The 60,948-nt window shown below is 53.3% G+C and overlaps 4 protein-coding genes across 8 annotated transcripts in view; 1 reads left to right on the top strand and 3 right to left on the bottom strand.

Moving 5' to 3' along the window:
* Positions 1–1,153: 1,153 nt before the first annotated feature.
* Positions 1,154–11,722, bottom strand: GPAT4 (glycerol-3-phosphate acyltransferase 4). Of its 2 annotated transcripts, XM_067312245.1 has the most exons (13): positions 11,676–11,722; positions 8,537–9,424; positions 5,663–5,732; positions 5,005–5,302; positions 4,746–4,820; positions 4,203–4,292; positions 3,991–4,084; positions 3,383–3,498; positions 3,112–3,167; positions 2,689–2,774; positions 2,319–2,447; positions 2,160–2,239; positions 1,154–1,534 (listed from the first exon to the last, which is right to left on the bottom strand). In XM_067312245.1, exons 2-13 carry the CDS (start codon positions 8,699–8,701, stop codon positions 1,426–1,428), a joined length of 1,368 nt encoding a protein of 455 aa, XP_067168346.1. In that variant the 5' UTR covers positions 8,702–9,424; positions 11,676–11,722; the 3' UTR covers positions 1,154–1,425. The 2 variants fall into 2 exon arrangements, with proteins under 2 accessions (XP_067168346.1, XP_067168347.1); XM_067312246.1 differs by lacking the exon at positions 4,746–4,820.
* A 175-nt stretch (positions 11,723–11,897) lies between these two features.
* Positions 11,898–23,321, bottom strand: GINS4 (GINS complex subunit 4). Of its 3 annotated transcripts, XM_067312438.1 has the most exons (8): positions 23,177–23,321; positions 22,920–23,006; positions 22,465–22,578; positions 21,846–21,943; positions 21,425–21,513; positions 20,940–21,030; positions 20,720–20,826; positions 13,621–13,706 (listed from the first exon to the last, which is right to left on the bottom strand). In XM_067312438.1, the coding sequence occupies exons 1-7, from the start codon at positions 23,288–23,290 to the stop codon at positions 20,730–20,732; spliced, it is 690 nt and encodes a 229-aa protein (XP_067168539.1). In that variant the 5' UTR covers positions 23,291–23,321; the 3' UTR covers positions 13,621–13,706; positions 20,720–20,729. The 3 variants fall into 3 exon arrangements, with proteins under 3 accessions (XP_013802042.2, XP_067168539.1, XP_013802044.2); XM_013946590.2 differs by lacking the exon at positions 22,920–23,006; XM_013946588.2 differs by lacking the exons at positions 20,940–21,030; positions 21,425–21,513; positions 21,846–21,943; ... (1 more) ...; positions 22,920–23,006; positions 23,177–23,321 and having other exon boundaries at positions 11,898–13,706; positions 20,720–20,822.
* Positions 23,322–23,947: 626 nt separating this feature from the next.
* GOLGA7 (golgin A7) lies at positions 23,948–30,363 on the bottom strand. Of its 2 annotated transcripts, none has more exons than XM_067312425.1 (5): positions 30,152–30,363; positions 28,647–28,799; positions 28,173–28,274; positions 27,939–28,002; positions 23,948–25,219 (listed from the first exon to the last, which is right to left on the bottom strand). In XM_067312425.1, the coding sequence occupies exons 1-4, from the start codon at positions 30,260–30,262 to the stop codon at positions 27,955–27,957; spliced, it is 414 nt and encodes a 137-aa protein (XP_067168526.1). In that variant the 5' UTR covers positions 30,263–30,363; the 3' UTR covers positions 23,948–25,219; positions 27,939–27,954. The 2 variants fall into 2 exon arrangements, with proteins under 2 accessions (XP_067168526.1, XP_067168527.1); XM_067312426.1 differs by having other exon boundaries at positions 23,948–25,216.
* Positions 30,364–50,033: 19,670 nt separating this feature from the next.
* Positions 50,034–60,948, top strand: part of SFRP1 (secreted frizzled related protein 1) — a 21,661-nt gene continuing 10,746 nt past the window's right edge. The window contains exons 1-2 of the mRNA XM_013946568.2: positions 50,034–50,735; positions 56,824–56,901. Of these exons, the coding sequence (XP_013802022.2) occupies positions 50,201–50,735; positions 56,824–56,901 (613 nt within the window). The 5' untranslated portion in view covers positions 50,034–50,200. The remainder of the gene's footprint in view (positions 50,736–56,823; positions 56,902–60,948) is intronic.

The raw sequence follows: 60,948 nt of genomic DNA, 5'->3' as shown, positions 1-60,948 counted from the left end.
ACTACCAAAGACAACTACTAAAGGGTTTTGAAGCCACTGACAATGTGAAGTGGGGCAGTTGCACAGAACTGAATAATGTAACTGAGTGTGTGTTGTTATATCTTTTGGGAAAGGTTAGGGCAAGTTTTTGGTCTCTCTCTTCTCTCTCTCTTGATATAATGGTATTTTATCAGAATTAAAAACAAACAGGAAGGAGACTACCTTGAATCCACGTCGGGAGCTTGTACAGAAAGATTCAGATTTAAGAACACTTATACAGGAGAGTGGTCCTAACCTGGGCGGTAGCAGATGCCTTCCCCCAACAAACTAGAGTTGGGGTACGCAGGAGACATTTAATAAATATTGCCTCCTCTATGGTTCTAGTGAAGGCAAGCAGGTGAACAGTGCTTTACAGCTTCTGCAGGAAGCAATTAAACAGCATTTGCTTGTAAGAGCGGGCAGAAGACCTAAGAAAAGTGTAAAAGTTGGTAAGAACATAAGGATAATTGGAAAGTACACAGGGTGACTGCACAAATGCCAAGGTGTTTTACTGAATAATATACACGCAGAGATCAAAGGGAAAGGAGTACTGCCTACAGCACAAGATTTCAGCTTCCTTACAACCAGCTGAGGTCATACATGTGCCTGTTGGCACATAACAAGATGAGATCCCACTGTCTTCCACAGGAGATATTTGAAAGGGGATCTCTCACCCCCACCATGGAGTCTCAGTCTCTCCTACCCATCCCGGGCTCCCACCATAGTGCATATGAATTTGTCAAGATTCTTGCACACCAGTGAAAACAGCCTAGCAACCTGTAATTTCAGGGGATAGAGGAAGGCTTCCAAGGAGATTTGATCCTCACTGCTCTTCAGCAAAGAGGCTGTTACTGAGATGCTGGAGAAGCAGTGGGCTAGGTCAGGACATGACGGGATGATGGCAGGAGGAAAGATTTCTCCTTGTGGAAGTAAAGATGGAAATGGCCTGACAGACCACATGCTTCTCCCAAGAGTTTTATGCTGCAGATGTGAGAGGCACAGGCTCATAAAGACTCCCTTGCTTGTCAAGGCAGCTCACCATTTTCTGTGCCCTGAGAGACCTGTGACTCACATACACACTAATCAACACACCAGCCCTCCCACTGGGCCTGTAAACACCATATGGAAGCATACGACACCATAAGTGTTTCATTTAATATTGCCCCTGCAAGAGGCTTCACTGTAACAGTAACAAGAAGGCATATTTGCCAAGAGCTGCCCAGGGCCTAAAGACTCCAGGCAGCAATAGTGCCTCTGGGAAAAAAGAGCCAGAGGATGAAGGAGCAAGTCCGAGCAGCTCTGGAGTAGCCACAGTCCAAAGATACAGAGCTGCTCCAGACAAGCCCTGGTCAGTGCTGGAGGCAAGGACTCTGGCCAGGCCCAGTAACAGTGCTGGAGGCAGAGGGCTCAGGAGCGGCTCCGGTCTTCATGGTTGCCTACAATCATTTTGCTGTAGAGTTTCTGTTGTTCCTCCTTGAATGTGTCTTTCACCTTCTCCCTCTTCAGACCTCCGTCCCTGGGGAAAGAGTCATATCATTACAAGAGCTATGGGCATGCACTGGGTGAAACTTCTGCTGGGGCTGCTCAGAGCAGGCTGGAGCTCCCACAACACCTGAACAGCTGTGTTTGTACCTCAGGCTGCCAGGGCTCACTGCAGACAGATCATCCCCAAGGGGAGTTCCTTTCACACCTTGCTCTGCCAGAAGCTGCACCCATGGCCCCACACTTTGCTCAACATGGCCCCACTCTCAGAGGTATGAGCTCTGATACCATTACTGTACACTGCTTGCAGAGTCCCTCTACCTCCCAGGCTCTGAAGATCTCAGTGTCTGAAAAGGGATATTTCAAGCTCAACCCACTTTGCTGAGCAGCAAAGAGTCAGAATCAGGGCATCCCAGTGCAAGCTCAGATCACAGAATGAGGCCCTGGTGCCCAACACACACAGCAGAAGCAAAAACTTTGGTCCCAACTTTATAGAACAGTAGTTTTGGAGGTCACAGGCAAGATCTATCTCCATTTCACCATAAGCCTACTCTGCCCAATGAAAGACACAAACTTAGCACTGCAGCACACAAGCACACGCTGGGACCCCGGAATAAGGAAGCCTGTGACCAGGAAGAGAAAAGCCTGCTTGGACTCACCAGAGCAGATCCACAAGGCCTCCCTGCCTGGCAATGGCTGACTTCACTCGATTGGCAAACTGGACAGCGTCCTCTTCAGGCTGTGGGAAAATAACACTTCAGCAGGAGCAAAGGGAGATACAGGCAGCAGCTCAGACAGGCCAAGTCCAGCTTACTTACCTGCCTGGTCATTGGGGGCAAGTACCAGACACTGCAAACAATGGCCCAGCTGGTCATCATCCTAAGGAGGTAGGTCACCATGCCATATTTGCTGCTGTTCCAAAAGGCATCTCCAAACTGCGGGTCATACTACAGAGATAGGAGAGCTCATGAAACTTGGGCGATGTGCACACCCTCCCTGAGGCTCCAAGTTCCACTTTCAAGCCCAGATATGGGCCAGCCCTCCCCAGAGCATTACACAGAGTGGCCTCAGTTTCCCCATGCCCTCAGCCCAGGGGCCATTAACCTAGCCATGCCAAGACTGGGGAGCCAAGATTCAGCTCTCATGCAGAGAACTACTTGTGCTGTAAGAATATTTGCCTTCTCATACCTTAATGGCTACAGGATAAACTGTGGCTCCAATTTCAAAGCTTCCCTTCTTGAACATCATCACAGATGTGTTGTTGATGCAGGTCCCTGTAAGAGGCGAGCACAATCTCAACTTCCCTCTCCAAGTCAGTTTATGAGTGTAAACTACATGCTTAAAGGCTAGGCCACAGGCACCCAGCAACTCCCCCACTCACTCCAAACCCTGTCCTCTGTGGTTTGCATAGGATACACAGCATCACTAAGACATCGTATATCTGAGTTCCACATCCTGGGTTCAGTCAGCTCTAAAGACGCTATATCCCCTTTGCCTCAGTGAAGGGTCTCAAGGCCCTTGGCCGCATAAGAAGAGAAGTAATGCAGACTAGGAGCTGCCTCAACATGCCCTTTCCACCAGGTGTTTGTTTAGCTTTGCTCCACAACTCACCTTCAGGGAAGATAAGAATAGGCAGTTTGCTCTTGTCCTGGACATGCTCTGTCAGCCTAAACAGGAGAGAGTCACTGATTAGCACAGGGCTTGGGGTCCATGCAGCATGCAGTCCCTTACCCTGCAGTCAGTGGGGACTATCTGGGTGCAAGTAACTGCCAAAACCTCCCAACAGCCACAAGGGGAGGCAGTTTCCTCACCCAAGGGAATTGGGCAGCCCCACCTCCTCCCCGGCCTTCAGCCCTCCCCCTGCAGCCAGCACCTGTCACACCTTTTGGCAACGAGGTGACGATCTCTGACCTCAGAGCGTTCAAACCAGACATGGGGACAAGCTTTCACCATAGCTCTCTGTATCACACCCATAAGCCCTCCGTGGATCTGGCCCACCTGAACAGGGCAAGAAGAGACAGGTTACAAGACTTGAGGACACATGAAGGCCAAGGCAGCTCCTAGCTGCACAGCCAAGTTGAGTTCTTCTTTCTATCCCTGGCCTGGTAAGGCTGAGAGGAAAAGTCCCAGCCTCTGACTGGAAGGACAGATGTAGCAAGCGCCAAGTGCTTTCCACATTAAAGGATACCAAGCTGAGGAAGTGCTCCGCCCTTCCATGGACAGCAAAGCCCAGAGCTGTACTTGCAAAGCAGTGTCCAGAGACCCTTGGTGCTCTGTGTCCCAGGCCAAACTTGCTGGCAAGCTGGACACAGCAGGGTATGTGTGCACAGGGTCTGAGGGAGCCCTGCAATGTCATACAAGGCAAGGAATTTTTGCAGCTCAAAAGCCTCTTGCTGCCCACTCCTCGTCCCATGCAATACAATTGCTGCTCCAACTATACATAGGACAAGGGCCTGTCAGGCAGAGCTGTGGCTGAGGCGCAGACCTTACCATCGCATAGTAGCCATCACTGGCTAGGATGATCACATCAATGGGGGATGTGTGATTGGCCACGCAGATACCTCCATTTCGGGGTCTGTTTTCTCTAAATGTAAAACAAAGGTACAGATGAGGACAGAGGAATGAAGTGTGAGGCCTGTGAGAGGCACAGCATGGAGCAGCTAGTGGGGAGGGATATTCTGCAGCAGAAAGTGCCTCCTTACCGGTCATGGTAGGTGATGATGGCTGTGAGGGCACGCACACAGATCCGGTAACACATCAGGTGGACATGCTTGCTCAGGAACTCCTTACACCTGCAGCCCAGGACAGAGACCATCATGCCCCAGTTTCACAAGCCCCCTGTACTGGTGCCACTCAGACCAGCTACCCCAGGCAACAAGATCCAGCTCTAACTTCACATCACTCTCATACAAACACTTCCTGTGCTGGGTTTTGCTGTCAGATTGTGACCACTGATTCTCAATTCATGAGAACCAAACTTTGGCCTTTTCTCTTTTTCTTCCTTTTAGAGCTCAGGGCTGAGAGCTCTGCCAGAGGCATAATGCTCACATTTAGGCCCTTTGTATAAAATTACAGGGCATCTGTTTCAGAGAGGCTACAGATGCCAGGACCACTTGCCTTTTCCTTGTCTGCAGCAGGCAGAACAGCCAGGCCTTTGCAGGAAAACTTCAGCATTATCAGTTCTTAAACTGCTCTGTCCCAAAGGGTGATTGTCCTGTCCCATTTTCCCTCAAAGACCAACTCACCTTCCATTTGGCAAATATCCCACCACTGTAGTACCAGTCACCAACAAGCTGATGCCAGTAAAGGCTAGGGCTATCCTGCAGAAAGAGTGAAGTTACATGCTAGTAAATCCAGGCCACAGGCCCTACTTATCAAGCAGCCTGCTTCGGCTGATCATGCTGAACAGGGTCAGTGGTGCTTGGAGACTAGCTGTTCCCTTGCTGCCATGGGAATGTGCTGACAGCACAGTCTCAGCAAGCAGGTTCCTGCAGAAGCACTCACCTGAGGGGCAGAAGGAAGCAGTAGCGGATGAGCATGCCTAGTCCCCAGAGTACAGTGAGGCGCAGGCTGATATACTGGAAGTTGTAGTTGGTCCTGCTGAGGAGGTTCCAGGACTCCAGCTCTTCAGCTGAAAACCTCTTGGTCACTTCATCATCCATGATGGTCTCGATGCCTTTGCGGCAGAAGTAGAAGATATCTGAGAGCTCAAACTCAGGTGTGTCCAGGGCTTTGCCACTGCCACTCCGGCGGATCTCCTTGATCTCCTCTTCCAGTGATGTAGGCTCCTTTGCAATGATACCTGCAACATGCCACAGGCAGCTCTGAGCAAAGTGTGACTTGCCCACCCAGAAACAGCTATGAGCCAGGATCCTTAACCCCTTGCCTTCCCATAGGGCCCCCTACCTTTCTCCAGTTTAGACAGGCATAAACCAGTCCTCCCACCAATCCAGAGACAAGGCACTCCCTGGGTGCCTCCTTCACCTTCCTCATGAAATGGACCTTTCCATAGTTCCCTCCAATCTATCTACATGAAAAGGGCTTCCCAGAATACATCAACTGCTCAGAGATATCCCATTTACCTCACCTCCCATAAAGAATCTTGAACTTCACATGCACCCAAGTGTGAGGATAGCTAGCATTCCTTTGGGCAGGATCTTACCATTGACATAGGGCTTGTATAATGGATGGTTCTTCTCCTTGGCACCACGCTCTATTCTCAGAGTTGCCCACTGCAAGAGACACACATAGTAAGCATGACTCTCAGGGCCTGCAGTTCCACCTCATATAACCTCTGCTTTACAGTCAGCTTCCAGGGATGACCACAGTTAAGGGGAGAAGATGGGACTAAAGCAGGAGGCTTACATACAGAACTGAAAGAGCAAGTGATGAACAGAGAACTGAGTGATATGGAAGCAGAGACTGGGCTGGGAAACAGTTTTACCACAGAGTCCTGCCTACAGTCGGACAAGATGACCGATGGGCAGGTGGCCAGCACAGGCCTAGGAAAGCCATGGTTTGCACACATTTGTATGCCGTTCTGCATAGCAGAGCCCCAAAGGGAAGAAATCAGAGCCAGAGTAGAAGAGTGCACAGTGATGAGATGGCATAGCAGCATCTTCTGCAGCCTCTGTGTCCTCCAGGCTCTGTTGCACCTAGAATGTGGGTGCCACTGGACAGCATCCAGATGGACCTTGTAACCTGCATGTGCTCCTGCTGGGGTTGTCTCCTCCTGTGTTGGACACACTCTGTGCTGAGGAGCAGCAGCAGCTGTTACCTGAATCAGGGAAAGGAAGGATCCCATCTCCTCACGAGATCAGCCTGAAAACAGTCTCTGATTTGAGCTTGGAAGAAATGAGAGTTGGAAAATAGTGCCAGTCCCATGATCTTCCTGAGCTGTGATGCAAAGAGCACCCTCAGACAGCTGTTCTGAACTGCCATACTCTATGCCCAGACTACCTATTATTCACAGAAATCTCTCCTCTCTCAGCTGCTTCTCAAGGGCAGCAGCAAAAAATCCTCTCTGGATTTCTGGCCAGTCATCCTGCCTGCCCTCCAAGTAACCGTCTCAATGTCACACTCTTCTGCATTATACAGGCCTGGAAAAACAAGTTTCCAAAGGATGACCTGTGCACAACATGCTTATTGCTCCAGGCTAGTCAGGGGTAGGGCTACTGGCTTCTGGGAACTGGCTGCTGGGAACTCCTGGCATCCCCAGCTCAACCCATTCCAGCATCAGATGAGGAGGTAGTGTGGGAATGCTAGCTGCAGGTGGAGTGTCCACCTACCTGCTCATCTAGCAGCCTCCTCTGCCAGCAGAAGGCACTGCAGGATTGCAAAAGATTGTCCAGATACTGCCATCCCAGCAGAAGTCAGAAGAGGTGCTCTTACCTAGCAGAAGCTGAGCAGCCTGTAAAGGTGTTGCTCACAATCTCTAGCAAGTACCTATCATGCTTGCAGTAGCAGAAGGCCTAGATGCCCACCTGGGAAGCACTAGGTAGGTCTCCTTCACCACCAATGCATGCACAGATGCAACTCCAGACCCAGGAGTTCTGGCCTGTGTCCCACAAGTTGCCAGGCTCAAAGTGCTGCTCCTCTAGGCTAGACTCACAACATTGGTCTCTAGAGCTGTGAAAGTTTTTTGGGTGAGTAACTCTTCCCTCAAAATGCAATTCTGAATAATTAAACCTAGTGACCAAATTTTGCACCAAATCTTTGAGCAGTGCCGCCAGAGTGCCCTTCTCTCCCACCACAAAGATTCTTTGATAAAAGCTGAAATAGATTTCAAAGCAATTGCAGAAAAATAGTTTCAAAATTAAGCACCAAAATATGTGCTGAGATTAAATGTTCCTGAACTGAATTAAAGGAAGAAAAAAATTTCAGATAAACCAAACTTCTTTTTAAGTTTTTCTTCCAGTTCAGCCACTAAATTTGAAGTCAGGTCTTCAGACATCCATGTTAATGAAGCGCCTCACTAAGCCCTGGGTCTTTCCATTCATACCTCATGCTTTTGGGAGGAATCAGAGTTTAAAGAGCTGAACATTGTGAGCTCCAGGGCTGCCTTTCCAAGCCAGCCAGCACAGAGATACTCCCAGGGAAGACCAGTCCTGTTCAAACAACAGCATCTGTACCACAAATCCTTTAGCAATTCGAATTCTACATCTAAGAATGTGAAACTTCCATATTAAGCACAGGCTACCTCTTTTCCTTTTCCTTGGGCTGTCAGGGTGGGGTGGTATAGGTAGCAACTATTGGGAGTTTGGCAAAAGCTCTGGTCTCACCAGGGACTTGACTCAAGTAAAGGTGTTGGCTGTGAGACAGCCCAGAAAGTCAGTCTGCCAAAGGCAGGCAAGGGAACAGCATGACCCCAACTTGGAAAATTCCACTTGGCTTCTCTGTGCCAAGAGGGGCAGTGAGGGCTGCTGGTTGTCCTCAGAGGGCTGCAGGTCCAGAAATGGCTGCTGGACTCAGCAGATAAGCAGACAGCACTCTGCGATAAAAAGGTATTGAGAGGTCTGGGTTCTGGCCACAGAGCATTCAGGGCTTGCAGCCCAGAGCACAGAAAGTTCTGACTTGCCTACTGCCTTTGCTTCATCCAAACATGTATTAAAGATAAGCAGCCCACCGACTGCAGCCTTGTCCCTCCCCATCCACACCCTACACCCCTCTTGGCTTCTTTCCATATCAAACTGTAACAGCACTCTGCCTTGCCTGGGACATTAACCCATCCAAGCACCTGTCTTCTTGCAACAGAGCTACACTATCCTACTACACTACTTGCAGGCTTACCAGCTTAATTACAGGGAAAAAATAGCCCACGAACAGAGGTCTAGTAAACTGCATTTGGCTGAGATGACTGCAAACGGTCATCTAGCAATCACCAGCACCACCATATGACACCAACAAACCAACCGCCCACCCCAGCATCTAGAATGCTCGGCTGAGAGGCAAAAGCCTCTCTTGCTAGCTTGACTATGCCTCACAGGACCCCCATAAACATGCTGCCAACACAGCAAATTCTGAAAACATGACTTACCTGAAAAATCTTTAATAATGTTTTCATGTAAACCTTGCGGATGCCAAAGGAAACTCCAAAAATTGCTGGCACAATGATGAAAACCAGAAGCAGAGTGAAGAGGACAGTTAAGGAAATCCCCAACAGGTTAACAACCAGGCTGTCAAAAGGGAGCAGGAGGAACATGGTGAAGGGCCCAGGCAAGGCTGGTGCCCTGCAACCCTGCAGCCAGAGGGGAAGGCTGCCCGCAGTGATTAACCAGTCCTCCTGTTACTCAGCAATAGTCTCACACATGCACTGAGTCTGCAGCTGCTCACAGACCCCATTCCAAAGTTCACATCCTTTTTGGGCTCTGCACCAGGATCAGGGAAAGTGGATGGGAAAACAAGCAAACAGAGTGTTGGGAGCCCAGGTGAGTTCGGACAGCTCAGGCTGAAGAGCTCAAGGAAGATGGAAATGGAAATGGTTCCTCCGTGGGTTTGCAGCGAGCACTGTAGCGAAACAACTGTGTGAATGGGCAGTGTCCTGAGGCGCTGCTGAGCAAGTCCTGCTGTGGAGCAGCTTGTGAAGAAGCTGGGAGGAGAATTCCCTTCTGGCTGCTGAGAGCATGCAGAGTCTCTTCACGGGGACAAGGTGGAGTCCATCCCTGAGCCTGCATTGGAGGAGATCTAGGGAGTTGGCACTTCCAGGAGCCTACCGTACGTGGAGCTATTATTGTTTTTTCCACGAGGACACAGGCACTGGCGCAGATCCTCTCATGACGCCTGTACAAGGTTAATTCCAGAGGCCCCTGGCATCCACTCACGCTGAACAGTCGTAACAGACACAAATGAAGCCTGTGTCCCTGGAAAGCTCTCCAAACAGCAAGCTGGCTTCTTGGCAGAAGAGGCACTCACATGCCACCCAGCCCTGGGGTGGAAAGAGAAACCAAAGTCAGGCAAGTCACACAACTCAGAGAGACGTCAACTCAATAGAGGGTGGCAGGAGGCCAGGGACAGTGGACTCTGAAACCAGGAAGGCAGTGCTCAGGCTGAGGACACATCACCCACAGAGCAGCTCCTGGAACACAGCAGACTTGGGCTGGCACTCCAGCTACTGTCTTGCCCTGTCAGAGACTTGGGAATCAGCCACCACATGCCCTGTATTTTCATCCCAGATCCACAACTTAGATTGAGCAGACTTGTCCAGAACAGCCCCTCTAGGGAAGATGTTGACGTCCTCTCTAATCAGGTCCCAAGACCAGGAGAGGAGCCAATGGAGTGACAGAAAACCTTTCCTAATGACAAAGATCTTATCACTTCTCTCTCATTTCAGAGGAATCTGAGAGCACTGAACTAGCTACAGTACCCAGATTCCTGGGTAGGAATCATTTCCTCTGCCTCTGTACACACATCTCCTGGGTGCGGTTCACCAGCTGGTTAACACAGGGCAGCTTTATAAACAGTTCATGACAGGAAGTTAGCCCAAGGGGAGAATTACTGCTTATGATTAGCCAAACTAGAACTTGCAGGGCACAAGAACTAACCAAAGGTCAAAAGCCTGGCACTTTGGCTCTTCTGGGGGTGGATACCCTCAGCAGCACAAGTACACATACTAGAGCACGGAGCCAACTGAGACTAGTAAAAAGAGCTGAGTCTGCTAAGGGGAGACTTCCCTCCGGATACCACCTTCAGAGGACTGTGAAAGGCACAAGGGTCAGCCTGGGGTAGACCTCAATATGTACTTGACATGAGCATAAGAGCAGTGGTGAGAAGCTGGGAAGAGTCCTTAGCTGCTCTGCACAGTTTGTTCCAGATGCTGGCTCAGCATCATTATTCTGATAATGCTAAGACATCATTAGTGCTTCAAAGAAACATGCAGGCCTGTATAAACCATCTCCTGGAAGAAACAGCTTTTGTTCTCTGCAGCCACACATGCAGCTGCCCATCATGCCAGACCTCTCATGCACCCCAGCCGGGACTCATGCTCGCAAAGTAACTGGTCAGACCAGCCATATGAGCTGGCACCTGGGTGTCCTAAAAGGGATTCAATTAATGCATTCCTTTGCTGTACCACCTGGTTAGGGCCTAACTATCAGGGCAAGCCACGTGCCAGCCAGCATGCATGGCCAGGAGCAATATGTGATGAACCCTGGGCAAGTCTAGTCAACTCTGCCTGCTGGCTTCAACCTCTGCTAGCTCAAGCCAGGACAAGGCTACTGATGTATGCCAGGTGCCAGGATTTCTGGCCAGCACCACCAGCGTAACTCCTCTGTGCAGAGGCGAGAATCCTCCTAGCGAAGTCACAGCCTAAACAGCACGACCATCACATGCCATCAGAGGCTGCTTTGGTAATCTGTTGCCTCTAGGTTCCAGTTTCTGGTTCAGCAGCAACAGCAGCCTTGGATGGAGACCTTCCACCCAAACCACCAGATGTGCATAACAATACATCCAGGGCTAAGCATCACATGAACTGCAGCAAGGCCTGGGAGCCAGCGAGGCGAACGCTGTTCTCTGTTTTATTCGCTGGGCAGAGCGGCATGCAGCAGCGGAAAGCAGCCCGTGAACACGGCAAGCCAGGGCCGTCGGGGCAGCAGCCCAGCAACCTTTGGCCCCCAGCGCCGCGTCCCCGCGCCGGAGCAGGAGCCGAGGCGCGGAGAGGCCGCCGGGAGCCGCAGAGGCAGCCGCCCGGCTCGGCCCGGCCCGGCCGCGGGTGCCCCGCGCCGCCGCGCCGCTGACACGCACCGGAGGAACGCGGGTGCCGCGGCGGGCGGGCGGGGGCGGTGACTCAGCTTCCGCCGCCCGAGGAGCGCCGCGGGCCGCCGGGGAAGGGCCTGCGGGAGGCCCGGGCGCTCCGCGTCGCGGGGCCGGGCCGGGGGCACCGGACGCGTCGGGGGCCCAGACCGCCCCGCGGCGGCGGCGGGGCCGAGGGCGGCGGGAGCCGCTGCTGGCAGCCGTGGCCGGGCCGTACCAGGCGCGAGCGGGGGCGCGCCGAGGCGCGGACGGCACCACTGGGGGGGGCGCGCGCTCCCTGAGGGGCCGCCGGTTAACGGTCTGCGGCCGGACCGTGCCCACGCGCCCCCGCCGGGCGCCGCGGGAGGGCTCCGGGGGCCCGTGCGGGGGGCGGGAGGAGGGAGCGGCTGGGCTGGGCCGCGCTGCGCCGGGCCAGGCCACACACTCACCTGCCGCCACTGCCGCCGGGCGCCGGCTCCGCCCCCGCCACGTGCCGTGCGCGCCGCCGCCGCGCTGCGTGCGCGGACGTCAGCGCGCCAGCCACGGGGCCGCGCACGCGGGCCGGTTGCGCCGCGCCGCCGGAAGAGGGCGCCACCGCCCCCGGGCCGCCCCGCCTCGCGGCCCCCCCCCGCGGGCACGGGGCCGCGGGCAGCAAAGGCGGAGCCAGCAGCCACGGAATAACTCAACTTTATTAACGATCCGTTACAGGCTCCAGCGGCTGTCGGCGTCCCCCGCACCCGAGCCCGAGGCGCACGCCCGGCTGCCGGCAGGGCTGGCGGCCTGAGCCACTGCGGGGAGGCTGGCCCGCGGCCCCAGCCCCGGGCTGCTGCAAAGAGCTGGCAGGGTCATCCGTGAAGCCAGCCAAGCCGCTCCGAGCTGAGCCCTGCTGCAGTGCCCGGCCCAGGAACCTGCTGGCTGGCAGCCTGGCCCGTATACTGTCACCTGCAGGACTAAAAAGCCCCTGGTCCCCCCTTCCCAGGGAGAAGTGACTGCAACTAGGACTTGTCCTCTATACCAAGCCCTCTCCCAGGGAAGCTAGAATGACACTGAGCTGGTCACCTGTGCCACAAAGCAGGCACAGCTAATTAAGGCCCCTGCTGCTGCCTTAAGTACAGTTTGGGAGTGTTATGCTCTGCTTTAAGACCCCAGGCACAGCAGGAGGGAGCATACCCTTTCTCCTAAACATCTTCCCTACACAAGGCACTTGGGCAGCACCTTTGACTCACAGTTCCATGTTGCTGCTTCTCACCTTAAGCAGCCTCTAAACACAGATGTGGTCCATGGGCCCGGTAGCCCCTTCCTTCTGTCCCTCTCCTGCTCTCACAGTAGCATTTTGCCTTGAGAATCTAGAAAAAGGAATAACAAGTAGCAGCTTCCAGCCTCTAAGGCAGGAGCCAGCACTGAAGAAGCTTCCATGAAAACCTGCAGCTGCTTGTACACAGCAGGCCAGGAACACGGAGGAGCTACCAAAATAGCAAGCAGCATCTTCTGCAGCTGAACCCCTCCCCAAAGACCCTTGTACCAAGGCAGGAACATGGAGGGAATTTACACACCCTGATACACTGCTTTCCTACCAATAAGGACCCTGGGTCTCTGAGTGCCGCCAGGTCTGCAGATGAGAAAGGACAAGGGCTGCAGCCCGAGAGGTGCTGAGATGCCCCTGGGCCCCTTTGGCACTCTTTGCAGCATGGGAGGGTGAGCAGATTGTGCCCACGTGGCAGATCTTGTAGTTCCTCCCATGGTTGTTGTCCCAGTGGGTTGCCTGCCTGCACTGAAAGGAGATGCAGAATTCTATGGCTCTGCAGTAGCTGGATGGCTTGGGCAGGGTAAGCTCAAAGGAGAAGGTGTCTGTGTCGGTTGAGCCATATGTGCTGTGCATATACTGGCAGGAGACATCCCGGAAGCTCCTCCAGCCATCGAAGGTGATACGGACCATCACTTTCTTCTCGTACTCGATGTTTCTGACCTTCACTGTCCCTGACAGGGCACGGTCCTGGATCAGGCAGTTCTCCAGGCAGACCGAGTTGCTGTGTAGGCTGCTGCGGAAAGCCACATAGTCCACAGAGGGCTGTGAGAAGTTCAGCACATACCTGCATACCTGGGGGCGCAGGTCCCACAGTCTGGGCCGGAAGCAGGCAAGGTCAGACAGGGCATGCTGCAGGTCCCACAGGTCCTCCTCAATCTTTGAGAAGAAGCGGACAGCAGTCAGTGAGAGTCCCTTCATGTCAGCGAACACCACCCTCTTCTTCTTCTGACCTTTTGAGTTCTTGGTGCTATCTCGACGCTCAGGCTCTGGTTCTGTACTCAGCTTCTGGTTGAGACAGGAGCGGAGGGGTTTTTGTCCCCGGCTGCCCTGCAGCTCCTTGTAGGAGTTCAGCAACTTGCAGATGGGAGGTGAGTGGCTCAGGCAGAGCCTCATGGCCAGGTCCACGGGCATGGCTGGGGGCGCAATGGCCTGTGTGCTGAACACCTGGAAAAGCCTAGAGGCAAAGGGGGGGAGGTCAGGCAGTGGTGCCCCAGGCTGCTGGGCAGAGCAGGGGCTCCAGCTCAAAGCCTTAGCTGCCAGTAGCAGCACCGGCTCGCCGGGAGCCCCCGCGATGCAAAGCACGCCCCTTCCCCTCCACCTGCCCCAGCCCCGTGCTCACTCGCCGCAGCTCATCGCTCAGTCCTGTCCAGTCCCGTCCCGCTCCCGGCGGCTCCACGCCCTCAATGGAGCCGTGGGAGCGCCCGCGGCCGGGACACCCCCGGGGCAGCCAATCAACACTGCCGACACGCCCCCAGGGGGCCCCGCAGCCAATAGGGGCCCGGGGCTGCCCGCCCTCTCGCCCCACCCGGGGCTGCGCAGCACAGCCCATGCACAGGGTGTGGCTCCCCGTGCCCCCCCCCCCGGCCCGGCCGGAGGGGTTACAGGCTGGGGCGGGCGGCCCGCGGTGCCGCAAGCCCACCAAGGGCCGCTGTGTTCCTCCCGCTCTCGCCCTCTCCTCCACCAGAAAGGACCCTGCACCTCCCAAAACACCAGGGAAAGGGCGCAGCCCTTCCAAGCCCTGTCGCGAAGCAGCACCCTCTCCAAGCAAGGCCGATTAATAGGGGTTGGACCGACCTGGACTGGACAGGAGGAACTGAGCACAGAAATAAACAGGACTTAGACAACTTCGCAGAGCGCTGGTAGCAACACCAGCTCTCCTCATGCCAGCCCAGCACCCTGCGTACAGGAGGACCATCCTCTGCCAGGTCCTACAGGCCCTTACCATGCTCCCCTGAACAGCACTGGGGTTAGCCCTCTTGGCTGCAGCCTTCTCATCCTCAGTGTGAGGGAGAAAAGTTCCCAGGTTTGTACTGCTAAATTCAGCTATGAATTGGCTAAGAAGAGCTGGAACACAGAAAAAGCTCCCAACACCAGAACGACTTACACACTTTTACAAAAATAACACTTGCCAAACTATCAATGCCCGGGGGAAGCTATGGGAAGAAGACAAGTGTGCTTTCTCACACTGTCCTTTGTGATGGGAGGTCTGAGCCATTTTTATGTATCCCTTTCTCTTCAGGTGCTTGTTCTAAGACAGCTGTTCAGGGTGTCTAAGTATGAAGATAACCCCAGACTTTAGACTCATTCTATAGCAAAGTGAGCCTAACTCAACTTTTGTCCTTGGTTCCTTGCCCTGAAAAAGAAATTCAGTTATACCTGAGTAGGCAAGAGACAGCGTGGTGTCCCTGACATTCAAAATCACCTTCACTGTTTAGCTTACATGTAACTCCTTGACAGAAAAGACTGTCACCTAAATCAGATCACCCCTGCCCTGTACTACCTGCTAATCTCTCCAGAGCTGTCTAGCTATTTATGTTAAGCAGACCTGATTTTTCCTGCTGACAGCACAGATCTTCATCAGCTCATGACACAACTTATCGATCAATATATGGTTTTTCATTGCCCCTGTGTCTAAATGTCTTCAGCACAATGCAAAACACATCTCTCTCTCTCAGGATGGCCAGAAGTGAGCTTGAACTCAGTGCCCAGTCGGCAAAAGTTTGCATTTCAGTCCTGGCCTCAGTCAGCAAATACATCAGAAAAAGAAGCAACAAAGCCAAAGCTGACATGCTGTACCATCCCCTAGAAGCACTTGTGGCATTCAAGCCACTGCTGGTCAGACACTCCTGCCTGGGGAGGAGCACTGCAGAACTCTTTGTGGGTAACCAGGAGCCAGACATGCTTGTCCACCTGGGGTTGCAGGAGCTGGACGGAATCTATTGTTGCCCAGTGCTCCTTGGCTCCTCAGCCTGGTCAGCATCAGCAACCAGACACACCTACTGGGCCTGTTAAGTCCATACCCAGGCCAGACCTTCCACTGTCAGCACACACCTCATATGCAGATTGAGAAGCCTTGAGCCGAAACCCTGGCTCGTGACTGTGCTAAGGCCTGAGCTAGAAGCAGCACTTCCCCTCTTCTGAGGCCAGCTTTGGGCAGATGCAGCTGGGAAACTAGGCAATGTTACATCCTTCCACAGAGTTCAGCTGGAGGATCAGCCACAGTATACTCACCCCTAAAAGGTTTAACTGCAGCTAGAATTATCCAAGCTACAAACCCAATTGACAGCTCCCAGGGTCATGACAGCAAACTGCCCCTTTTCTCTGAACTAAAGGTTCTTGCTCATGGTCTCATACATTGTCTGCTTCTGAACCTCTGAACACTCAAACCTTTTCCAGCAGAATTTCCAGGTGTTTCCCATTGTCACTTTGTGCAGGTAGTTTTTCCTCCTTACTAAGTAATAATGATCCTCACTGCATTACACACGATTTGAAATCATTTTTCTGTAGATACCCAGGAAAAAATAAATAAGCCCACCCTTCAATTGATTTTGCTATACAGGCCTCTCAGAAAAACTCCCTTGATACCAGCTCTAATACAGACATTCCTCAATTCTGAGCAAGACTCTGCCACCCAGAAGCACAGCAGCCTACAGCCAAGGTTAACCAGGGCAGCAGAAGAGAAAATCCACATAAAAATGCCAGGGACAGGTTTTCCACACACTCCTGGGTGCCAAGGGAAGATGGTCCCCCTGTGCACTGTGGTGATAGATTGCATACTAGAGGAATTGCACATGCTCACAAGTGTACATGCCCTCTAGCACACACAGTGTAGAAGGTGATGAGTCAATTTTCAGCAGCAGTTGGCTCAGTTGCTGAAACTGGCTGAGGCCTACCTGTTCCTTTCTGAGAACCATCTGTTCATCACATCCTCTCAGACTGACATGGCATGTGTCTTCCACTTCAGTGGTTTGGGGGAGTCAACACAGCAGTGAAGGAGGCTTCCTAGCAACTAAAGCACTTGCCCCACCTTTCTCCTGCACTCTGAGAAGAGGAGATCCAGTGTAGGCTGGAGGCTGGGAAATCACAGCTCATCATCAGTGCCCTCTGTGCGACCTCTTTCGCCATCCTCCTACTTTGCCTTTAGAGCTAATCACTCAATAAACCCAAGCTCTCTCTGTCTTGGAGGGAGCAGAGAACAGGGGATATATTTCAGCCCAACCCCTACAGCAGACCCCAAATAAACTGGAAAAGTTGTTCCCACTCCATGCATTCTCTTACAGAAGCACAGATTAGGATGGATGGACTGCTGGGTAATCCCCTCTGTCTCTAAGAGTATATGCCAGAAGCAACCCTTCCTTGACAAAGTAGTAGACACTTCTCCTTCCCCCAACACAGAGAGGGAAACAGATGCACAGTGCTAGCAGAGAGAGGTGTCTAGGTATTTAGCCATGGAAGGACACAAAGAACAGACAGTGGGATTTTCAGGTATGCCTAATCTGAACACTTGCCTCACTGATTGCAGCATACATCCAAGCCTCTCTAATAACCATTTCCAAAAATCTCATTGAAACTAATTCTGATGCAAAGTGCTCACCCCCTTCATCCTGCACAGCCCGTGATGATGTTGCCATGTGAAGGCTGTGAGACCTCAGAGAGGGAGCTCTGTACTGAAGCTGTTCTGAGAAGAATCAGATCTGGCAAAGATTCAGCTTCCAGGACAGTACAGAGGCTCCTTTGGCTCACATTGCTGCTGACACATGAGACGCAGCCATGGGGCAGATAGTAAGCTGTCTGGACAATTGTTCAGCCAAACTAAATAGGGCCAAGGAGAACGTTTGCCAGACATGCCACATAGGCATTCTCCAAGCAGCTCTTCTATAGTGCATTTCTGTAGCAGCAGATTAACAATGACTTTGGCTGGGAGCTACAGTTGCCTTTGTGAAGTTGCCTGGGAGGGGGAGGCTATAGGTGTAGGCAGAGCATGGTCTACCGCACTTCCTTAGGGGCTGTGCAGAGGTATGTGCTACTGATTCCTAAGGATTAAACCCAGCTTCCTCTTAACATCTATACTTAAAAGAATCTTCTTTACCTAAATGGATTCATTAGGAATGCTATAAACCACACCATATGCAAAGCCACTCACACTACATGACACACTGCATTGCCCCTGCCTCCCCCTCACCTGGCAGAGAAAGGGCAGCATGTCAGAGGAGCACCAGGCTGTTCCTTACACAAAGCATGATACAGGGAAGACCCTGCCCTGAAAGAAAATAAACCACAGTCTGTCCATGCACCTGACAGGCATTGGGCTGAGGTAGCAAGGGGCACCCTGGCTGCTCCTTCGACTAGGAGAGGCACACATGGGTCAGCAAGGCAGGAGGAGCTTTTCCTGTGCGACCAACAAAGGAATTGCTTGTCCCTCTTGCCATCCAGTCCAGCATCCTGATACTAGCAAGAGCCACTCACAGCCACTTCAAAGGAAGGCCTTAGAAACCCTACAGATCATCTTCAGCGCAACCTTTTTTCTACCAGCTCGAGCAGAAGGGGGTTTCACAGTTTGCTACCCTCACAACTGCAATCAGAGGCTGTAGCAGAACCCCATGCTCTGAGACAGGATGGTTTTCAGAACATGCAGAGCAGAAAGCGGCCTTCTTCTGTGCTCATGTTTATGGTTGTTCCATTTTAGTGAAACTGGCTGACACTGTTCTTAAAAAAAGGTATCCAGACAGCTATCCACTGAAGCTTTCCAGAATATTCCCTCTGACTTGTCACCACATCTGTCCTATTGGCTCAAGTCTCTCTGCACATGTAGCTGAATGCTCTGCTGCAGAACTCAAATACAGAGTCTTGGCCTGATGGTAAAGGACATGAATAATGCACAAAGCACGGTGGGGGGAGGGAGGCAAAAATAGGAAGACTTCTTCTGTTCCTTTCACACTGCAGCAAGAGACTGCTCTGGGAAAGCTCTGTCAACCTCCTGCTCCAATACCTCTCTAAACAGCACAAAGGCACCATGAACCCCCACAAGCTGACAACATTCCTCAAAACTCTCCCAGACGGTGCTCAGCTGCTGATTCATGCATACCACCCTGCATCAAGGGCCCCACTTGCTCTGGAGTTCACCCACAGAATCAGCCTTGAGCTTGAAGATTCTGCAATAGTGGCACAATCTTCCTGAAGCCAGTCAGTCTGAAGAAGCAGGTAAGAGGTCAGAAAAGCAGAAAGGCCTCTGACCCCCAGCTGGACTTGACCAACATGCAAAATTTCAAGAGGTGAAGTGATAGCACTTAAATCCTCAGTGCAATAGCATCTGCTCTGGTGTTGGCTTTACCCAAATCTGTGCATGTAGGGGGACAGTGGCTTGAGACATGAATTTCACATGGGCTTGTATGAAGACCCCATAGCTCTGGCACAAACTAGTTGCTCTTGTTAAGAAGAGGTTTGAGCTGAGCCTGCAAATGCTGTCTGACATTTTCAAAGCTTTGATCATGATTGCACCATTCACAATCTGATCAGAGAAAACACAGCTGCCTGTGGCTCCTGGAGGCACTCACTCCTCAGCCCAGGGCAAGAAATACTACTTTCAGCACAAGGTTCAGGGAACAAACCCAGATCCAGGACTACTCTGCAGACAGATCTCAAATACCTGTAATGGCCAAGATGGATATTTTACCAGAACAGTGCTATTAGTGCCAAAATGCCAGGACAAAGCAGCATAAATCCTCTCCGGCCATATTAGAAGGTGTTGTACTGACACAACTGTATCCATACTGGGACACAGGCTGCTCAGCTTAACTGCACAGGCAGAAAAAAGTTTGTGCAGCCTGCAACATAAGTCCTTCCTTCCCCAAAGGCAGAAGCTTTCTCCCAGGGAGGACAAGTTTGCTGTTTGTCCTGCATAACAATCCTTCAAAGAAAACACTGAAGGCAAGCAGAAATCCTGAATTCCAAAGCTCATGGCTACCTCCCAACTGATATTGTCAGAAACACAAAGGGAGCATGCTTGATAAGCTCTCCATCCTCCCTTCCCACTGCAGGTAATAAGCTAGTGCTAAGCAACCCACAGATGACCCTGTGGCTCTCCTCTGCTTACCCATGACATTCTCTGTGCTCTACCTGAGCTGTAGTTTCCATCCTCAGCTTGTTTCCAATCCTTCCTGCTCTTTGTGTGAGAATCAAGAATTGCTCTGCAAGCAAATACCTTCACGTATGGTGCTTTTTGCTCAATGCATCATGTGGAAAAGGTGGTGCAGAAGTATGCCCTAATTCACCTCAGAGCAATCAGGCACTTGCACAACATCCAAAGTTGCACAGCCCCTGTGACAAGATCAAAGCTGAGGGGGGAGGTGGAGTTTACACAGCACACCCTTCTGTCACAGTTCGCACCCGATAGCCTGATTTAAAGGACAGTGCTAAACTGGGGCAGGAATGAACACACACACAACTGTAGGCCAAAGTAGAGAACACCCTGCTATTTACAAGGGCTGTATTTGCCTTTGTGGAGAGATGTGCTCTGTCCACATCTGCTGTCAAACCAGCCTGAGAGCTGGAGAGACAGTATCTGCATTTGTCCTCCCTTGGGACTCCAAGGGAGTGCTGTGACACAGGCTCCCCATGCTCAGGAGCACAAAGATAAAGGAGTCTGGCTGTATTCCAGGCATGTCATAAACCATCAAGAATTTGATTAAGCGTAGGGGCAAAGAGCCCTTCTGCATTAATAGAGGAAAAGACATTCTGCTGGTTTATTTGCATGCTTTCCAGGATACACCTGCGAACACCCCCTGCTGCCTTGACCAGCACCAACCCTCAGAGCCACATCACATCCATAGGGGTAGCTGCCCCAAGCAGGCCCCATTGCCCCAGTCCTTTCCTGCAGTGCAGAAATGAGACAGGGTGCTGCTTGTGTTGGGCTTGAGGGGCTCCGGGCCGGGCCTGGGAGGTGGCGGGGGGCTCCGCGGTGGGGGGCCCTGCTCCACTCCGCTGCACTGCGCCCGCTGCCACCTGCCGGCCACGTGCAGCGCTGGCAGGTGCTGCCACCTCCCGGCCTCCGCGCTGCACCGCCACCGCCAAATCGGGCCCACTGCAGCCTCGGTGGCTCATGGCAGGGCCAGGGGGCTCGCAGCTGCTGCCAGCTGCTGCTGCAGGCTGTCATCCTGGAGTCACCGAGGTCCTGTGCTCAGTGCTTACCCCACACCCCTCAGATGAGCTGGACCGCTCCTGAGGCCACCAGCGGGGCGATGGTTTTGTAACGGATCAGATGCTGTGAGCCCTCCTCCAGATCGATTGTGTACTCCCTGCAAGAGACAGATGTGGACTGAAGCTGCTGCTGCTTTTTTACTTTAACCCGCACCAGTTTTGTGGAAACCCAACTTATGCAAGTGCACTGTACACAGAAGGACCCACCTACCTCTGTTCATCAGTCTCTGGCTCAACCAGGATGTTCTCCTGTCTCTCCAACACCCTCAGGAATACAAAGGAGTCCAGGTTGGGCTTTGGAACTGCAGAAGCAATGGATTCAGAGCACAAACTCAGCATTCAAGTATGCTCCTCTGCAGGAGTCTGAGCTAACAAAAGGGTGCTAGGAATAACCAACTTGTTGCCAATAAAGGGAACATTAGAGGCTTCCAATCAGATGCAGTGTGCACTGCCCCAACATGAGATGACACTGAATGGCAGTGGCCAATGTGAACTTCTGAGAGAAGCACCAAGGGACAGCAGCACCAAGCCATATACCATGCAGCAGAGCAATGACATGACACTGTCACCACATTGTGTGTCCTTCTACCAAGTGCCAGCTGAAGAATGAGTACTTACACTTCATGGTCACAAGAGCATTCCCCACACACCTGTTGCTGTAATTTTCCAGTTACCCTGGAGTCTGGATGTACTCACCTGATTTTAGGAGGGACACCTTCTGCAGGTTGGGTGGCATATGTTTTAGGGCCACATTTCTCAGGTAAGTCTCTGTGTTTGCCATGTACCTGAAACATATAATTGGAGCAACTATTGGTTTAATCAAAAACAAATTTGCTGGCAGAATATTGACTTAGAATACCAGCAAGCAACACCTCCTGGTCTTACAGGCATGGCCAAAGATCAGCCTAATGGCTTGCCTTGGCAACTGGTCCAGGTGCCTGGCATGATAGAGACTAAGCAGAAAGATTATTTTACTTTGACTCTTTTCTTGACCATAAGGAAAGCTCCTGGTGAGGCCCCTGATTCTTACTGCAACCCTATACCCTATTCAGCATAACATAAGGGGGAGTTCTACAACCTGTAGAAAGGAAAGGAGATGCATTCAAAACCTACTCACTCTTTAGCAAAGGCAAACTCCTCTGGTGACAGAATGGAAGGCTCCCCTTCTGCTCGAGACTTCTCCTTCTCCAGGACATGGGGGAAAAACTTCTCAATCTGACATTGGAACAAAATCCCAAAGACTGAAACAGAGCTTTCCTAGTACTCAGTGTCTAGAATCCCCTCTCCTCAGTAAGAAGCTCCCCCTCAAAGTAGTGATCCATCACTGCACAGGTGCATGCAGCAGCCTCAGGCCTGCCCAAATACCTGCTTCTGAATTAATGATGATATGGTCAGCTAAGGACCCCAAGTTGCATGGGCATGCGTGTATGTGGCAGGACCCACGCAGGACATGCAAGAGTTCAGCTGTGCCATCCTGTGCCTACAGGAGGTCACAAAACACTCATGGCAATACTGTAATGCTCCTTGATCATAGTAGGACAAGGTGTCCACGGAAAGAGTTCCTGTGAGTCACACTTAGGAAGACATAAAGAGAGAGAGAGAGAGAGCGAGCGAGCGAGCACACACGTGAGAAAGCTTTAACCGAGTGTCTTTGCTGAAGCAGGAGGCATTGCACAGGTAAGAAACCGCTTCTAAAGTACTCCTCTTCCTCCTCACTGCAGCACAGCAAGCATTACCTTCACAAGCCTACACCGCAAATAGCTGCTGAGCACGTAACGGATCCTTTCAATCTCCATGTGGTGGATGCTGACCTTCAAGTCTCCTTTCTTTGTCCGTTTCAGGTTTGCCTCCTGCAAAGAAAGGCAAAGAAAAATTAAATGGTTCAAATACCCAACAACAAGAAACACAGATAAATGTTTTTTTTTCTGTACACAGGGCCCACAGAAGCAGACCGCTGCTGCTTTTAGAGACACAAAGCACTGGTTCCTTGGACCTCTATCGCATCTCCCAACCCTTTCTTTCTGAGCTGCTCTCAGAAGTGGCTCAGAACAGCCCTCTCTCAGGAACAGAGGAGCAGATAAGCCTGGCAATCCCGGAGGGAGCCTGGCACACACCTGTCGTGCGGATAGGTGCCAGGTAACCAGGGCACTACAACCGGCCTGTTCCACCACCTCGGCCCAGCAGAGCCTACCATGTGGTCCAGCTGCTCCACGACGCACTCAATGATCTCAGATTTACTCTCCAGCAGCTCCGGGGCAAACTTCTCATTCAGCCAGGCCTGGGGGGGGGGGGGGGGGGGGGGGGGACGACACGCTGTAAGCGGGGGCCAGGATCGCTCCTGCTCTACACCCGGCCCCAACCCAGGCCCAGGTCCGCCCGCCCCCCCACAGCGCAGCGTCTAGCCCGCCCTCGCCGCGCCCCTCAGCCGCTCTCCCCACGCCGCGCTACCTGCTCTAGGCTGCGGATGAGCTGCGCCGGGGTAAGCACCAGCTCCTCGCTGCCCCCGTCCGAGTCTGGCTCCGTCTCCGTCCTCATCTCCTCACCGCCTGCCGCCGCCGCCATCCCGCCACCGCCTCCCGCCAAGCGCCGCGGCCCCGCGCGCATGCGCCGCCCGACCTGTCGCGCGGGCGCGCGCTCACAAGCAGTCCCCCAGTGCGCAGGCGCGCTGCACTACCGCGTCCGCCCACTGCGCAGGCGCACCCCCCCCCAGCATTCCTCAGTGCGCACGTCCGCCCACTGCGCAGGCGCACATCCCCCCCCGCATTCCCCTACTGCGCCGGTGCCCTTGAACAACATGGCGGCTGCCGGATGGAACTTCGCGCTGAAGCAAATACCACAGTCACGAGCTGTGAAAAATGTCTTAAACACAAAGCTACAGTAAAAGCGGAAAAAGATAAAGGCCCCTCGGAAACCACCTCGCTTTCTGTCAGCGGCACACGGAGGAAACAGGCCCCTGCCCAAGCATCTGCCTCTTCACCCCAGGGTGAAGGGGGGAAGTCTGTGTTACACATACTCACATCAAACACCTTATTTCTATGTATAAAGATACCCTATAAACCCTAAAGTCTAGCCGAAATAGTGTTTGCCTAAGCAGCGTCCTGTCCAGGACAGCTGATTTTGAAATTTTGTTTGTTCAGTTCACCCTGCAACAGGCAAACTGAAAAGCTCAATAATGTGGCTACTTTATGCAAGGCAGTGCTCTCAAATATGACACAGACACAGTTTAAGAAAAAATTTACTAATCCATTGGTACTTCTGCAAAGTATTGCAACAGATGTGAAAGGCAAACACTGTTACAGTTTAGAAAAAACAAGTTTCATACAATTAAAATGTTAAACAAATCTCAAAAAAAAAAGTGGCCGAGTAATAAGCCTGGAATTTCAGATCCAGTATTAGCACCTACAGTATGACCAAAAGCCAAAACACTCCATCTATTCTGCACATTTTTCCTCATTTTCTCAATTCTTGAATTCCTTCCACAATCCAACAATGGCTCTCAGAACCTAAGCCAAGACATCCTTAGTTTGATAAGTGAGAAGGATACAACAGAAAAATATTAAGCCAACTTGGTTTGTGGGAAGTTTACATTTGCAGGTATTGCTGAGGAATGTCTATGCATGGGAGATACTAAATAATACACAGCTCTACTTTTCAACAGTTTGCCAGCAGCTAGAGTTAAGAAACCATCTTACATAACACCTAACAACTTGTCAAATCAACATTTTCCTATAAATTATATATAATAAATCCATAAAGAAACAGTTTTACATTTCACATATTAATTGTAGGGTAGGGATTATTACGTTCATTGGTTCAGCATCCATTTTATTTTACTTACTGTTTCATGAATGAAAAAAAATAGACCTTCTCTTCTGACAAGCATAGACAGATGCAATAACAGCACAGATACGGTAGTAGCAAACAACCCAGTATTAAACTCTAGCTATTTCTCCCCCTTCTAGGAAGAACTAAAGCATTAAAACATGAAACACTTTGCCTTTTAGTTTTCAATGAGAATCAGCACAGGAAACTTAAAATGCTCAGTGCCTTGAGTCACTTCTTGCCAGTCAGAGGCACTGCACATCACTCCAGTACTGAACCGAAGGGAAGGCCTCGTTCCTGGAAACTCCCAACTCTGAGTTGTAGCCTTCCAAAACCCGACTGATGTACAGAAAGTTTCAAGAACTATGGAGGAACAGCGCTGCACTCAGGTCTAAATTAGGCTTCTTTTGGGCAAAGTGCCCAATTTCTTTCAGCAGAGTAAGCAGCTTTACCACTTTTTCTTCAAAAACTAAAATGATCCCATTGCTTAGAAGTTTGCCCAAAAATGGATGCTGACCAGCTAGGAGGTCACCCCATGTGGAGTAGAGTTTTAGGAAGTTAGTCCTTGTAGGAGATGGCACTGTGGATCTGGCAGCAGAAAGAGGAATGATGCTCTAAAGTAGGAGGTAGGGAAGCTTTGATACAGTGAGTCCATTGCTGAGCCATCTGCTAGAAAATAAGAGTTTCATAGCATTAGAAACTGTAACTGCAAAACAAAAACACACACACACCCCAAAACACCATACACAAATCTTTACATAGCTATAATCTGTTCTGTATTTATTCATAGCTATACTCTGTTCTGTATTTATTCTATATTCTGTTCTGTATGCAGCAGGAAAGGTGGGGATAACACGTGCTATAATAAGATTAACAGGAATGGAAGCCAGCACTCTGGATTTCATTTGTCTAACAATAAACAAAGCCCTTCATTTGTGTGTTCCTTTCTGCACAACAGGCATAAACACTTACAAATCTTTCCGGCACACACTGCCAATAACCTAGGCCACTACCATCCCAGGACCTGCAGAGTACCTAAAACAAGAGTGCCAGTTCAAGTTTCAGCTTTTCAAAAGTGAACTTTGTCAAGACTCAATAAAAGTTTGTCAGGTATTTTGGAAACCCATCAAAATACTAATTTTGCAGTTCTATATGGCATGCACATTAGCATGACCTCTTATTTTAAGTATCATCTCCCTTTCACATACTCTGAAAGATACACACGCACTGACTGGGATTATCAGAACTGACATGACAGAAGACTGAGGTCCTAGCTCTATTGCCTTCTCACTTTAAGACTCTCCCAATACTGCGTCAGGAAAATTATGTACCTTTCAGCAGCTTTCCACATCATATTTTCACCAGGTAAAGCAACCACAGCTAGAGGTTGCTGGCCACTGTTAGATGCAAAAGTTGGGAATAAAGATGCCAAAGTGAAAAACGACCACAGCATCCAAGTGAAAAACTGCAACATTTTTTTTTTTTTAATATACTAGCATATGCTCAGTGACAAGGTCTTGCAAAGATTTTTCACTAAGAACTACTGGGTAGGACCAGATGTCAAGTCTACTAGCAGATCTCAAAGTTCTTCTGAATTTACATGCATGTTACAGATGGTAAGGCCTAAAATAGGCCTGGCTAGGAATAGGCAGTGTATGTTTTCTACCGCTATACAGTATAGAGAGACAATCCACATTTTGTAGAGCTCGTGTAGGCTACATTCATAAACATATCACCAAGGACAGTTTGCAGGCTCCACATGAACAGGTTACAGTTGAAGAGACTGATATCTAGGTAAAGCTCCAGTTCCAAATCAGACTTATTTTGCTTTTCAAACTGCTTTACAAACAGATATGTACTGACCAGAAGTATTTGCAATTCATGAAACTATCCAGAAGTTCATAGTGTAAATATTTCCCCATTTTCCAAATTTCACAGTTTTTGGAATATTGATAGAACAAGCTTCTAAGTAATTGCTCAAAACGCCAAGTAAGAAACTATTCTAAGCAATAATCTCTGGGAAATAAGTCATGACAAATGGCTTGTGCCAAACAGGTGCAGAAAGACACAAACTTATTTCAACAGCAGAACACAAATGCCATGCAATACAACAGACTCCCAAGTGCTAATAACCAGATAAATTAGGATATTTTGAATCAGAATTGGCATTTACAAGCAATGCCACTTTATAGCCAGAGTTTATTAGAAACAGATAAACATCAGCAGGAATCTTCAGCATTTTGCTTTACCAGAATTTCTTGTCTTGGTTTGCTCCAGCTTGCAGTACATTAATCTGATGTAGAAACACTGTAAATATGCATTAATCTTGAGCATATTACCAAAAGAAATTCTAGAGACATACAACAGAAGCAGAGTAGAAAAAGCACTGAAAGAATTTAGTAATAATATTAAGTATATTTAGTTGCATTTTTCCTTTAGGCTGTGTAAGATTTGGCTTCTGGTATGCCCTATGCCTGAGGCTCAGGCCAGCAAGTAAGATATTCTGTGTTTATACAGTATCTTCTCAAACGTTTCAGAACACAAAAGATTAGAAGAATCCCATCACCTGGCATGAGAAACCAAAACATTATCCCCGGCAATGCTTGTTCATCATTCAATACCTTCTAGACAGAAAAGCTGCAATTCAACAGTATATAAAATGCAATAATCTATCTACTTGGAACCAAGGTAAAAATGTAATTACACTGATTCGTTCAGGATTTTGGGGCTAATCATATTGACTTCTAGGCAAATGCAAGCAGATCCTTAACATGCTATGGTCATGGCCTTGATTACATGTTCTTGAAACACAGAAGCTTTTGCAAGAGATCCAAGCCCCATGTACTACTGAGAAGTAATTTGAAAGGAAAAGCTGCATCTTTGACAGCAGTATAGGAAAAGCATCAATTATTTTTCTTGAATATTTCTGAATGTCTTATGCTATTAGCCTGAAACCTGTTCCGAGATCCAAAAGTGACCTATTTTAAAGTGTGCTTTTAAAGGGAAGACTTAAGGTTCTGAGCAGACGATCTTATGACAGAGAAACTTCAGAATCAAGACTTGTGGATCTACAAATGAGAAAACAATTTTTGACATTACATAGCACAAGTTAGGTTTATATATATTTACACAATCAAGACCTGTATTTCATTAAAATTAAATCTGGTATCATCTGAACTTCATTATTATTCAGTGGCATACTGCCAACTATTGCTATTTTTACATCTTCAACTGGTATGTGGAAACCTAATCCACACAAGATTTATTTTAAAAGCCTTTGATTACATGTAGTGGTTGCATAAACATTCTCTCTCAGCAGGACAGAGTCTATCCCTCTAAGCATATAGGAAAAGGTTTAGATTGACATGTAATGTGAAGTGAATAATACCTTAGACTCCACAGTTTTATCTTCCACTGCTCATACCTCTGTCTTCATAAATGGTAATTTCAATCTGCAGAGAAAGGCTGTTAGGGAAGCGTACTATAAAAAGATTATGAAAACAAAAACAAAACAAACAGTAAGATATTAAAACTACAGAATGCCATTCTAACTGAGATAAAAATGCCAGCATTTCATAGATGGACAAACCAGTAGACAATCTAAGAAACCACTAAAGGATACAACTCTTAATCCTCTTTCAATAGGGTCTGTCAGAAGGAGGCCCTGAGGAGCATAGATCTTCTCATTCTGTTCCTGAATGAACTTGGCAATTTTCTTTAGAACCTGGTAATAGAATAATATAGAGGTCAGTTTCTTAATCAGCTTTTACCGCATTAGAGTCAGAGCCCCAGCTTTATCACAAATATAACAACATTAGGGGAACCTAACATCACAATGCCAGTTTTCATTACAGACTGAAATTGCATGATTCTTCTGGAATTTCAAGTACAAAGGATCATTTCATTACTCAGTTTGACTATATATATTAAAGAGGCTTGTCTATATGTAAAGTCACTTTGTGGTAAGATCTGGTATCTATATGGAATTGTACAAGGATGGTGCAAGTCACAGAAAACCTACCAGGAAACAAATCCTTAATTGAAATCTGTGGAACATACTGCCTTCCAAGCAATAAAGTAAACAAAAGAAACTCACTTTTTCATAATGTGTTTCCATGCACAAGAAGATAGTATAGGCAGTCAAACAGGCCAGACACCCTTCAAGGTAAGACTGGCCTCCAAGTTTTTCAGCTTCTGCATAAAGGTTATTCAGTGTTCGGACGGTCTCTTCAAACTGCTGCCTATCAATCTGCAGAAAAAGTCAAATTTATCAGTCATGCCCTGCACACTTCAGGACTCACAGTTATCATCAGATATCTACCTTCATTTATTGCTTACTTGCACTTCCAAACTTTGTCAGAAGCATCACCTACAAACATCTAAAATAGGTAATATGTTTGGAGCCAAAGTTTGAAGGACACCTTGAGTTACGGACCTGTAGTTCTTTGGTAAATATCCACTAAGCGATTAGATCAAGTCTGAATTCCAAACCAATCTGACCACAAAGAAATTAAGAGTAACAAGTAACTAAAAGTGCAATTCATCTAAACCCCCCCCCCCCCCCAAATCAAAAAACTTAATCCCCAGGCAGAGATGTCCACTAGATTAAAAAAGCATTGAGTGAGTGGATTAACAAAGCTAATTCCTGATATCAGTAATTGATTATGGTTCCTGCAGTGCTGCTCAAATAAGCCCTCAATAAAATCAACAAAAAAAAGTGGAAGAAAAAAAAAAAGAACAGTGAGAAAAAGAAAAGGCATTAGCGAGGACTGGTTATTTTGCTATCAGTTGAAGATGTCGCATTTGACAGTAATAAACAAAATGAAAGTACTTGAGACAGTACTTGTGAGGCTACTGGTCAGGCTCAGCAGACCTGTCTGGTCTCCACAAGAAAAGACAGTGTTAATGCATCACAGTGCAACAATGCATGCTTTATTTTCATTGACATAATGAATGCATTTTATTTTATTGCTACAAAGGACTGCTGTTTTCCTCAGGATTAAAGATAGCACAACCCACCAGCATCTCAAAAACACTGAAAAGAAGAATTTTCAAGAATTTTAAATGTAGATGTTCACGTCAAATTAAAAGCATTTTGTAGCCACAGTAAGTCAGAAGTTACATTTATACAATAAACAATGTTTATATGCCAAAAAGCAAAGAATGTGGAAAGCAGAGTATGCTTTCAAACTCTGAAGACATGCCCTCTCGTGACGTGCATCAGACAGGATCAAGATGAGGGGAAAAAAAAATTGTTACCATCTTTAAACTTAAAGGTAAATACGACAGTGCTTAGCAGAACCCCCTTGGGGTGCGATGGAGAGAGAGCTATTCCCGGCCCACCAAGGGGGGGGAGATTCGTTTCCCTCCCCAATCTAAAAGGAGAGCTTTAAGTAAAGGGGGGGGGTCTATGAGGCGGGGGATCCGCCGCAGTGCTGAAGGCTCTCCAGCTCACTCACGAAGAGCACGAGGCCGCCGCCGGCCCCCGCGGGCCGGCCCCGCTCCAGCCCCGCCAGCGGCCCCGGCCCCAGCCCGGTGCCGCGGCGACCGGGCCCGGGCCATCGCCGGGAGCGGCTCGGGGCGGGGCGCCGCCCGCCTTACCCGGTTCTCCAGCTCGGCCGGGAACTTGCTCTGGAACTGGCACCGCGTGCCGCCGCTGTAGTCCCGCTGGATGAAAACCTTGCCCGACACGGGCGCCTGCTGCGGCCTCATCGCTCCGCGGCGAGTCGCCGCAGCCGCCCGCTTCGCGCACCCCCGGCCCCGCCGCCGCCTCACTTACGGCTGTCGCAAAAGCGTCGGCGTTGCTGAGGGCCCAGGAAGAAGCGGAAGCGCCTGTCCTGCGCATACGTCTCCCCACCCCCTCGCGGACGGGTCGGGAGAGGGAACGGTGACCCTCTGCGCATCCCATTGGCTGCAAGGCGTCTGCCCCGCCCATCATTGGTCTATTGCCCCCCACGCACACTGCTTGGTACAGCCCCCGTGACAGCCCCCCCCGTCAGCATGGTACAGTCCTACCCCCCGCCCACACATGGTACAGTCCTTCCCCCCCACACACACAGCACGGTACAGTCCTGCCCACCCCACAGGGGAGAGACCTGATTCCCCCCCCCCTCCCCCCCCCCCCCCCCCCGCCCCTGCCGTGACCCCGGTTCGAGCCCCGACCCCGACCCCGGTCCCGGTCCCAGTCCAGGCCCCTGCGCGAACGTGTCACTGCAACCTGCCCTCCTCAACCCAGCGCACCTACGGGGCAAGGTGGTGGCGCAGGGACGCAGGAGGAGCAAAACATGCCCGCTTCAGCCTGGCCTGCGCCAGCCCTGCCGTGGCTGGCCTGCCGCTGTGTCCCCTCGAGGGACACCCTGGCCTGCCCCCGCGTCCCCTTGAGGACGGGCCCCACCGCGCCCGGCCTGCCCCCGCGTCCCCTCGAGGACGGGCTCCGCCACACCCGGCCAGCGCCCGTTCCCTCCCCGTGGCCGTTACTGTTTTCCGTCCCCGAGCGCCCGTTGCGCTCCATCAGCCCCGCGTCTGCCGGTTGCTGCATGACTTGCCATATGGATTCAATAAGCGCATTTGCAAGGTCTCCTATTATGTTATCTCTTAAACTGCATGCAAAAATGTGTCAAACACACTTAATTGGAAACAGGCAGATGCTCCTGGAAGTGAATCCTTATCAATGAGCTGTGCGGAGCAGCCAGGGCGCTTTCTGTCCTCTGGGGACGGCTAGCGCCCTGGGATGGGGCTTGGCGAGCCATGTGGCATGGGAAGCCCATTCGCGGCGGCTGCCTGCTCCATGCTGCGAGGGAGCCCCAAAGCAGGCATTTCGGGGCAGAAATGGTGCGTTTGTGGTGTCTCCATGCTGTTCACGTGGAAGCGCACGCAGGTCCTGTGAAACGGCTGCCGAGGCTGTCCGGCGGGCCCGGGAAACGCTCCCTCCTGTGGCCTTTACTGCCCTGGGTGTTAATTTCATTATGTTTTTTTAGGAATTCGAGCCAGTGGGAACAGCCTGGCATTCACTCCAGCTTTATTCCAAGTTTATTTTGCTGATAAGCATATGATCATTTCCAGGCCCATTAACCTTTGACCTTGGGAGTCCTGCTTCTGCCAGGCATAAGCAAGGTCAAAGATCATTCAGTTTAAGGAAAACTGGAAAACCATGCTTACCGAAGCTGGGCCAGCAGCAAGGGGAATTATTCACAGTCTCAATCCAGAATTTTGCACCTCGCCTGCTCTCCCCGCTTTGACTTACGTTGTTGTAACAGGAAATTAGATTTGCAAAGAGATAGTTTAGTTTGAAAGTTGTTTAGGCAGTGGGAAAATCCACATGCTGCAGCTAAATGGACTCTGGATTTAATGACATTATTTTAAAACTGTTTAACTGAACAAAAATGTAAGATGAGGGTGAACCTCCTTGGGAGGTGGAACGCTTCTGTTCAGTGTAACAAGTGCTGTGGCCTCCACAAACCCCTTGAAAAATGACAGTAAACTTTCATCTAATTCAGAAACCAGGGAAATTGGAGAATGATATAAATAATTGAAGATTTCCGAGCTCTCCATTGCAAGTTGTGCACATGGGATTAAAAAAAAGCAGCCACTGATAATGGGTGTCCCGAGCCTGCACTGCAGCACGGTCCTCAGGGAGTATTCCCTGAGAAGTGAGAGAATCTAGGAGCAATCCTTCCTGCAACAGCCGTCGGCCAATTATTTAGTGTATGTCTGTGTTAATTAAGGAAGCACTTAAGCAGAAATGCTGCAGGAGACTGTGCTGACAGGAGCTCTGCAGGCCTCGTCACGTCACTGCTGTGCAGGGTGTCCCCTGCCCCGGACAGCATGCTCGGCCCTTGGTGCTGGCGGGTCCGCAAAGCCTTTCCGACCCTCCGGCAGCAGGATTCGGCGATGTGCCCTGGTTAAACCTCCCTGCGACATTGTCACTCCTGACCCATGATTCACTGTGCAAAGGCAGCCAATCTTTTGCCTTTACCATTCCTTGGAGTCTTTCTCTCACCACGAAGTTGTGAAATCATAGATGATCCGAAGATAATGTTCCCAGGTTCAGAAGTTAGCTAATTAGTGACATGCCTATTTAAACATTTATTGGAAACCAGCACTTGGGGAACAAAAAATCACATGTTTTGTCACTCTTTTCCTCTTGCCACAGCAATCAGGTACATGCACGCACACACACACACACACACACAGGCAAATATATTTCCTTATCTCCAGAAAAAGGACATTTTCAGGTATATTCTCTCAGAAGACTGTTTTGGCTGCTGGCAAGTTGGTGCTACCTAGAAATTTTTTGTGTGAACCCACTGTAATAACTTATTAAGAAACTGTTTCTTCTTGCTGCATCAGGTGGGAGACTATATGGTTTATTTCAGGGATAACACCTATAAAAAGCAAGAAGACAGGCAAACTAAATAAAAACGTATAATGTTTCAAAGCTTGCTGGTGAGCAGCCCCATGAGGTCGCGTGTGCGAGATGCAGCGGTGGCAGCCCAGCCTGTGCTGCTGCCGTGGGGCAGCAGCCCCAGTCGAGGCGCTGCGGAGCGCGTTCTGCAGGTCCCAGCTCATGTGAGCCAAGATTTTATTAGAAATTGTTGGTGCACTTGTTGGCACATCTGCAAATACACACTGAGCTGACGGCCATAAAATGCAAAAATGAGTCGACCCATCTCTCTGTTGAGGAAATGCTCTGTTTTCATTAGTTCTTGGCATCATTCTGTTTAAAGCACTTTCTATTTTTTTCTGAATCTTTTTCACTCTTGCTGAGAAAAGGATTATGATATTCTACAGTGCAGTAATAAACTATTATTATTTATTAAATAAGAAGACCCTGTAAAAAATATAAGGAGAATTCAGTCCAGATGTTATCTATTGCAGGGGCATTGGAATTCCAGATGTTGGTAGTAAAATGTGGTCTGTAATTTGTGTTTTTAGAGACAGAAATGCTCCTGGCTGGGTGACCTAGGCTTGCTCAGTGCGGCTGTGCTGTTTCACAGGCCTGCCCAGCCCTGGCACGTCTGGAAGTGGCTGCAGTATCTATCTGTAAGGTTCAGCTTTATTCCTCTGCTGAAGGCACTTTTCTGCATTTTTATGGCTAAGAGGGAGATTGCAAGCACATCAGGCCGATGGTGTACGTGTTTTACGACGGCAATAAACCAGCGGCTGCAGAGCGAGCAGCCACGTTCACGCAGCGGAGCGGCGGGATTGGGAGCCGTCGGGCGCAGGTGCCGGCACACGGATCGCTAGCCCGTCCCGGAGGACAACTAACGGCAGCGTGTTTAGGGCTCTCCTTCCGGAGAATTTGTGCAAGCTGGTTACAAATTTGGACTCATGTTGTTACAGTAAATTGCAGGCTGGTGTGAGTTCATCTTTTCCCTGCAGGACCATGGCACCTCACTACTTTGCTTTTATTCATTATTTAAAAATATAATATGCCAGTGGGAGAAAGCCTGCTGCCGCAGAAGGTGGGTATGTGCCTGGCTTGCTTATATCCCTCAGGAGGGAGTGCTGTAAACGGCGCTGAGTATCTTCACCCTGCACGAGCCCTGCACAGCCCTGGGAGGGAGCAGGAGGGACAGACCTCTCTGGACTGTGCTTTGGCCATGTGCTGGGAGCCGTGTGTACAGTGTGGGGTCTGCAGAGGAGAGGAGGCAGTTCAGACCTTCTCTGGACATCCCATTTGGAGTTTTATTTCCTTTAAATTTCTGAAAATGCAGATGTTGTTCTAAACGTCGTGCTGGAAATGTTATGGGAGCTGGACGCCCAAGTGCTTGTACATAGGGTGTGTTAATAGCTGCATGATTAGCAAGGTCTGGACCAGCCCCTGGGAGTTTTCCTGGGGGGTCCTAGGACGCTGAGACCCCGCTAAGGCGCTCCAGCCAAGACACATTGAGCGCGGACCCAGCAGCACATGGCTGCAATTGCAGCGTGAGCGGCTCCCTGCTTCTCCAGGGGCCGAGGGACAGCGGCAGCTGGATTTCAGGGCCAAGTTGCTGCGGGACAGACCTCTCCATAGTCATGGACAAATGCCAGGGGCAATGCCGCCCACAGGGAATCCCTCTTCAAAGCCCTCCTGGGGCTGGGCAGGGACTGCACTGGGGACCTGCAGCTCTGCAGGGGAATCACTGTCCCACAGAGCACCCAGAGCCTCTTTAAGTGGAAATGACTGTTTTTTCACAATTAGCTGGAGCAGAAATAATTAAGCAGGGCCACAGCAATTGTTATCTCGTACCTGATTGTCAGAGTTCAGTCTGGCAGGAATTACTTCAATGCGCTTTTCTGCTATGTTTTCATTTTCTTTTGCTGAAAAGCTGATAACGTTTTCTCATCACAGAGGATATGGAAATCTGCATTTAGAGGAGCCGCTCTCACACCCAAACCAATCTGAAGAGTTTGCGGGCAAATAAATCACAGGAAAGGACTCTAGTCCAAACAGAGATGATACAGAGGGTGGCAGACTGGGCTGGGGGCATCCGGGTACACGGGGAAAGCAGACAGCACCAGACCATCTTAAAGACCTTTTTCTGTCTGCATTTAACCCTTGTCTTTCTGAAAACTGCTCTAACTCATCCAGGAGGCAGGGCAGGCTGCTGGGAGGGGAGCCCGGAGCCTGGGTGGGAATGGCCATTCCTCTGCGTTCCTACGCTGAGTACGGCGGGAGTGAGCTGGGGACCTACAGGGGGGTCTGGCCCTCCTGTGAATCCCGCGTTTTTAGCATTTGCAATTCTCCCTTTGCATGTTGGCCAAGCCAGGCTGCTTCATCCACGCTGCAGCAGCAACTGCCGCAGCATCGTCCTTCCTCCGCAAGAGGCCTTCCGATGGCTGGGGTGATCCAGTGCTGGCGGAGCAGCAAGAGATGCTCGCCCCATCCCTTGCCTGGGACTGCCAGGTGGGGAGGGGAGCGGACAGGGCTGCTCCCGTCCCCCACACCCCAGCAGTGCTGAGCTGCCTGTGCACCCTAGCCTCCTCTTGCCCAGGTGCGCTCTCCGTGCTAAGCAGCTTGCAAACGTGATAATGACACTCCTAATTTGCTCAGGGAAGAGATAAAAAGGAAAAGAAAAATCAGGCTAGGTGGTGGGTTGCCCTGGGAACCTGGGTATCAGCGGCTGCTGATCTTGCCTCGCACTCAAGCCCCCTTGGAACAGCCTGAACTAATTAACCCTCTCGCACTCCATAATGAAGGCTAATAAACACCTAATTGGTTTGCTTGAACAAACAGCCTCCGCACAGGCATAGGAAGCACTGAGCTGCGTGGAGTGGAGCAGCAAAGCCAGGGTGCGGGGGTGGTGATGCTGCCGGTGATGCTGCCGCTGCTCCCTAGGTCTCCCTGTGCCGCGCACCTGAGCCTGGAGACCTTCCTGGTCCTCCTCACATGCCTCGGCTGCACCTGGGGCCCCCGTCCCGGCTGGGGCCCGCGTCCTGGCTCCTGCCCCGCGGAGCGCGCGTCGTGGGCACTGCTGGCACTGCAGCCCCCCCGGCTCCTCTCCAGCCTCACCTGCTCAGGGTGGCCTGCGCTGGCCTCCGAAGCGCTGGTGGCCTTTGGGGGTGCATTGCCCCGCGTGCTGGGAGCACCCACGCCCTGCGCCGCGGCGGGGTGCTGCCCCCTCTCTGGGGACCCAGCTGTAAGTGTGGTGAAAATAAATGAGACAAATTCCTGCTGCGGACAATGCGCCCAGCATCCTGGTGTGCACGGCGCAGCGCATTGGTAATCCCTTGGAGCAGGGCTCCTGCGCCACCACCAAACCCAGTTCTGCAGGAAACGTGCTCAGAAATAATCTGCTTGAAATACTGTACCAGATGGACCGCGTTTTCCTAACCTTTAGCTGGTTCCAATGTGCAAACAGTTAAGATCATAATGTTAACATTTTCTCAGATGTTTTATGTGCATATAAAATATTCTCAAAGAATGTGCTTTTGAATGCAAAGTTTGATCCAATTACAATTTTACTAGAGTTTATAAAAACATAAAAAATATGTTTTCAGGGTGTCTGAGATCCCACTGGCCTTTGTAGTAAATGCTGAAGCCCTCACAGTGGAATATAATTGCTACTACATGGGAGATGGCTCTGTGGAATTTTTATAATTGGGTAAATGTGCCAATTGTTCAGTCTCATATCTGGTCATCTCTGAAGATGGATAACATAAGAATAGTTACAAACAAATAGATTCTGTCCCAGCACCAAAACTTTCTGTTTTCTGTCAGGGCCTGAAGGCTTGGCTTCCGTGGACATCAATGGATTAGGATCAGATACTAAAAATACCACTTAAGAACTGAGGGCAACCATTTGATGGACTGAGTTGTTTAGCTTATTTCCCAGCAAGCGTAAGAATAGATCTCCATTTTCCTGTGTGGAGACTGCAGCCTCTGACAGGCCCAGAGGTGTTAAGTGAGAATATAGTTTTCCATGGCTGAAAACCTGAATCAAGAAAGGAGATAAATGGAATTTAATCAGTATTAGTTTTAACACATCCAGTGTTGCATTGTTGGAATAGATAAGATGGCAAATACTATAATCATTGGGAATCTTTAAGGTTTGCTGTGTTAACATGAAGGCTGAACATGGAAAAGTTAGTCACATAATCTGTCCATTTCTAAAAGATCCACTTACTGCATTAGAGCATTTTATGATTCCGTGCATAAGTAGTTCATAATTTTAACAGGCTTATTCCTATTCAAAGATGGTGAATTAGAATAACCCTGTTAAAATTATATAGCATGTGTGCATGAAATCATAAAGAAAGGTAGTAAATTATGCTGTTAAGGAAAGAGCTAGGCGCTGTGTCCAAGCTGCATGCCCGCCGAGCAGTGCCCGAAGCGTCTCGGCCCCTTCTGGCAGCGCTGCTGTGCTTCCTGGGAGCCGTGCCTTCGACAACGTGTCCTCGTCTGCGCCCGCTGCGAACGCAGGAGGGAAACCCGTCCTGTGCTTGCACCAAACCGAGGCCTTCCACACACGTGAAGGTCACGCAGCAGCATATTTGCAAGCTGGGAAATTTAAATGCACTCATGTATCACGCTGTTTTATGGAAGTGCACGCACCCCTAAGGAAGGAGTGGTGTGCACAAGCCGGGGTCTGGGCAGCCCAGCTGCCAATCCCTGCGTCATGGGCAGCGTTCTCCAAGGGCTGCCCAGCCTCCACGTGGCTCGAGCCATTGCTTCAAGGCCACCCAGACAGGATGGCAGCTTATTCCCAGGGCTGGGAAAGGGTCAGGGAGCTGGCGGAGGCCGGGAGCAGAGTGTGGTGCCTGCCTGCGCCGGGATCAGGGAAGGGAGCGTGGCGCCAGCCCGGCCGTGGCCCCGCTGCTGGTCCCCATGGCCCCAGGAGCGGCAGGGTCCAGCCCCAGCCCTGCTCACCGGCCCCTGGCCTCCAGCCCTGCTCCGGGAGGTTTCCCGTGGGACGGGCTGCGCGGGCAGTGCGGCTCCCACCCTCTGGCACTGCTTGGGGAAGGGAATCTGAACCTGTATCAGTGGGGATCCCGCTCGGTTTTTACAAAGGAAAAACAAGCGCAAAGAACAGGATTGTGTTTGTTATTTGTAAGTCAAACCAGCTGTGATCCAGAAGCTGCAGATCCTGCCTCTGGGAAATGCCAAATGTCGCTGCTGCTCGGAGCCTCTTCTCTCCTTTCCTCGCAGGAGGCTGGATCTCCTTTGCTCCAACCTCCAAGTGTCAATTTGCTGGGTGAAGCTCGCTTGGCTCTGGCGGGATTCCTGGTGGGAACGCTGCAGGGAGCAGCGCTGCGGGGAACAGCGCTGCGGGGAGCAGCGTCACGGGAGCAGCATCGCAGGGAGCAGAGCCGCAGGGAGCAGAGCCGCAGGGAGCAGCATCGCAGGGAGCAGAGCCGCAGGGAGCAGAGCCGCAGGGAGCAGCATCGCGGGGAGCAGAGCCACAGGGAGTGGCATCGCTGGAGCAGCATCATGGGAGCAGCATCACGGGGAGCAGCATCGCGGGGAGCAGCGCCGCAGGGCGCAGCGGTGCCCCAGGGAGATGGCGGTGCCTGCTCCGGGGTGGCCTGTGGCCGCGTGGTGCAGGGGGAGGCTGCCGAGGCCGCTCTGCCGAGGGCTGGGACCCCGCGGCGCGCCAGGCCGTGAGCCCTCGCCGTGAGCTGGTGCGAAGCTCTCCGGCCCGACGCAGCCGGGTGCAGCCGCATGGGGCTGACGAAGGAGAGGGAAGAGCCCTGGAACAAAGGGTCTTTCAGGCCACCGAACGCAGGGGAGATCCAAGGGGACAAATCCGCTTTACAGGCATAGCTTAGATTGTGAGATATGCTTGCAAAGCCAATTTGTTTCGTTTTATAGGCTTGAAAGATTCTAAGTCAGGGCTCCCTGTATGGTTTGAATTAGGTTTGGATAGTGGTATTCCGGGAAGCTGGACTGGGAGACGTTTTCACATGCGGGCTTGTAGCTGAGTCGGGGCCCTCTAGCACTTCTGCAATGCTTTCAAATAGAATAGCCCGTGTACGCCCCAAAACAAAGAACTTTCAACATGGTTAAGAAAATGGTGAACACCTAAAAATGGAGGTATCCATCTGGTATCAAGTTTTTAGGAATATGGTTCCACACATGCATCGTCAGGGAAAGTGGGAATTTCGAAAGAGTACTACTTTTAGAAAAGGGAAGGTAGCTCTTAGAAGCACCAAAATGGATTTTTTTTTTCTAGCAGCTTCTATCTCTGCTATTGAAAAGGTCATCAGCCTTTTTGTCTGTGACTGTGCAAAATATAAAAGCTGTAGGGAGCTGCCATGTAAAAGCACGGCAGTGACAAGGCTTTGGTAGACAGACTCCGCGGTCCGCTGGGGAGGCTCTCCCCCCCGGCCGTGGGGAAAAGCGCAGTTACTTTATTACAGTTTCTGAGGGACCCTGTTTCGGGTGCTTCTCTCTCTGCAGCACAGCCGTCGGCAGCCAGTTCGTGCAGCAAGGACACGAAGCGACGGCGCAGCGCGCCAGGGCCACAGCTGTTGGAGGGGCCGGGGTCTCCCGTACAGCCGGGCGAGGGACGGGAGCACGGGGCCGCACCGCACTCGTGGTCCGGGGGAAGCAGCAGGGCCAGCATGTCCCGCCGGCACCGGGACCCCGGCGGCGCCCCAGCTGGCCAGCACCGAGACGCTTGCCCTGCAAGCCCACCGGCGTGCGGCGAGCGCGGTGGCTGCGGACAGACCCTGCTCCCGCTGCTGCGCGCTGCCGCTGCCACCAGGAACGTTGCCCGGGAAGGAGCACAATCTTTGTGGAGTCATTAAAGCAGAAAAAGAGAGAGGGAATCTTAGGAAATGCTTGAAACAATTAGGTGATCTTAGCTCTAAGGAGCTAAACAAATGCAAAGCAATTCCCCCCCCCCCCCCCAAGCCCCTCGTGCTGCTGGAGAATGTAATCTCATTTCTAAACACACAATTACAGAAAATAAAAAGAAAAGAAAAGAATAATTAATTTCTGCTTCCTCATGCAAATCCTCTGACCAATCATTTAGGGATCAGGAGCAATTCAGCTTCTTGTGCAAATTCCAAACTGAAGGCATGAAAAAGGAAAGTGAATGGATTTACTTTTCTAAGAACCAGCATTAACAAAGGTCCCATTTTCCATGGTTATGTGTCTGGCGAGACAGCCCTTGCTGACAAGCTCTCAAAAAACATGTGTTGGCCCGTTGAAAAGGCCTCAGTGTTGACTGACAGACAATTGAAGTGACAAATTGTCCCATTGTACTTGGCCGGGAGAGCGCTGTATTAGATAATTGCGGCGCGCAGGGAAGCGGCAGGTCGCAGGTCAGAAGACACGTCTGACCCTGTTCCGCGGCAGCCCGGAGCGGAGCCGTCCCGGGAGTGCCACGCCGCCGCTGCCGGTCCCCGTCCCTCCCAAGGGCTCCGAGCTGAAAGCGGGGAGCGGTGCCGGTGCAGCTGTGGGCTCGGTGCAGCTGCGGGCACACGGTGCCAGTGCAGGAGAGGGCTCGTCACGGCTGCAGGCTTGGCACGGCTGCAGGCACACGGTGCTGCCGTGGCTGTGGGCTCAGTGCAGCTGCAGGCATGTGGTGTCGGTGTCAGCGCGGGTGAGGGCCGGGGCTCCCAGCCCAACCACGCTGCGGTGCTGATGTGCTGCCCAGCCCTGGCTGGTGGCTGCAGCAGTGCAGCTGGCAGCTGCTCCACGGACCTGCGGCACGGGTCGGCAGCAGTCCCGGAGGCAGCACTGGCTGTGCGGTGGGGCTGGCACGGGCAGGAAGGAGGGGAACCCATGGGAAAACAGAAAAAAGGGGTAAATGGCTGCAAGCATTTTTCCTTAGCCAGCTGGCGCCCGGGCCCCTCATGGCGGTGCGGACCCTCGCTCCGCCATGCTGCGTCTCCCTGCAGACGCCACCCAGACCAGCCGCCCTCGCCCTGGCCGGCTCTCTTCGCTGGCTGCCACAGAGCACAGCTAATAATTATTGAAGCCTCTCTCCCACCATAGAAATAAAATATGGCAAGGAATCGCAGCACAGCTATGCCATTGAGAGCGCTGCTCTGCGGAGCAATACCAATAATTCAAAACAGATGAGCCGCAGGCTCAAACACTATGGACTTAGTCTCCCGATCTGCCCTGACCCCTGGAGCTTGCTGAAAGTTACCTTGAGACTCACCAGAGCTCTTTGTAACTTCTGTGAGGGTTATTTATTGCAAAGTCATAAATATTTGTTATGGATTTTCTCCATCAATCTAGAAAATGAATTAGGTTAGAAAAAATTTATGTATTTGGATTTTGGGCATGTGTTTCTCAGGCAGGGGAGGAAAAGTCGGATCTCCATTGTGCCGAGGACGGGCCGCTGCAGAGCTCTGGGCTCGGCTGCCTGCATTAATTAATTCCCTTCCGCAAAGGGTTTAAACTGCACAGCACAACTGAGCAGGGGGGAGGGAGTGAAGAGGTTCTTCCTTAAATCCCTCTTAAAATCTTCCATAAAGCTATTTATGGGGGAAGGAAAAGCCCATTTCCCCCTTCTCCCTCCCAAATGCACTGCCAGCCCATTAAAAAAAAGAGATTTGGTGGCTGTTGTGCCCCAGGAAATCAACCTCAAGCCAGGCTCTCCAGGCGCTCTCCGAGGCCACACCAGCAGCAGCTGGGTGCAATGGGGAGGGACGAGGGAGGATGCCTGGCCTCATCCTGTGCAGGCAGAGCCCCTGCTTAAAGGGTTTTCCCAGCCCTGGGAAAGGGCCGTTCCTGCCCGGCAGGCACTTTCCTGCTGAACTGAGATGTTTTTATTCAGGAGAGCACGTGAGCAAGTTCCCACCTTTGGGGATGCTCTGCAGGTCCCCTGGTCCCGGTAGGGTCTGGGCTCTGGCTGCCGCAGCGCTCGGCGGGCCGGGACTGGGACCGGCAGCAGCTGGGGGGCGGAGGGGGGACGGCTACCTTGCACCTGGCCTCTCAGCATCTCCCTTTCCCTGCGCTGGGCTGCAGCAGCTCCGTTCGCCCCTGCAGCGAGACGTGGAGCTCCTGCCCTCACCTTCCCCCAGCACTGCAGCTTCCCCCCCTCGGTGTCTGTCTTCCTCCGGCCAGGGGATCTCGTCTTGTCCTGCTCTTCTCTAACAGCAGCTGAAGGTGGCCTTTGAGCCGGGGTTTTGCTGCACGGCCGAAGCAATCAAACGGTTGCTGCCACCAAGGTGGTGCGATGCCGGCAGCACTTCCCCTGCAGCATTGCACACAACTCTGGTTTCTCCCGTTGCAGGGGTTAACCTGTGCATTTCTAAAGACCTGACGGTAAAGGAGGGCTCAGAAGCTCAGCTGCAAGCGCTGTTTCTAGCTGGCAGCGTTCCCTGCACCCTTGGCTTGCAGTAAAGCCAGATGGGGGCAGATCCCACGCCGCCCTCTCCCACGCTGCGGATGTGACCGTGGGACGCGTGTCCCCGCTGCCGTGCACACTGGGACAGTGAGTCCCACTCTCCCATGTCTGTCTGTCCAGCCACCCAAATGCTCCCGGGAGGGCTTGCATGCGTGAGCTGGACTGGCTCCGTCTCTGCACCGTGCCTTGCCCGTCCCCCTTGGCCTTTGCCTGGTTCCGTGGCCAGCGGAGCCAGGGCTTGGCCACTGAGTGCTGCACCGCTGGCTGGATGCTGCCACAGGTGCAATGTGCCGTGGCAGATCTGCCCGCGGGGGCTCGCAGCTCCTCCTGCTGCCCGGCACCAGGGCGCTGAGTGAAATACCGGACATGGCGTTTTTTGCGCCCTGGGTGCGTGCGGGTGCCGGGTGGATCCGGCCCCTGCAGCAGGACACGTGCACGGGCTCACGTGTGGCCGTGGGCAGAGCAGAAGGGCTCCACCTCGGCCCCTCGCCCCGGCCGCTGGTGGGGTCTGCGGCCGTGTGCCCAGCCGCAGGTGTCGCCTCTTCCCGGCCCTGGGGCAGGGCGCGTCAGCTGGGAGCGCCCAGACCTGCAGGGCACTTTGCGTCCGGTGACGGCTTGGCTGCAGCGATGCCCCTGGCGGCACGTGCAAACCCGCCTGGGTCTGTGCGCCGCTGCTCGCCCGGCGCCTGCACGCGCCCGCCTGCAAGACGCTCCGAGCACTGCGGAGAACAGGGTCCGGAGCGGGTGATTCCGCACCGGGTAACGTAGTAGTGGAAAAAGCTGACAGAGGGAGCATGACACCAGGAGCTATTTGTTCAATCAATGATTTACCAGATGTGTACACTGTACTAAAGGCTTGTAAACATACTTTAATGGCCAGCTGTAAATCCAGGCAGTAGCTGTGCCAACTTCATCTCCATCGGACACATTTTAGGAACAGCAGTGTGCGGGCTTTGAATCACTTTGTTTTAGGCTCTGTCAGTTCTGCAATTGTGCATGTAAATCAAAGAACCAATGTCCTTAGGTCAAAATTATTTGAATGTCAGAAAAGGTTTTATGATCAGCAGCTTTTCCTTTTCTGGGTTCTCTGCAGTTCCTTGTCTTCAGCAAACCACATCTCCAGATCGTTGGGTTTCCACCGAGTGCCCCAAGTGCGTGGCTGTGTTTTCACTGACTATGCTGGAAGTCTCTTTTGTTAATCACTGAAGCAAAGCATCATTAGTGAGAAGTGCAGAGTATACACAAAGAGGAACTTGCCAAATTACTAATAAGCAGAAACTCCATCCATCTTAATGAGACAGGGTTAAGAAAATAGCAACCTAGAATATACACAATGGAGCCTTTCCATGCTGTTCAGACTCCATCTCCGATGCTTCTCAGATTTTAGCATGGTTTCCAAACCACAGGCTATTTATGCTTTTGCGAATCATTAAGCATGAAAAAGATAAATAAATGGCTGGATGGCTCAAAAAATTATTAGGGGGAAGATAAACATCTGGCCTCCCCGCAAGTGAAACAACAACACAAGAAAACATGGATTCCAGGCTCTCTTCTCCGCTGAGCAAGTCGAGCATGCGGCAGGGCTGCAAAGCTGCGCTGGGGGAGCGATGCCGCGTGGTGCCGGCCGGGCAGCGCCCTGGCGCAGGCAGCTCGCGCTGCTGGCTCATGCTCTGGGCTCATGCTCCGGACACCAGCTCCGGGGCCACCTCCACTTCCTTTCTCAGCACAGAGCAAGGTCGGGGAGAAGCAGAGAGAAGTGTTCATTAGGGGTAAGTCAGGGAAAAATTATGAACCCATTTATTTTCTGGTCCCTGCTATGGAGGGTTCAAAGAGGAACTTGCAAAAACCCAAGCCACAGCCTGGCTTTCCCTAGAGGCAGAGACCTGGTGATCCCTGCAGGCCCTTGGGACTATTCACATACCCACCTGGTGCCCAGAGCAGATACCCGTGAAGGAGCCTGCGGTCCTTGGTGTTCAGTGTACCGAGTCCGCAGGACCAAAGGTTCTGCTGCGATTCCTGCTGATTTTGCAGGTGTCCACGGCTGGAGAGGGCAGCTCAGGGTTCAGTACGCCACGAGGCGCTGCTGCCCATCCGCCTCATGCAGAGCCAGTTCTGGAGTGCGGCAGGTTGGATCCGGGGGAAGTTTGTCGCAGAGCGAGAAGCGTGCGGACGGACGTTCCTCCTGGTGTGCAGGTCTCCAGCTCCCTTCCTGGCACGTTTGGGCTGGAGCCCTCACTTTTCTCAGGCTCTTCATCAAAGCGGTCAAGTGCCCGTGTGTGTTAAGTCGCAGCGGGGTTGCTCTTAGGCGCCGTGAGTCGGGCTGAGGCCCCATCACATTAGCCCCGTAGCATGATTTACAGCTCTCCAGTGACTTGCACCACGTCCCCAGGTTACTCTGGCAACGGGCAAGGAGTTTTCACCCACACCAAGGTCTCTGCACACCTGTGCTGCTGAGCCACATTTTTCTTTTGTTGGGTAAGAAATGACTTGCAGCGCATTTCACGCAAGCAGCTCAGCTGCTGACTATTTTATTGAACTCCAGTGCTCGCTGTATGTTATTCAGACGTACTTTATATACGCTACAGACCCTCTCGGCAGCCTGCACCTGGTCCAGGGTAATGCTGAGCCTTGTGGAGAAGAATGTGCTGTAATGCAGCGAGTTATTACAGGATAAATATTTATAAGCCCCTGTAAATATTTGCCATCAGTTCTCTGCTGGGATTAGGGGCAGACGGTCAGAATTTTCAGCAGGGCTGAAGGCATTAGCTGTTGTAGTTCTTTATATGTTATCTCAGCTAGTAAACCCTTTGCTGATTGTGTTCAGTTATAGAATTTAATGGTGCTAATTTCACACTAGCAGGAGACACCGGCTGGAAGTGCTGAGTGCTGTGATCCCGACCCAGCTGCGGGTTAGCCCTTGGGTAAGTGTCGTCTCCAACCCAGGCCGTGGTCGGCACCGGGTTGGGATGGCAGCGGGGGCTGCTACAGCTGCAAGACCTCCACACGCAGATCCCCCCCGTTGCAAGGGGCGAGGGGACATTCCTGGCTGTATCAGTGTTATTGAAACCTCAGAGCTATCTGCTGAGCAAAAACAGAAAACAAACACAGCAGAACTAACATCCTCCTCGGCAGCGTGACCCCAGCCGGGGCTATCAGCTCTCTGCTGGCAGAGGGGGCGTCTAATCTAAAGCAAATATTCCCTGGCGGTTTCCGGGAGCTGTCCTGCGGCGGGGTGGCGTAGCTGGCTCCCCGTGCTGGGACGTGGCAGGAGGTGGCCAGCTGCCACCAGCGCTTTCCTGCCCCTCCTCGCCCGGGGGACGAGCGCAAGACGGATGCTTCCCGCCGGTGCAGCTGCACGAGCCCTGGCGCAGACCAGCGTCGGTGTCTTTTGCGTCATCGCTGCTTGGAGCAGGGATATGGGATGCCTGAGGCTGGCTGCTATCAGCTCTCCCATCGCTGCTGCTTCTGTCAGGGCTGAGATGGGGCTAGTGCCGCGGTGGGAAACTGGGGAAGAAATGCCAGGGCAGGCAAGGCCGTGACTCCTCCATGCCCTCCAACTCAGCAGTAAAATAATGGGCCCTGGGCAGGGCGCTCGCTGGATTGTCGCGCAGGACCCGGCCGGGGGCTCCGCTTTGCTGCTCATGCACGAAAGCCAGTCATTTGGCAAAAATCAGCTCAGTTAGCAGCCATTGTTTGTAAAGAGCCCGAGGCTGAATGGGCTCCGGGGCTAATATATTCTATTATCCCAGGCCCGCGGGTGCCCCCGGAGCGGCGCGAGGGTGTGCGCATTCCTTCGCCCCACGGCCGGCCCCACGGGCAGCGGGGGCAATGGGCAGGCGTGGGCCCGCTCCCGCGCCGGCAGGGTGGGCGCTGAGGGGCGCGCTGCTGGGGACCGGCGAGGAGCGGCGGCTCCCCTGCGATCCCGGGGCAGTGCGCTGCGCCGGGCACAGCCCGATGACTGGCCAAGTGCGTGGGCTTTACGGGTCTTCCTGCATCGCTTCCTGCTGTACTCTAGTTTCTGGCTCGGTGATGCCTCTCCGACCCCCTGCGTGAGGGCACAGTGGTGCCAGCAGCCTGTCAGCCCTGGCCGGTCCCTCCAAAGCCGCGTGCCTGGAGCAGTCTGGCACGAAGGACAGCAGTACTCCCGGCTGGGCATGGCTGGCAGAGGAAGCTGCGGTGGATGGCAGCGTGCTTGGGCCCTGCAGACTGCAGGGATTGATGACGGAGCCAGAAACAAGCACGGTTAATAGGGCTGGGCTTTTCAAAGGGTAGAAGATGACTTGGATAGCCAAAACTGTGCATGTTGCAAAGCATCTCATTATTCAATAAGAATATGTTAGCCCCTGTGGGAAAGCCAGCAATAAATGGCTATAAAGCAAAGTTAAATGATGACATTAGAGACTATGTACGGGCTTAAGAAACAGCAGGCTACATAATTATGAACTGGAATGGCTGCACAGGCTTCACTCAGGAAAGTCAACACCCAGCTTGGAAGGGGTTTGTCGGAAAAGCAGCCTGTCTTGGGCTTGTTACTCAAGGGGCTTTACACAGTGTATTAAGCAATTTAGTGGTCTAGACCAGAGCTGTGGTTTTTCTTTTTTTTTTTTTTGGTTTGTTTGTCTTTTAAAGAAAAAATGGTTTGCTGGACAATTCTGCTTCAGTTTGCGATTCACTCTTGGATTCCTGTACAGGTGCTGCTGCTGTGAACATGGATATCAAACACAGTAGAGGGAAGGCAGCAAAGACTCTCCCTGGGCTGAGGACAAGAACTGTCCATGCTTTGAGCGTGGATGGGTTTAGCAACCAAAATGCACCTTGTAGTCTTGTAGCTTTCCCCCTTGGATCAGGAAAGCTGAACTCTGGTGGGCAGCACTTGGACCTCAGCAACTGCTCTACCGTGTGTCAGGGTTGCATCCAGCCCAGTCAGCAGTGCGGGATGCTCCAGGCATGTCGGACCACCCGTTGTCCCTGAAATGACCATGAGAGGACGTTTTCCTTTCCGTTCACCTTTCCTGCGGTGTTTGCTCAGCTGTGGATAACCGGAATCATGACTGTAGTTTTATTGCACTGTTATGGCTGTCACTTCTGGAGAGCTCTCCAGCTCTTGAACAAGAGCTTTCCTAAGTCTCCATCTTGCCTGCCTAGCTATGATGTTTCTATTACACTGTTCAGCCTAGAATAAAAAGATTGTAGCACAGCCAAGTAAAACAAGTCAGATGGCTAAGCTCCTTGCTGCTCTGAAAATGGAGAGGCCCTGAGACTTTCTTATGGTCTTGCAACCAAGAATGGGGAGTTACTTGCATACATTGGTCTCCAAGTGCCCCAAAAGAGAAGGGAGTCTGCCTTTTGGACCAGAGACTCATACGTGAGAACACAGCACTCGTGTGCAAGTAAAGGTTCTTGAAAGAAACTCAGCCAAGGAGTCCTGAAGCAGATCAGTGTTTTGTTCTGCGTACCATGCTGTGTCACGCTACTTAGACATTGCAATATTCTACAATCTCAAACCAAAATGTTTCAATGCTTCTAAATCGGCAAAAGCAGATTCTGGGATGTCATAATTTCCTATGGGATGAGAGTCCATTTTGCAGCTGTTTCTTGGTGCAAACAGTGATCAGAACTTTGCTACCATTTACTGAGCCCCAGAAGCAGGAGAGGGCCTGCTCTGTCCAATTGCCTCTTTCATTCAGCTACTGGCACCTTATGGCGACGAATTCTCTTGTTTACTGCTGAATTCTCCACTTCATTAGTAGTGCTAACTGGCTTCTCTCTTCTGTTAGGCCTCAGGTGAAAGTGGCTCTTTCACGCTTCCAGGCTGCAGAGCCTCTTCCATTTACCTCTCAATGAGGTGTAGTTCCTGTATTAAATAGCACAAGCTGTTTAAGCAAAAGGCAGCAGCAGTAACAGGAGCTTTGTATGATTCCAGAGGAGGGAGCTTAGGAGAACTCACTGGGACGTGGATGCCTGGGCACACGGGGCAGAGTTACTTGATGGATAAATCTTGTTCTCATGGAGAGTGAGATAGTTCCTTCTACTTGGCTTAAACCGAGAGGCACCCTGCTCTGCCCAAGGTATGTCTGCTCTGGCACCCAGGGAGGTTCGCTGCCACCTCCCTGAATGCATTTAGCTCTTAGCTTTGATGAGCATTGAGTGCTTTGCATCCTGGCATCCTGCTGGGGCGAACAAGGCTGATTTCTCCCCTCTCCTCTCTCTCCAACACAGCCATGCTGTGACAAGCTTCTCCTGGCATCCCATTCCACGTCAGGGCTGGATGATTCCTCTCCAGCCTGGATTTTTAAGCAACAGTCACATTTGAGACTGAAACAGAAGTGGGGGCCAGTCTGAGGTAAGGAAACATGCTGGTATCACCTTGTGCTGGATTTTCCCGTGACCTGTGGCTCCCTGGAGGAAGCCCAGTCTGGCCGGGGATCATGCTGACGCTGGTCGTGGGCTCTGCAGGGCGAGGCACTGACTGCAACTGCAAGCCATCAGACTTGCTGTAGCCCAGCTCTTGGCCTGCAAAACTGTCTGGAGCCGTCACTTCCCAGAGCTCCAGAAAGCGCTGGCCTGTGGCAGGCAGCGCTGCTGCTCTGCTTTACCCTGTGCTGTTTTCCAGTGAGGGGCTGGCGGCACTGATGGGGGAACAGTGGACGCTGCTGTTGCACAGCCTCAGCTCCCCTGGCAGGACTGAAGATTGAAGCCAGGTTTTTTAGAGTGTAATACCTCTTTAAGAAACAGACCTACTCCTTCTCTCTCTCTCTCTCTCTCTCTCTCTCTCTCTCTTTTTTTTTTTTTCAAATACCATAGTTTTCGTTGGAATTTGTCCATAGGGAAATGAGGTCTGCAGGGTCCAGTCCAGGTTCTCAGAAACATTTTGCAACCTTGAAAAAACCGTTCAGGGTGCCTGGGCCTCCCAGAGCCGCTCAGACTCTGATCCCCAGGGCGCACGGGAGGCAGAGAGGCTTTCGGTGCCCCCAGAGGAAGCAGGCACGTAGCAGGGTTATCCACTGTGCTCATGTGGCCAAACCCAGGGGACCTTGATGGTGCTTTTGAAACTCCCACTGGCTGCCCAGGGCACCTATCCGCCGCCGCCGGTGTGACCCGGCCGGCGCGGTGCCCCGCGGGGCACATTCCCACGTCCCCTTCGGGGCAGTCGATGCCGCAGGGACGTGGGAAAAGGCCGGTTGCGGCGTCACCCCGCGCTGCTCCCGCATTGAGGCAGCCCCGGCCGCGCGGCTCCGTCGGGGCGGGGGGGAACCCCGCGAGTCCCCGCTCGCGGCCGCCCGGGGCTGGGGCCGCCCGGGGCGCGGCGCCGTCGGGCCGGGGCCGGGGGCGGCGGGACCGTGCCGGGGGCGGCCGTGCCGTGCCAGGCCGTGCCGGGGGCGCGCCCCTTCGGGCCGGGGCCGGGGGCGGCCGTGCCGTGCCGGGACGCGCCCCTTCGGGCCGGGGCCGGGGCCGGGGCCGGGCCGGACCGCGCCCCTTCGGGCCGGGGGCGGCCGGGCCGGGCCGGGATTGGCTCCCGGCGCCGGTGATTGACACCGGCGGGCGAGCGCGGCGAGCGGCGCCGCCCTGATTGGCTGCCGGGAGCTCACAAACCCGCGGCGCGGCGCGGCGGGGCCAGACTGGGACCGGGGCCGGAGCTGGAGCCGCAGCCGCAGCGGGCGCGGACGGCGGCTCCGGGGCGGCGGCACCTGGGGGCAGCGGGAGCGGCTGCGGGCGCTGGGCGGGGGCAGCGGGAGCGGAGCCCCGGGACCGGCTGCGGGCGCCGGGAGCGGAGCCCGGGAGCGGCGGCGGGCAGGAGCGCGCGGCAGCCGCGCTGTCGGGGCCGCCGTCGGGGCGGGCAGAGCCCCGGGCGGGCGCAGCGATGGGCCGGGCGCGGGGCAGCTGCGCACTGGTGCTGCGGGCGCTGGTGTCCCTGGCCGCCGGGCTGCTGGCGTGCAGCGAGGCCAGTGAGTACGACTACGTGAGCTACCAGTCCGACCTGGGCCCCTACCCCGGCGGACGGTTTTACACCAAGCCGCACCAGTGCGTGGCCATCCCTGCTGACCTGCGCCTCTGCCACAGCGTGGGCTATGACAAGATGGTGCTGCCCAACCTGCTGGACCACGAGACCATGGCCGAGGTGAAGCACCAGGCGAGCAGCTGGGTGCCGCTGCTCAACAAGAACTGCCACATGGGCACCCAGGTCTTCCTCTGCTCCCTCTTTGCCCCCGTGTGCCTGGACCGACCGGTCTACCCGTGCCGCTGGCTCTGCGAGGCCGTGCGTGACTCCTGTGAGCCTGTCATGCAGTTCTTTGGCTTTTTCTGGCCAGAGATGCTCAAGTGCGACCAGTTTCCCCAGGATGATGTCTGCATTGCAATGACGGCTCCCAACGCCACCGAGGTCTCCAGGCCCAAAGGTAAGATGCGCACCTGGAGACACGGCCCCTCTCCTGACCTCTTTTCCTGGGTGGCAGGGCAGCGACCCGCACAGGAGAGGCTGTGCTGGACAGAAAGGGTCTTGCGGCAGGGCACAGCTCACCTGGTCGCTGCTTCTCGGGAGCAGTCCCTCCTCCAGCTGCCGGCAGGACTGGCAGCCTCGAACACGTGCTCCGCTAGCACCCTGCGCGGCAGCTGCTGTGTGCGCCTTGTCCCTGGAAGGGTATGCTGCCTGCACAGTGCCCTTAGCGCGCGGCTAGGGTCCGGGGTGGGAAGCCACCTGAGTGTATGACCACTGTGCCTCTGCGGGTAGGAACCCGGGACGGGCTCGGATGCCACGACCAGCCTCCCGGCGCGTGGAGGGAGGTGAACGCGCAGCACTGCAGCTCTCTGCTTTGTAGCACTAGGGCATGCGTTCCCATGCACGGGAAGTGTTGCCTGGCCTGAATAAATGGTGCAGATAACGCTGATGGTGGTGCCCCGCTTTCCGAGCAGCTCTGGGCAGCCGCTCTAAGGACGCAGCCTCGGCGGGGAGGCTGCGCGCAGAGCAGAAAACCAGTGCTACCCCCTCAGGTAGGGGCAGCGTGCTGGAAAGCGTGTTGCAGGGCTGCATCCCAGAGAGGGTGCTGCAGGCTTACAGGGACAAGAGACTTATTAAGAAACCAATGGAGCAAGTGGAAGTGATTCTTGGCTTTTTCGATTATATTCAACAAGTCTGTCTGGAATTAGACTGGCTTGTTTGCAGTGAGATACGACGAGTGTTGCTTGTTGCTTAAAGCTTTTAAAAAAAATAAATGCCCTAGTGCCCAAGCTCACCCATCCTACCTTAAAGCATTTTGAAAAGCTGGCAAGAAAAATATCTGTAGAGAGAGGTGGCAGGGAATTATAAAAGAGAATGTGATTTTTTTTTATTTTTATTTTTTTATTTTTTTTACCCCTCAGCCCACCCGCCTTGTGTCCAGAGCTTCCTTTGAAAGGGACAGGGGCTCCGTGTTAGTGACGGGAGAAGCGCAGGCGCTTGCAAGGAGCTCGGGGCTGGTGGTGCCGTGTTTGAGGCTGAACAACTCCAGTGACTTACGTGCCGTGTGTCCGGAGCTTGTCTGAAGAGCAGCTTGCCATTACAAAGGCTGCTCGAGCGCAGTTACCTTTAGCAAACAAAGACTATGCTCAGCTCTGCCGAGAACCCTCACCCCACTGGCCCGAGTCCCTCCTCTCGAGGGGTTACACAGTATTACCCCGCTTTTCCCAGCGGTGTTCGTACTTCGTGGAGTTCTCCAGTTATCCTTTAGTTTCCCTGTTTTTGCATAGGAGCGAGTGCTGAGGGGCGGCGTGCCTGGGGGTGCCTGCAGGAGGTGGTGCTGGGCAGCGGCAGGGGCTGGCGGGACGGGACGGGATGGGGTGGGCGAGAGGGACCCAGCGCTGGCGGCGCAGAGGCAGTCGGCTCGGGAGCAGTGGTGTGTCTTGGGCAGGGAGCACACGTGACTCCTGACGCTCACTGGGGATGTGCAGGCAGCCTCTGCTCCCCATCCTGTCTCGGCAGTGGGTTCTGGGGCAGATGCGTGGTGTGACGTGCGCTCCCGTGTCAAGGGGTGAGGGCTGGGGTGCTCTTGCTCCCGGGGTGCAGCCTCTTCCCGCATGGAGCAAACGGCAGCGCAGGCACACGGGCTTTCTAACAGCGGCTCATGCTTACCCATGCAATTGCTGGAGGAAGCTCTTTGTTTTCAAGGCAGGCTCTAAAATCACTGTCCTCTGTGAACTTAGTCCCTTGGTCAAGACTGCCATTGCATTGTGCATGCGTGTACAACGGTTGCTTTTATTCCCCCTGGGGCTTCCCACCAAGAGTGCTCCTGGGACAGTCTGGGACTGAGCTGCTTGCTTCCCGAGCTGCCCCTTTCCAGGTTCATTGCACTCTGGGCTGCTTGCTGGTCATTTGTTTTAGAGGCATGAATTGCCCAAGAGTCAGGAACAGTCCTTGAAGTGAGCAGCATCTGCTTTGTTTTCTCAGTGTAGCTGAACAACTAACTTCCCGCTGAGGTTTTGGACCATCCTGACAGCAACATTGGGGTGGGACAATATTGCTGTCTCCTAGTGCTGCTGACGTCTCATCCACGCAGTATTTGGGCACTGTGTCATTCACAGGCAGTGCTAAAATGACTTCAGTACAAAAAATCACGTCAGCTCAGGCTTCAAACATCTGTGGGTCTCTTCCCCCTCATGTTTGGGATGCAGAGAGGACTTACTCTGCACAAGCTTCAGGGTGCATTTACAGTTCACTTGAAGCACAAATTAGTAATCGGAGCTGGGCAAGTAGTGCATGAAAATATCGCAGCCGCTCAGATAAATGCAACATCTGCTAAACAGGGTTCACAAATCTTATGTCCCATGCACTTTTAAATGAGCAATTTGTTTGCAAAGATGTTTACAGAAAGTAAGTCTTTAAAATTCTTGTACAAATGTGAATGCTCTTGAATGTTCAGCAGAGAAGTTTATGCATCCATCTTTACATCCCCCTAGCTCTTGTAAGTATTTCAGGCAGCCCAGTTGTAGGAGAAACTATTGCACGTGATATAGCTGAGCACGGGGAGCCCCAGAGGTGGGTCAGGCTGAGCCCCCTGTGCTCATCCCCTTGCCTGGAGCACTGGTCCGAGAGGGGACCAGCAATCTTGCTAGAAAACGCTTCTTCCGAGGGAGAAGGCTAGGCCCTCTGGTAATCGTCTAGGCCAGACCTGCTGCCCTCAGGTGTGCTGGCTTTTGTGACATTACACTGGCTTGCAGCAGAGGGATCTGACATGCAGTCACCGCGGATAATCTGTGGATAGGGAAACGGATTCCCTTTACCAAATATGCTGTGTGCTGTGACTCTTGTGCCCCGAACAGCTGAGAGTGAGCAGAGCGAGCCTGGAAGTTAATTGCAGCCATTGCTATAATCTAAAACAACGCTGCGAGTTCTCCTGCACTGCTGCTCCCACGCTGATGCTCTGCAAAAGGTCTGGACGTGGCCTCTGGGACAGTAAAACGGGGCCAGAGCTCGTGAGAGGCAGCGCAGTCTGTGTGCCAGCTCCTGGCACCGTGACCGATCTGCGAGTCACGCACATCGTGCGGAGAAGCGATGCATTCTGGAGAGCGAGCAGGGGTGTGCGTTGCGGTACAGCCCCAGGTTTCGGTGCGGGGGCCCTCTCTGCTCGGGGCTCTGCAGAGAGCTTGTGCATGGGTTGTGCCTGTTTGCACGGTTTGCTGTTGGCGCAAACTCCTGGAGCCCCCTTAGATTTCAGGCACTGGGTTGTGTTTCCTGTTGATTTAAAGAGGGTCAGAACCCAGCAGTGTCCCCCCTTTTCTCTGGGCATTAATAAGAACGAGCCCTTTCAGTATTTTTCCCCATTAACACCTTAAAATTGGAATTTGTTTCTGCCTCTCAAAGAGCTGACCTGCCGAATTCCTTTCTCCTTAAGCATGAGGCGGTAAAGCCTGCAGGCCCACAGGATGCATCAGGGGAGTTGCAGATTAATATAGCATTACACATTCCTTTTCCTGCCCCTGGAATAAGCCGGCTCTAAAGCCGTGTGTTAGAAAATGGTCAGCAGGGGAAAAGCAAGCTGGAAACGGGCTGGGGTTGTGCTTGGCGTAAAGCTGCTGAGTGCAGAGGATGGGCCCCATTGCAACTGCTGCAGGGTAAGAGACAGTGTCCAGTCTTTACCCCCGGCTGCTTGCAGGATACCCCAAGCTTCCTTGCTGCTTGAGGCGAAGTTGCCCCGCGGCGCAACCCTGGAGCTGGTGGCACCTGGGGCCCCACGGTGCCGCTGCCTGGTGGGGGCGGGCAACTCGGCTTGGGTGCCGGCGCTCGGCCGCGACTCCCTGCGGCTGGTGCCCTCGGTCCTGCACTCGGGAGAGGGCTTGGCGCGGCCGTGGGGCCAGGCACCCCGCAGGGCTGTTCCTGCCGCGCCGGGTGACTGGCAGCGCTCGCCCTGCCCGGGCTGCTCTGCAAAGCCCGGGGAGATGTTTTCCGTGGCGAGAGGAGTGTCGGCAAGATGCGCCGGCGGCGCAGCTGTTGGATGTGCTGCCTTGCTGGTGGGAATGGGGCAGATGCGGCGCCCCGTGAACCTGCGGTGGTGGCTGCTGGCGGTGCTGGATTGGCACCAGCCACTTCCCACTGCGTCAGGTCCAGCGCTGCTGCTGGCTCTGCCGGAGCTGGGGGCCCTGGGGCCGCGGTTGTCCGTGCTGCCACGGCGTTGCCTGTTCACCAAGGAACAGACGAGTCCTTCTTCCCTCCGGCTGTGGGTGCAGGGAGACCTCATTGGGGGGATGCTGTGGTGGCTTTTGCGTGGTTTATCTGGCCCACGGAGGCTTGAGAAGTCTCTGGTGCGAAGGCGGGCTGTGAGGCGCACCAGGGCATTTCGTGCGGTGGTAGCTGCCGCAGTTGACCGATGCGTCACTGGTGTCCCCATCCCAGCCGGGGGCCGTGGGCTCGCGGTGGTCTCGGCACAGCAGCCAGCCTCTGGGCGCTGCAGCTGAGACGCCGCTGGGCCGTCACCCTCCGCCAGCATCCCTGCTTCCGCACCAGGAGTTCATTAAATGTGCAGCCTGGATGGAGATCTTCCTTGACTGCTCATTTGAAAACAAAGTCCTGGGGACGTCGCCACATCCCCAAAGGCTGGCTTTTGCTTCTGTCTGCGTTGCTGTAAGTTAAGATAGGAGACGTGGCTCTTGCACGTTAGGGTTTTGGAAGAGGCTGTTCTCCAGCTGTACTGCATTGTCTCCTGGGTACAGAGACGCCCCAGCGTGGGATCATTGGCTTTCGGGTGCTGCAAAGAACACCTTGTACCTTGTTAGTTGTTCGTATGTCGGGGCAGCTGGACGGCCAGTTGTCTCGCCTGTGTGATTAATAAAGACATGGTGCATGACCCTGAGAATTAGCATTTGGCACAGGACAGGCAGCAGGGGAGAAACGAGCCGCAGCAAAAAAACAGTGTCTCGGCTGAAGCCCCGTGGGGCATCTGCGACTGAAGAGACCTGAGTGCGTCCGGGAAGGTCGTGGCAGCGCCCTGCTTGCCGGTGGTGCCGGGGGCCTGGCTGTGCCAGGGGCGCCGCTCCCCGTCTCCTGTCTAGCACCGCGGCAGGCACGCAGCCTCGCTGCGCGGCCGGGGGGAAGCGCTCCTCCTGCACGCGGGAATCAGCAGATGTTGCGCCGCAGCGCAGTCCTCGAGAATAACTCTCTTGTGTGGGAAAGAGCCCTCCGTCCTGCTGGACCGGGAACAGAAGCAGCGTCTTCCAGCTCAATAAATTTATCCGTCAGTAGCACAAATCTACGTCTGTGCTGCTGGGTGGTCTTTGCTCTGGCTGGAGACAGGAACCTGGAAACGGTTTCTTATTCTCTGGATGAAATGAACTTTCCTGCCGAGATGGATCCCAGTGCAATGTCCCGGGCTGGTGTCCCCTCGGGGAGGGCGCCCACCAGCGTGGGCAGCCGGGGAGCGGAGCCACTGTCCCCTGCGCAGGAGCAGCGAGGCCTCACGCGGCCACGCGGAGGCGGGGGGCAGCGCCGGGGGGCAGCCTGCAGCCGGCCGCACTGCTCCCGAGTCCCTGCCACAGCGGGCGGCCCCCGGCCGGCCCCGGAGAGCTGTGCCCTGGGGCTTGGCGCTGCGCCGGCTGGCACGACACGTGGTGCAGGGGCATCGCCGGCTGTGGACTGGGCCCCTGGAGTGGCTTCGCCCCAAAAACCCCGCTCCTTGGCAGTGCTGCCCATCAGCCTGGGCAGCTGCCTGCCAGTGCCCGCGCCGGTGCCCACGCCTGGCCTCCTCGGTGCTGGCAGCGCTTGCAGGCTGCACGTGCTGTTGGCGAGGTGGCAGCAGCCCCTTGGTTTGCACCGCAGCTCCCCGCTTTGTGGAGGCATCTGCAGGGGTTCCCATGCCCGAGGCTGCCGCTGCCGGTGGGAAGCCCCGGGAACCCGTCCTGGCTGCCCCCGCGCGCCCGTGGTGCCCAGGGCAGCGGGGCCGCCCTGGCTGGCAGCCAGGCTCCGCGTCTGCTGCCTCGGAGCCTGCTCCCCATCGCCTCTTCTCTCCTCTCCCTTGCCAGGAACGACCGTGTGTCCCCCGTGCGACAACGAGATGAAGTCGGAGGCCATCGTGGAGCACCTGTGCGCCAGCGAGTTTGGTAAGGGAAGCGTTCCCGCGGCTCCTCCCCGCGCGGGGCTCCGGGTGCACGTGGAGGAGGTGGCACTTGACGCCGGGTAGGCGCGCTCCTGGCCGGCTGCCTTTCCCCGTGCTTTCCAGGCAGGCTGGATGCCCGCTCCGGAGCTGGTGGAGCACGCGGGAGCTGCTGCGCAAGGGGCTGGGGATTGTGGGGCGCGGGAGGCCGCGCGGGCTCGGCGCGTGGCCCGCGGTCCTTCCCGGCGGCCAGCGTGCCTCTAGATGTCAGTGTTGCCCCGCGGAGGTGTGTGCCGCGGCGTGGGCACGGGGATGGGGATGGGGACGGGGACAGGGACCATCTGGCATCGAAGCCTGTGGGGTCCCGGCCAGCTTCCCGAGTGCCTGGCCTCGGCGACCCGCAGCGGAGGGAACCCCGGGTGCTGTCGGATATTGGACAGCGTTTCTACACATCTGTCCTGCCCCATCCAGGCGAAACGCCTCTCGCAGGACGAGGCCCCCAGGTGTGGGGTCCCCAGCCGAAAGGAAACACCGCGGGCTGCAAAATGCTGCTGCCGCCTTTGGCCCCGGCAGGGAACAGAAAACCAGAAACCTTCACCTGAGCGGCTGGGAAGGTGGTGGTGGGTTGAGCCCGGGCACGGGGCAGAAGCGGAGATGTCCGCTCTTTATCAAGCGCTGGGAGTTCATAACTGAACGCCAGTGTTCACAGGTTTGTGCGCTGGCAGGAGCGATGGGCGGGTTGGACGCTCGCTGCACTCTCAACGAGAAGTGAGCAAACTAGCTTCTTCCTTTCCCCCAGACTGCCTGCACCACTGGGTTTCTTTCTAGCAACATTACGCTCTTCTTGTCAAATCCAGGTGTATTTAACAAAACAAAACCCGAAGCCAGTCCTTGTCTCGCTAGGGCTGAGCAATGAGGGGGAGAAAAATTGCAGAGCTACTTGAAAGCTGTGTCCTAAATGCATTATGGCTAAGTAAGTGAGTCAGACAATCATAGGTAAACAGAACTTCATAAAAAAAATATCACAGAGAAAAATATTAGCTTTCTCAGATCAAACCCAGAATTAACTGGTTTTGACATCCTTGCTGGTGTATGTAACTTTCCTGGAAGGTTATTAAAAGCATATTGAACAAGGTGTGCATTCCTCAGGGATTAGCACTTGAATGCGCCCTGTGCCAGAGCGTGCTATGCAAACCCGAACCTGCTCCGCGTGCTGGTGTGTTGCCCTCTCTGCTGGAAATGAATTCCCCACTCTCCTGCGGGTTTGGTATGCCAAATGTCCCAAGTTCAGTGCAGACTTTTTCCAACAGGGAAAAGCATCAACAGGAACACCCATATAATGGTTTCTCAGGAATGCGCCTACTTCCAGCCGGATCGGGTAGCAGAGGCATGAATTTGGTCTGGCCGAGGAGCGGGATGCTCAGCTCACCGTCCGTGGGGTTGTCCACTCCAAGGCAGTGCGGGGCAGCGCCCCAAGCTCTGCCGGGCAGCCGGCCCCTACGCCGACCCCATCTGGGGCTCCGCGGGGGGCTGTCGCTTGCCCTAGCTGAGAGAGGAATAAAAGGCAGATTAGGAAGTTCATGGTACATGGAGCAAGCAGTGTTTGCAACCGTGCACCTCGCCTGGGCAGGGCAGGCAGGGACACATGCCCGGGTGGCGGCGATGCAGCGCAGGGGCTTTGGGCTCCAAAACCCGCTCTTGGAGCAGTGGTAGGTGGGAGCAGCAGCTCCCCGTTGCAGACGCGGGTCCGGTAATACCTGTCGTGTCCCCAGACACTTGAATGAGCTGTGGCGGTGTCCTGCTGGTGGGCAAATGCTGGGAAGGGAAATGGAAGTTTAACCGCGTGCTTGTCATCAGCCCCTGCTGCTAAATATCCTCCCCGTGCACCGGGACGGTTACACAACGAGGAGGAGAAGCCAAACCAGAAGTATTCACAGCCTCGGCACAGAGGCTTGAGACATGGACTTGCCCGCAGGGTAGGTTGACTATTGAGAAATTTTGTGGTGACAGAGTCCAGAGGATGGAAATGTTTCCTGGCAGGCGGTTCCCGGGGCAGGGCTGCAGCGAGCAGGCAGATGTAGGGTTACTGTGCACTGCTGAACGGCAGAGTTAGAAACGCAGGAGACCTCAACCTCTGTGTGTCCCCCTGCTTAACCAAAGTGCGGTGAAGGTTTTCATGGAAACCTCCCTTCTCCCTTCTGCCTCCAGCCAGCTTTGCGAACGGACCTGCCGGCTCTGAGCCAGGTGTGCGGGCGCTTGGGTCTGGCAGGCATCGCTTCAGGCCTGGTGTCAGGCGTTGTACCTGCATCAACGCACTTATCGGCCCCCCTCGTTAGTGCGTTCCCCCTGCTTTATATAGAATTGTGCATTTGCTCTGCCAGAGCAGAGTCTGAGGGTTTTTCCAACCATTGTAAGTAACTTGGGATTGTTCTTTGTTCTCTGGATCAGCAAGAATCCAACATGTAACTTTATTTTTAAACACGTCAGAGCTCTTGCTGATGCTGAGATTCCTCCCATTCCTCTGTCTTCCCACTGCTGCTTTCTCTTTTTGCCTCAGAAAGAGGTTTTCGTCTCACAACAAGATGACTTCCCTGCTGTAGAAAAGTCCAGATGCAGCTGAGCAGGACACAGCTGGTGTCTGCTGCATGTGAACCATCATTCTTTCTTCACAATGGAAAGCTGGTTGTGTTTTGGATATCCTTTTGTTCCCCTGTTCCTCCCTTGTCACCAGAATAAAGAGCAGTGGAAAAGCTCATTTGCATGGGTTTACAGTGGTGTAGGTTTCATGCAGCTGCATTTGGTATTTTCTTCCTACTGTCAGTGTATTTCTCCTCTCCACCCAGCAGAAGTCCCGGGTACGGTTAATGCTGCCTCCAGATGTGCCCGGTTTACAGGCACCTGGGAGGCTGGAGCCAAGCAAGCGGTGCAGTGAGGCCCTGGTAACTCGGTGGCCCTGGCAGGTTGTGTCCTGCATCCAGCGCCGGCCGCGTGGCAGGGCGGCAGGAGCTGGCGCCCGGCTCCCCTCTGCCTCGGCCTAAGGGAGCTGGTGAGCGGCTGAAACGAAGCCAGTAGCAGCCGTCTTTGTCCCTGGTGTGTCCCTGGCACCGCTGGCGAACCTGGCACAGAGGACATGCGGGAATGGGAGATCTTGCCGGTGCCCTAAAAGGGAGAAGAGCGCAGGGTAGTCCTGGGGATGTCCCTGCCCCGGAGAGCAGCCAGCTGAGGAGGAATTGACTCCAAGAAGCTTTCCCAAAGCAGTGTGCATGGCCCTTGGATCTTTGTTTAGTCTTTGGGGGTTACTGTCATAAGGGTGATTTCTCAAGGAGAGCTGTTTATCTGGCATTAAAATAAACTCCCAGACCTGCAGACTGAGGTTTCTCATGCACATCCACCAAGGTAAACACTGGCAACTGACAGGTTACAGATCCTCATCAAAGCCAGACACGTACAATAAATGTTTAAACTAACGCGTGCTGCGAGGGGCAGCTGTTGGTGGGTCCTGCTCACCCGCTGTTCCTGCACCGATTCCCGCAATAGCATTACCGTGAGTTTCACTTGCGTCCCAATGGCTCTTTGCAGACGAGGTGAGAAGTGCTTTGCCCACTGCTGATGTGGGGCTGTGCCGGGGTGGGAGGCAGCAGCTGTGCACCAGCCCAGGAGCAGTGTCTGTCTCCAGGGCAGCGAAAGAAGAGAGCTGGATCCAGCTGTGAACACAGGAAGACTGTAAGGAAAAGGGGTCTGTCTCTCCTGGATCAGGAGAGGGGGCTTGGACAACATGCTGGTGCTTGGAGGGGTGCTGGGATCTGCCAGCCTCGTGGGTGAGCAGGACTCTGGATTTGCATTTGTTTGAACCATGGCGAATGTGGTTTGGGGGAACTCCACTCCCTGCTGGGCCCACGCAGCTGGGCAGCTCCTTTCAGAGCAGGAATAGCCAGGCCGAGCTGAATTTGTGCGATTAGCAAGGTCAGAGCCCCTGCCGAGGAGATCAGAGCCCATTCCAGGCTTTCCCGAGTGTGCCAAGGCATTTCATGGTATTGGTGCTTTGAGAGCACTG

This window comes from Apteryx mantelli, chromosome 29 (assembly GCF_036417845.1).
Source record: "Apteryx mantelli isolate bAptMan1 chromosome 29, bAptMan1.hap1, whole genome shotgun sequence".
In the NCBI taxonomy this organism is placed as follows: Eukaryota; Metazoa; Chordata; class Aves; order Apterygiformes; family Apterygidae; genus Apteryx; species Apteryx mantelli.
The sequence above is the reverse complement of the archived record's forward strand: the minus strand, read 5'-3'. Positions and strand labels throughout refer to the sequence as shown.

Bases quoted from the DNA above. Each gene is read 5' to 3' on its own strand.
- GINS4 (XM_013946588.2), bottom strand. From the start codon at position 13,663: ATGCCCGTGGACCTGGCCATGAGGCTCTGCCTGAGCCACTCACCTCCC.
- GOLGA7 (XM_067312425.1), bottom strand. From the start codon at position 30,262: ATGAGGCCGCAGCAGGCGCCCGTGTCGGGCAAGGTTTTCATCCAGCGG. The intron at 28,275-28,646 runs GTGAGTTTCTTT...TTCTATTACCAG, and splicing joins TGGAAACACATTATGAAAAA to GTTCTAAAGAAAATTGCCAA. The intron at 28,003-28,172 runs GTATCCTTTAGT...CTTTCTCTGCAG, and splicing joins TTGAAAGAGGATTAAGAGTT to ATTGAAATTACCATTTATGA.
- GPAT4 (XM_067312245.1), bottom strand. From the start codon at position 8,701: ATGTTCCTCCTGCTCCCTTTTGACAGCCTGGTTGTTAACCTGTTGGGG. The intron at 4,293-4,745 runs GTGAGTTGGTCT...CCTGGGCTGCAG, and splicing joins GGATATTTGCCAAATGGAAG to GTGTAAGGAGTTCCTGAGCA. The intron at 2,775-3,111 runs GTGAGTTGTGGA...CGCCTCTTACAG, and splicing joins TATTCTTATCTTCCCTGAAG to GGACCTGCATCAACAACACA.